General features: G+C 49.3%; 3 protein-coding genes across 7 annotated transcripts in view; 1 reads left to right on the top strand and 2 right to left on the bottom strand.

Moving 5' to 3' along the window:
- The window catches only part of ATG4D (autophagy related 4D cysteine peptidase), a 29,912-nt gene extending 10,203 nt beyond the window's left edge, over positions 1 to 19,709 (top strand). For 4 of the 5 annotated variants that reach the window (XM_077346139.1, XM_077346140.1, XM_077346138.1 and 1 more), the window contains 6 exons: positions 7,170 to 7,234; positions 7,346 to 7,494; positions 8,472 to 8,550; positions 11,790 to 11,866; positions 16,478 to 16,597; positions 18,424 to 19,709. In XM_077346139.1, the coding sequence (XP_077202254.1) occupies positions 7,170 to 7,234; positions 7,346 to 7,494; positions 8,472 to 8,550; positions 11,790 to 11,866; positions 16,478 to 16,597; positions 18,424 to 18,597 (664 nt within the window). In that variant the 3' untranslated portion in view covers positions 18,598 to 19,709. Of the gene's footprint in view, positions 1 to 7,169; positions 7,235 to 7,345; positions 7,495 to 8,471; positions 8,551 to 11,789; positions 11,867 to 16,477; positions 16,612 to 18,423 lie in introns of all 5 variants that reach the window. The other variant, XM_077346141.1, reaches the window with a different exon arrangement.
- A 5,270-nt stretch (positions 19,710 to 24,979) lies between these two features.
- On the bottom strand, positions 24,980 to 31,107 carry LOC143841611 (galactosylceramide sulfotransferase-like). The gene is made up of 2 exons (XM_077346136.1): positions 30,563 to 31,107; positions 24,980 to 28,083 (listed from the first exon to the last, which is right to left on the bottom strand). Exons 1-2 carry the CDS (start codon positions 30,664 to 30,666, stop codon positions 26,928 to 26,930), a joined length of 1,260 nt encoding a protein of 419 aa, XP_077202251.1. The 5' UTR covers positions 30,667 to 31,107; the 3' UTR covers positions 24,980 to 26,927.
- A 410-nt stretch (positions 31,108 to 31,517) lies between these two features.
- On the bottom strand, positions 31,518 to 63,726 carry KRI1 (KRI1 homolog). The gene is made up of 19 exons (XM_077346135.1): positions 63,594 to 63,726; positions 63,375 to 63,454; positions 63,203 to 63,281; positions 62,766 to 62,868; positions 60,391 to 60,439; positions 60,208 to 60,242; positions 57,673 to 57,772; positions 57,087 to 57,164; positions 56,107 to 56,219; positions 46,254 to 46,362; positions 45,966 to 46,061; positions 45,658 to 45,828; positions 44,792 to 44,867; positions 43,416 to 43,516; positions 42,679 to 42,820; positions 40,873 to 41,003; positions 40,683 to 40,747; positions 38,944 to 39,039; positions 31,518 to 32,876 (listed from the first exon to the last, which is right to left on the bottom strand). The coding sequence occupies exons 1-19, from the start codon at positions 63,676 to 63,678 to the stop codon at positions 32,483 to 32,485; spliced, it is 2,103 nt and encodes a 700-aa protein (XP_077202250.1). The 5' UTR covers positions 63,679 to 63,726; the 3' UTR covers positions 31,518 to 32,482.
- Between the last annotated feature and the right edge of the window lie 6,146 nt (positions 63,727 to 69,872).

The following is a 69,872-nucleotide window of genomic DNA, read 5'->3' as shown; positions in this document are numbered from 1 at the left end:
TTTGAACTGAGGATGCTGGGATTGAATCTGGGACCTTCACCGCTCGCCACCTCCACTGCTTTCTGCCTGCCAGCAGAAGAGCCAGCTTTCTCTGCTGACCCACTTTTGACATGTTAGCTGAGCAGAGAGTGGGATGGCTTGGAGGGAGGCAAAGGCTCAGATTACAGGCCAGCCCCAGGTTGATGAGTGCAGCCTCTATGCCTGCCCGCCCAATATCCTGGGGGTGGAGGCAGGAGGCCCGAGAAAGGCAAGCAAAAGGCCTTCGGGGCTGGGGCAGCCTTCAGAAGCCTCTCCATGGCCTTCTTGAGTCAGTGGGGTCACAGAAGTTCCAGGAAAGGACACTCACCAGCCCTAAGAAGGACACAGTGCTGGCATGCATCCTAGTGCCCATTGCATTCCTGGATGAAACAGGCTTTGCCTCTAGTTGCTGAATAATCTTAAATACAGAGATAGAGTCCATGAAATGGAAAATAAACAGACCCATAGGATATTATTTTATTTGTTTCATCAATTTACTAAGGGGTAAGGTGTGAGAAATTTCAATTTCTAAATAAGCAACCTCATAGAATGAAAGTTTCTTTATTTAAGAAGCATGAAAACATCTACATTGAAGGCATAGTCAGGACTGAAGATTGAAGGCATAGTCAGCACTATATTGCCTGGGTTAAGTCAGGACTTAACCCAGGCAATATAGAGGTTCACTCCCCCCCTTCCCTGGGAATTCAAACCAAGCACAGTTCAAAGGAGATAACCATTTGGCGATCTGAACAACAGGTCTGGGAACTAGGGGGTACTAACAAAAGGGAAGGGGAGGAATGTGGAGGATAGTCATAAAACATTGTAGCAGGAATTACCTTAAGTGTCAAACAAAAACATCTGTGTTACATCAGGGAACACTTTAGAAAGCAATAGAATAAAATTATGGAAACAGAATAAAATCATAGCAGAAAACCTGGGGATTCTGACACAAAGGCCACTTTAAAAGTAGGCTAAAAGCCGGCAGGGACCCCCCCCCTGCCAGTGGTCGTAGCAGAAACGAGCGGAGGGAGGCACAGAGAAGTTCGCCAGTAGTGACCCCACACAAACACATAGAATCATAGAATAATAGAGTTGAAAGGGACCTCATGGATCATCTAGTCCAACCCCCTGCACTATGCAGGACACTCAAATTCCAGTTGCTCATCTACTGTAACCTGCCACCCCTTTGCCTTCACAGAATCAGCCTCTTCGTCAGATGGTTATCTATCCTCTGTTTAAAAATTTCCAAAGTTGGAGAACCCACCACCTCCCGAGGAAGCCTGTTCCACTGAGAAACCTCTCTAATTGTCAGGAACTTCTTCCGGATGTTTAGATGGAATTTCTTTTGAATTAATTTCATCCCATTCGTTCTGGTCTGTCCCTCTGGGGCAAGAGAGAACAATTCTGCTCCATTCTCCATATGGCACCCTTTTAAATACTTGAAGATGGTTACCAGATCCCCTCTCAGTCGTCTCCTCTCCAGGCTAAACAGACGAAGCTCCCCCAGCCTTTCTTCCTATGTCTTGGTCTCCAAACCCCTCACCATCTTTGTTGTCCTCCTCTGGACACGTTCCAGTTTGTCAACATCCCTCTTCAATTCCTATTTGCCTTTTTATCCACTAAGTCACACTGCTGACTCATGTTCAATGTATGGTCTACTAAGACTCCTAGATCCTTTTCGCACATGCTACTGCCAAGACAAGTCTCCCCCATCTTATATTGGTGTATTTGGTTTTTCCGACCTAAATGCAGAACTTTACATTTATCCCTATTGAACTTCATTTTATTCAGTTTAGCCCACTTCTCGAGCCTATCAAGATCATCTTGTATTCTGTTGCTGTCTTCAGTTGTGTTTGCTACCCCTCCCCGTTTAGTATTATCTGCAAATTTAATAAGTATCCCCTTAGAGAGCCAGTTTGGTGTAGTGGTTAGGAGTGCGGACTTCTAATCTGGCATGCCAGGTTCAATTCTGCACTCCCCCACATGCAATCAGCTGAGTGACCTTGGGCTCGCCACAGCACTGATAAAATTGTTCTGACCAGGCAGTGATATCAGCGCTCTCTCAGCCTCACCCACCCCACAGGGTGTCTGTTGTGGGGAGGGAAATGGGAAGGCGTCTGTAAGCCGCTTTGAGCCTCCTTCGGGTAGGGAAAAGCGGCATATAAGAACCAACTCTTCTTCTAATCCCTCATCCGAATCATTTATAAATATGTTGAACAACACAGGCCCCAGGACAGATCCTTGGGGTACTCCACTTGTCACTCTTTTCCAAGAGGTTGCTGAACCATTAACAATTACCCTCTGGGTACGATTTGTCGACCAGTTATTGATCCACCTGACAGAATTAGGATCCATAATGCATTTTACCAACTTGTCAACAAGAATATCATGTGGAACCTTATCAAAAGCTTTACTAAAATCCAGATAAACTATGTCCATGGCATTCCCCTGATCCAGCAAGGTAGTCACTTTCTCGAAAAAAGAGATAAAGTTGGTCTGACATGACTTGTTCTTGCGAAACACATGCTGAGTCTTAGAAATGACAGCTCTCAGTTCCAGCTGCTCAAGGACTGTTTTATTATTTGTTCCAAAATTTTGCCAGCTACAGATGTCAAACTGTAGAAGGTAAAGGTATCCCCTGTGCAAGTACCGGGTCATGTCTGATCCTTGGGGTGATGCCCTCTAGCGTTTTCATGGCAGACTCAAAACAGGGTAGTTTGCCAGTGTCTTCCCCAGTCATTACCGTTTACCCCCCAGCAAGCTGGGTACTCATTTTACCGACCTCGGAAGGATGGAAGGCTGAGTCAACCTTGAGCCGGCTGCTGGGATTGAACTCCCAGCCTCATGGGCAGAGCTTTCAGACTGCATGTCTGCTGCCTTACCACTCTGCGCCACAAAAGGCTCATGTCAAACTGACGGGTCACTAATTACCAGGATCCTCCTTTTTCCCTTTCTTGAAGATGAGGACAACATTTGCCCACCTCCAATCATCTGACACCTCACCTGTTCTCCAAGAAGTGTCAAAAATAATGGACAGAGGTTCAGAGATGACATCTGCAAGTTCTTTTAGTACCCTTGGATGCAGTTCATCAGGCCCAAAAGACTTAGTTTCATTTAAAGAAACGAGGTGTTTGTCGACTGCTCCAACAGTGATCCTAGGCCACCATTCCCGTCCCCCATGTTGTGTTACATTTTTGCCACATTGATCACTATTTCCCTCACAAGAGAAGACTGAGGAGAAATAGGAGTTAAGCAGCACTCTCTTCAGCATGTTATAATTTCACTTTCTTGTCCTCGCAGTGGTCCTATGGTGTCCCTATTCTTTTTCTTGCTTGAAATATAACTAAAGAAGCCTTTTTTGTTATGTTTAGCATTTCTTGCTAGCCTAAGCTCATATTGAGATTTAGCTCTTCTAACACTCCCCCTACAATTATTGGTTATTTGTTTATACTCATCCTTGGTAATGAGGCCTTCCTTCCATTTCCTAAATGATTATTTTTTATTCCTCAAATCATTTGACAACTGCTTATGGAGCCAACTTGGCTTCCTTAGGCTCCTTCCATCTTTTCTTCTCAAGGGAATTGTTTGTGATTGAGCCTTCAGTATTTCACTTTTAAGAAACTCCCAGACCTCTTGGACTCCCAGCTCTTTAAGTCTTTCTGACCATGGGACTCTACGCAACATACCTTTAAGTCTGTGAAAATCAGCTTTCCTGAAGTCCAGTCTACACGTACAACTGCATAAATGTTTTCTCTTTCCCACAATTGAAAATTTCAAAATCACATAGTCACTGCTACCAAGTGTGCCCACTACTTCCACCTCATCTTACCAATTCTTCCCTATTGATGAGAATCAAGTCTAAAATAGCAGAGCCCCTGGTTTCCCTCTCTACTTTCTGGGAAATGAAGCTGTCAGCAAGACAAGTTAAGAATTTAACTTTGTATTTTTACAATTTAAGTTTGTATTTTTAGCAGAGTTGGTCCTCCAACATATATCTGGGTAATCGAAGTCACCCATGACCACTGTTTCCCCCCTTTTTGAAAATTGTGTCATTTGGTCTAGCAGTATCTCATTCAAGTCCTAGATAGGCTTGGTGGTCTATAGCAGACCCCCACAATAATACCACTCTCATTTCCTACTCCTTTTATATTTACCCAGATACGCTCAATTGAACTTTCATGCTCAGGTACCTGTATTTCTTCACAAGTATAAAGATTCCTAACATATATTGCTACACCTCCCCCCTTCTTTTCATGTCTGTCCATTCTGAATAGATTGTACCCCTCAATTTTAGTATTCCAATTGTGAGCATTATCCCACCAAGTTTCTGTGATTCCTATAAGGTCATAGCCCCCTTCCTCTATTACGACTACTAGTTCCTCCTGCTTGTTTCCCATACTCTGTGCATTGGTGTAGAGGCATCGTAGTCCATCCTTTGTGTGCCTCATAGTTTTGGTTTTTGAACTTCCTTGTAAGATAGTAGTTCCCTGTGTATGTAACATTCTCTGTAGATTTGAGATCTTCTCATGTTCAGATCTGTCTAGTTTAAAGCCCTCTTCACCAGGTATGCAAAGGTTCTTCGAAAAATACTTCTTCTTCTTGTGGTGCACCTCAGCCCTCACAGAGGATGGGAACAACCTCTGATTGGCCCCTGGTTGGGGACGACCCCCTTCTAGCAAGGGCCAGTCAGAGGCCCCACAGCAGTGACTGACAGTGTGCCTGCTTCTCTTCTCCATCTGATTGGTCCTTCAGGGCGAGTGATATCTCAGAGGTCTAAGGAGGAGGTGTAGGTGTCAGGGATGACACACAGCCTATGTGATTGGTCCTCCAGAGTATGTGATGCCCCTGAGGGCCAGTCAGGTAGGCTGTCAGTCATCTGGGCATAGTCCTTTTATGTCTTTACTGTTTTATGATTGTTTGTAGTATTTGTACTATAATTGTTCACTGCCCTGAAATTACTATTATATTTTAGACTATATTTTATATACTGTATTTTATATGAGAGCCAATTTGGTGTAGTGGTTAGGAGTGCTGACTTCTAATCTGACATGCTAGGTTCGATTCTGCGCTCCTCCACATGCAACCAGCTGGGTGACCGTGGGCTCACCATGGCACTGATAAAACTGTTCTGACCGAGCAGGAATATCAGGGCTCTCTCAGCCTCACCCACCTCACAGGGTGTCTGTTGTGGGGAGAGGAAAGGAAAGGCGACTGTAAGCTGCTTTGAGACTCCTTTGGGTAGAGAAAAGCGACATATAAGAACCAACTCTCTTCTTCTTCTTCTTCTTCTTCTTCTTCTTCTTCTTCTTCTTCTTCTTCTTCTTCTTCTTCTTCTTCTTCTTCTTCTTCTTCTTCTTCTTCTTCTTCTTCTTCTTCTTCTTCTTCTTCTTCTTCTTCTTCTTCTTCTTCTTCTTCTTCTTCTTCTTCTTCTTCTTCTTCTTCTTCTTCTTCTTCTTCTTCTTCTTCTTCTTCTTCTTCTTCTTCTTCTTCTTCTTCTTCTTCTTCTTCTTCTTCTTCTTCTTCTTCTTCTATTGTAGTTAATTGACGTTATTGCATCATAATGTACATACCCATAAGTTCTGTGTACATTGCCCTGAGCCGCATAGGAGGGCGGTATCTGTTCCTCTTAGATAAAACGCTAAGGCCATTGTAGGCTGTACTTGCCTGGAATTGGGGCCAACGCCGATTGGCCCCTCACCCAGACAGCCTTGCCAGCCAGCCACTCAGGTGACGGGCCAATCGGCAACCAGAAGGAGCTCCATCCCAGCGGGAGGCGCAAAGCGCCTCCCGGCCCACCCATCCCTCCTCACAAGCCCTGTGGTGCCTCCGCCCTGCTGCCGACAACATGCTTCCCCACGACCACTGCCGGCCAGGCTCCTCCAGCCCCCAGCGCCTGCCCGCCCGCTACCTCCACGAAGAACAAAAAGCCTGCCCTGACGACCAGTGCCTGGCCCCAAACAGAAGCCTGCCGTGGGGGATGCTGCACCCCCTCACTCCCCCCACACCCTCGCGGCCAGCCGCAGACTGCTTCCATCCCTGGGAGCTGCCACACCGCAGTGCCCCGCTGTTTTCGGAACCCAGGATGGGCACACGACAAGGGACGCCTGCATGGACCACCCCGCAGCCCCGCTCCCTTCACTGACAACGGATGCCAGCCACGGGCCTCCACAGAATGCCACGGGTTGACTCCGTGCGGGGGGGGGGACGCAACAGGCCACTCTGCCTGGCCCACACACAGCGTGCTCCAAGGGCCCTGTGCTGCTGCTACATTCTGCCGACCGAGGGGGGGGGGCAGAGAACACTTCCCGGGCCCCAGGGCCTCAGGAGTGCTGGCAATCACCGCGGAGAGGGCCGCGGGAGCCAGAGACCGCTTCCCACCACCACACAGCACAGACCTCCCAGGCACACACATTCCTGCTCCTTGGAGACAGCAGACCCAACGCGGAGGGGGCAGCCAAGGCGGTTCCCCGGCCTCTGCAAAGCCCGACAGCTGCATAGACCACCCCGAAGCCGCACCTGGACGCCAGCAACGGCCCCATGCCACGGATCGCTTCTCTCTTCCTGTTTCGCGCTGGTAGGGGCGAGCACCGCGGCTGCTCTTTCAGGGGGGGCTCTCTTTGCCGTCTCCTTTAATTCTGCTTGCCTGCTGCGCTCGCATGTCCACACGCCGCCCTTTGGGAGCCTGTGGGGGACGCCGCGTTCTCCCCGCTGCCCGGCCCCTGCCGCTCCTTGCCCTTTGCTTTTGCCGCTCCCTATCCCATTTATTTGCCTGCCACTTTTCTCCCCTCCTTTCTTTCTTTTCTTTTCCCCTTCCTGTGGTGCATCAGCACCCTTAGCCGGCGCACGGAGGGGGGAGCTGCCCCGGCGGCGTTTGGGGGAGGCCGCAAGAGCTGTGCGGGGGCCAGCCCCAGGACGCCCACTGCCAGCGCCCATTGTATTTCAATAATAAAATAAATTCTTGAAAGGGTACCTTTTCTGAGCATTGTAGCTGCCAAAATTGCAATCTTGCAGTTCTCACACCATGAAGCTGGCAACCAGCTTATTTCTTCCACATTGATTTGAGTTCATTGATTGGAGCAGGAGGGCTTGTCAGGGGGGCAGAGCAGGCTTGACTGTATCCACGTGATATCTGTCCTCTCTCAACTCTGCAGGAAAGCAGTTGATGGCTGTTCAGAAGCAGAAAGCGTGGTTGTGTACGTGTCTCAGGACTGCACAGGTAAAAGGGACCATTGGTTCAGGAATCACCTGGAGAGGTCATGTGGGTGGCGTTGAACTGGGCTCTCTGGGGCACCCAAACAGATTCTCTTTTCTGGTGCCCACCCTTCAGTGTACAAAGGGGACGTGGCAAAGCTGGCCAGGAGGAGTGAAGGAAGGCCTCCGTGGGATCCTGGCATGGAGTGGAAAGCGATCATCATCCTGGTGCCCATGCGGTTGGGTGGAGAGAGCCTCAACCCTGCCTATGTGGAATGTGTGAAGGTAACAAATTTCATGGGATGGGATTTCATGGCACATGTGGGAACCAAGATCAGCGCCTTATCTCATCCTTGTGGGAGGCCCGAATCAGGGCTCCCTGCTGTGGTGCTTGTGGGTGCTGCGGTGCCTGCCATGTGGCTTTAGAAAGCAGGAGGGGCCAGGAGGGCATTGGGCCACCAAGGCTTCTGATGGGCCATGCAGATTAAGAGACATCATTTTTAACTGGTCCTCTGCCCAAAGGATCAAATTTTACTATTAGATCTATGCATCATTTTGCTCCCTGACATTTTGTGGTCCTCCTATGGCAGCCATATTGCAATTGTGCCCACCACGCTGTACCAGAATTTCAAAGGTGCCTGTAGGGTCAGAGAGGTTGGGGGTCTCTGGTCCAGAGAAAAGGGGAGGGAGCAATGGTGCCTTGTTGCAGGGGTAGTCAACCTGTGGTCCTCCAGATGTCCAAATGCTGGCAGGGGCTCATGGGAATTGTAGTTCACAGGGCAGAAGATGGGGTGGAGAATCAGGCACATTCCCTGCATGGGAGAGAGTTTTTGGCAGCTCCCTTGGCTCAGTAATGAGCACCCAGTTCAAACACAGCAGGTTGAAACAGCTGTCAATGACGGGAGACTGGTCATTAGTTTTGCCTCCCCCCAGAGAACCCTCATGAGTGCTCAGAAGCTAAGCAGGTTCAGACCCGGTTTAGATAACAGACGACCCCCCCCCTCTCCCGGACGTCCAGGGCCACTAAACAGAGGCAGGCAGTGAAAGACCACCTCTGCATGTCGCTGTAATGTCTCTATGGCTGCGACTGGCCCATTCTTTCCACCAACAGCCACCACTGTTGTTCCCGTAACATGGCTCCATGTCTTGGGAGGCTGAGCACCCAGCACTGAATGTCATTGGGTGTCCAAGAAAAGCAGAAGGTAGTTGTAAAGTCTGTGATGAAATTCTGAAAGGCCCATCTGTATCTCCCTGCCACACAGGAGCTTCTGAAGCTGGATTTCTGCATCGGGATCATTGGTGGGAAACCAAGACATTCTCTCTATTTCATAGGATATCAAGGTACTAACCCCCAGGGCAACAGACCCCCCCCTCCATTCCTCCTAGTGTTGCCTCCTTCTCAAAAGGTGGGTGAATCTGAATCAGGCCAGGCACACAACTGATGTACCCCAAAAGTGCATGTAAAGTAATGCTGGTGTCAGTTGTGCAACGAAAATCATTTAATCTGCCATAAACGTGCCATACCCTGTGCCCTTATACTTTTGTGACCATATGTTCTATACAGGCATGTTATCACACGCTATTAAACAGGGCTTTGGTTAAGAGGGAGGGCCAGTGGCTCAGTGGGGTGCAAAAGGCATCTCCAGTTGAAAGACCCAGGCAGCGGGCGATATGAAGACCCTGGAGTGCTGCTGTTAATTGGGAGACCAGATGGACCTTGACCGACAGTAGGAGGCAGCGTTGCATGTCCAGACATTCCCTTCAGCAAGTACTCATAACGAGTGCATGCCCACAAAAGCTTATACCCCAAACTTAAACTTGTTGGTCTTTAAGGTGCCTCTGGACTCAAACTTAGAATCACAGAGTTGGGAGGGACCTCCAGGGTCATCTACTCCAACCCCAGGAACTCAAAACTTCCTGCCCACCCACAGTGACCCCAATTTCATGCCCAAGTGATCCCTCCACCAAAAATCTCCAGAATCCAGCCTGGCCTGGAGAACCTTGTTCCATAGTTTCAGACTAACACATTTGCCCACTTGAATCTGTTATAATCTCCTATAATTCTGAAACATAGCTTCCAGACCACCATAAAAATCCCACCTACAAAATACTGTACAATGAATGCTGAGTAGAGGGGGGTCAGGAAGTCAAGCACTTAGCCCAAACCATCTGTAATGGAGGGGCCGTGGCTCTGTGACAGATCCTCTGCAATGCATTCAGAAGGTCCTGGGTTCAGTCCCCAGCAGCATCCCCAGTTACAAATATCAGGCCATTGGTGATGTGAGACCCTGGAGAGCCACAGTACGTATCTGGATGGACTGATTGTCTTGAATCAGTAGGTGTTCATATGAAGTGTTGTCTGCAGCACATACTGTTTTCCATGTTGCTGCAACCAGCAAGGCCTCTGGATTTCCTTGCGGTTTATTGATATGGAACATCTACTGGCATGGCCCCCCAAATGGAAGTATACAGACATGGCATCCGTAGAGTCCTGCTCCCAGGGACCGCACCAGTGGATGGACAGCGGAAGACCAACAAGGCACGCTCAATGCTCTGGTGTCGTCGCCACCTCCAGTCTTCCGAGGCTGCTCTCACCCTCTGGAGGGTGGGGGCAGCCTTGGGAGACTAGCAGGGGTGGGGCCAGCACAGCCAGCAGGTAAGGGGGGGGGCAAGGAACAAGGATTCTCTCTTATCGTATGGATGTTCCACATAAGGGATGAGAATCTTTGTCAGTAGATTTATTTAGAATTTCTTTGAGGTTGCTGCAGAGGGTTGTTTAAGGGAGGTTCACAAAATTACAAACAGCATGATAAATTAATAAATAGAATAAAAGAACCAATAAACCAGAACATCTAACAGACTAATGGATGGGAGGTTAAGAAGCAGACCATAGAAACAAAAAGGTAGAATCCATGCAGTTATAAGCCTGGGTAAAAAGTCAAATTTTTGGCCTTTGTCCAGTGTAGAGTAAGGAATGTGCCAGGCAAGCCCCAAGGCAGAGGGCACACCAAGGCAAAGTACCACACCCTGAAAAAGCCCTCCAAAGGTGCTAGGCAGTGACCAGTGACATGCTTTTTCCGTGGTAGCACCTTGCCTTTGGAGGGCTTCGGAGGAGGAGGCAGTCCTAGGGCCCTGCTCTCAAGCCAGATAGGGCCTTCAGAATCTGGGCCTACCTTTGGAAACAGGTGGGAAAGCCCATGCAGATCTTTAAGCACAAGGACAATATGGCATTAGCATTTTGGACCAATGGGGAGTTTCCAAAGCAGCCCCACACAGTCATCAGACTTGGGTGTGCTGAGTGCATTGCTTTCCTTCCTGCCTTTGAGGAATGGCTGCGACCGGTGTAGAAGCCAAAAGTGATTAAAAGGGCTACGTGCCAGAGAAGAGACTTGGGCACCCTACCCTAGGGCAGGATCCAGCAGTACCCCTGAGCTTGCTTCAGGAAATAGACACCCCCCCCCCTCATGACATGCCAATTCCTCAGTATTCAGGCAGCTTTGGGCACTTTCACATGTGCTGAATAAGGCACAATCATCCACTTTCCGTGGATTTTGCAGTGGGATTTATTGTGTGAAACTGCAAAACCCACTTGCAAACAATCATTAAAGTGCATTGAATGTAGATGCGAAAAGGTGACCTTTGCCCCTGACATACCTGGACTGGGCTACAGGCTATTAGCCTTCCTTCATCCCACAACCTCCTCCATGCTACTTGTGCAAGGCTTCCAAAGAACCACCCAGCTCCCTTGCTGGGGGAAATATGGCTGGATGGTCTGCGTCTCAGTGACTCCTTAGTCCACATCTCTAGATGATTTCTCTTCTTGGTTTTTATGGAGATATTAAGAGGCTGGAGCAGGGGAGCAATATGGAATGCTGCAGGATTCTTGTAGCCCTTTTTTGCATGCCCAGGGAAATGCTGACCGCCACTTTGGGGTTAGGAGGCGAATTTCCTCCTGGCCAGACTGGCCAGGGATTGTGGTGGGTTTTGGGGGGTATCATCTGTTCATGGAATTCACAAGCAGGTAGTAGTGAATTTCCTGCATTCAGCAGTGGGTTGGACTAGATGACCCTGTAGGTGTAGGCATTGGCCCCTCAGCACTACCCTCTGGATTTGACCCGCCAAGTAAGGTCAGAATGGCCAAACAGCTGGGTCCTCCAGGCCCAGGGAGCCTCTGCAGAAGGGCTGCTGGTCTCAAGAGAAGTCCAGGAGAATCAACCAGGACACATTTCCTCCCATCGCTGTCTCAGCGAAGACTAACAGTCAGGGAAAACAAGGCTGCTTCTGTCCCAGACCTAGGACTTAATAATCTACCAATCTGGTCTCCATCTGCCTGAGCACCTTCCCTGAGACTAGATCATTGGTCACCTGGTAGTAGCTATTGCCTTCCTTGGTTTCCTGAAATCAGTTTTGATGTTATTCTGAAATTTGGAGCAAAAGGCTCCCCTGAATCAGAGGAATTGTTCTCCTCAAGGGGAAAACCCTGCTGGGGGCTGAGCTGGGTATGGCCTCATGCCTTCCAGACAGGCAGGCACCCAAAGGCCTAGCAGGGATCCTTTACTTTCTGCTGCCTTGTCTTCCAGATGACTTCCTCCTGTATCTCGACCCTCACTACTGCCAGCCCTTTGTGGACACCACCCGGGAGAACTTCCCCTTGGAGGTGATTCTCTCCAACATCTCTTTAAACTTTTGGTTGAGGCAACAGCTCTCTGTCTGTCGGCACCCGACCTGATCTGTGCAACAGCTACCTCCAAATTAGACTTTTGTGTCTCACTGTGCTGATCCTGAAGTTCCAGCTGGTCCCGAGTGCAGCAGCATGAGTCCTTTCCGGGCCTCCTTGGGCCTTGCATTGCACCAGGGCTTTCCCAGATTGAAGACTGACTCAAATGTAATGTTTTGATTTCAAAGGCCTAGCTGATCTGGAACCCCTGCATTCACTGGACCACCTCTCCCACTAAACATTAAGATCACATGATCAGTTCCTACTCAATAAAACTGGCTTGACCATAGCCCCCCAAAGGCCCCAGCTTGCTAGAGTTGAGGCCAGGAAATTAACATCCAGGAAACACTGGCCTCCCTGTCCGGGAATCCCATCTACTAAACAGCAACCTGCCCAATATAAATCAGCCCCCCCTCCCAGGAAAGGTTTTAAGAGGCAACTTTTAATAATATATTTTAATCTAAATTATAGTCATTGCTTTAATTATGTTATTGTTGTTACATGCGAAGTCATGTCCGACCCATCGCGACCCCATGGACAATGATCCTCCAGGCCTTCCTGTCCTCTACCATTCCCTGGAGTCCATTTAAGTTTGCACCTACTGCTTCAGTGACTCCATCCAGCCACCTAATTCTCTGTCGTCCCCTTCTTCTTTTGCCCTCAATCGCTGCCAGCATTAGGCTCTTCTCCAGGGACTCTTTCCAGCTCATAAGGTGGCCAAAGTATTTGAGTTTCATCCTCAGGATCTGACCTTCTAAGGAGCAGTCAGGGCTGATCTCCTGTAGGACTTACCAGTTTGTTCGCCTTGCAGTCCAAGGGACTCGCAAGAGTCTTCTCCAGCACCAGAGTTCAAAAGCCTCAATTCTTTGACGCTCAGCCTTCCTTATAGTCCAACTTTCACAGCCATACATTGCAACTGGGAAGACCATAGCCTTGACTAGACGTACTAGATGGGTATGATAAAGAACCGAAATGATAGGGACCTAACAGAAACAGAATAGTTTTTTAAAAGGTGGCAAAATTATACAGAAGAACTATACAAGAGCAAACTTAACATCCCTAATAACCACGATGGGGTAGTCACTGGCCTGGAGCCAGACATCCTAGAATGTGAAGGGGCCTTAAGAAGTCTTAGCAACCATAAAGCTGGTGGAGCATTCCAGTTGACCTATTCAAAATCTTAAAAGACGATGCAGTTAAAGTGCTACCCTCAATATGCCAGCAAATTTGGAAAACTCAACAATGGCCACAGGAGTGGGAAAGGTCAGTTTACATTCCAATCCCAAAGTAGGGCAATGCAAAGAATGTTCAAACTACTGCACCATTGTACTCATTTCTCATGCTAGCAAAGTTATGCTCAAAATCCTACAAGCTAGGCTCCAGCAATATGTGGACCGAGAACTTCCAGAAGTACAGGCAGGATTTCGAAGGGGCAGGGGAACTAGAGATCAAGCTGCCAACATACGCTGGATCATGGAAAAAGCTAGGGAGTTCCAGAAGAACATCTACTTCTGCTTCATTGACTATGCTAAAGCCTTTGTGTGGAACACAACAATTTGTGGCAAATTCTTAAAGAGATGGGAATACCAGAGCATCTTATCTGTCTTTTGAGAAACCTATATGCAGATCAAGAAGCAACAGTGAAAACCGGGCATAGAATTACTGATTGGTTCAAAATTGAGAAAGGAGTTCGGCATGGCTGTATACTGTCGCCTTGCCTATTTAGCTTGTATGCGGAGCACATCATGAGAAAAGCGGGGTTAGATGAGTCACAAATTGGGATCAAGATTGCAGGGAGAAATATCAACAACCTCAGATATGCAGATAGAATAATAGAGTTGGGACCTCATGGGTCATCTAGTCCAAATGGCAGAAAGTGAAGAGGAACTAAAGAGCCTGTTGATGCGGGTGAAGGAGGAGAGTGCAAAAGTTGGCTTGAAACTCAACATGAATTAAACGAAGATCATGGCATCCAGCCTTCTCAATTCTTGGCAAATAGATGGGGAAGAAATGGAGATAGTGACAGATTTTATTTTCCTGGGTTCCAAGATCACTGCAGATGGCGACTGCAGCAAAGAAATTAAAAGATGCTTGCTCCTGGGGAGGAAAGCTATGGCAAATCTAGACAGCATCCTAAAAAGCAGAGACATCACCCTGCCAACAAAAGTGCATCTAGTCAAGGCTATGGTCTTCCCAGTTGCAATGTATGCAGTTGGACCATAAGGAAGTTGGACTGTGAAAGTTGGACCATAAGGAAGGCTGAGCGTCAAAGAATTGAGGCTTTTGAACTCTGGTGCTGGAGAAGACTCTTGCGAGTCCCTTGGACTGCAAGGCGAACAAACTGGTAAGTCCTACAGGAGATCAGGTCGGACACGACTTCGCACATAACAACAACAGTTAATTAAACACTTAAAATTACTAATGCTATGTTAAAAATATTCAAAGGCCTGGGAGCTTCCGCCCTTCCTGAAGAGGGTGGGAAGGATAAGGTGCTATGCTGATGTTCCTTCTATATGCATATGTGTGCAGGGAGGCCCATTGCCTTCGTGTTCTGTGGGCCCAGCCATGCATCTGAGAGGACAACTCTGTCTTGCAGGCCCTGTGGAACTGCTTGAAGTCCCACAGGGCCCTGGTCTCCTTTGGAAGAATATCCACCAGGCTGGGGCCAGGGCAGAGAAAGCCTGGCACAGGTACGAAGGTCCCATACTGTTTAGGGCTTTAACGGTGAGCATCAGCACCTTGAACCTGATTCGCTCCTCAACCTGGAGCCAGTGCAGTTGGGAGACCACTGGCCAAATATGCTCCCTCCACCCAGTTCCAGCAAGGAGTTGGGCAGCTGTGTTTTGGGCCGTTTGAGCTTCCGGATCAGATTCAAGGACAGTCCCGTTTGCCAGGTTGGGGTTTGCCTGAAGGAGATGATCAAATGCCTGATGGGCAGTATTTGTGACCTGAGCCTCCACGGATAATGAGTCCAGTATCACACCCAGGCTCTTCACTGAGGTTATGATTTTTTATTATTATTAGTATTATCATCATCATCATCTGTGCTGCAGTTTTGTCTCTGCGAGATGGGCTGGGTGGGGCTGTCAGTTTAAATGGCCATTGTATTTTCCTCGAGACTTGTAATCTAAGCCAGTGGTCCCCAACCCCCGGTCTGAGGACTGGGACCGGTTCGTGGATCAGTCGGTACCGGTCCGCAGCTCCTCCTCGTCCTCCTCCCCAGCTGCTGCCTCGGGGGCTGCCCTGCCTCTCTGCTTCCGGCTCACCTTTGGTGTTCTTCAGCGGCCACCATGGCTGGGGCTCCCCCTCGACGTGGCACTGCACAGCTGCTGCTGGCAGCGGGAAGTCAGGGGCGCCGGCAGGAAAGCAACTGGAGCAGGGGCTCAGGTGGCAGCGGCGACATCCCTCGGCAAAAGACTACCCCCCTCCCTCCCCGGGCCTCAGTAAAATTGTCAAGCATTGACCGGTCCCCAGTGATAAAAAGGTTGGAGACCACTGATCTAAGCTGTTTGAGGACTTTGGTGCAAAGGGACTGACAAAGACTATAGAAAGCAATAGCCATTATTCTCTACTTTATTTTGCTTATATGTCTCATTGAACCCTGCCCCAGTGGGGCCCCAGAACAGCTTGCATGGTTCTTCATTTCCCCCTTTCACCAGCCCAGTGAGATGTGCCTGTCCCAAGATCAGCCAGCAGGCTTCTATGGCAGAGTGGGGATTTGAACCTGGGTCCAGCACTACACTGGCTGTCCAGTTTCTTGTGACTGGGGCAGCACAGGAGGCTGCTGGGATTTCTAATTCAGTGTTCTTTAGTGTGCTGTTGACCTCCCCTTGTCCTCAGAAGAGCATATAATCCAAATTGTCAGAGTTCAGATTGGGGGAGGGGGAGGGTTGAACAAACTTTGGTCTCTTATTGAAGTTTCTTCTAGGACAACGAGGGGCTATTAAAGAAAGAAAAATGAGAGTCCAGAGTTGCTCTTTGTGCTTCACCATAATTTCCCTGCAGTCCAAGAAGCCCTGCCTCCGGCATGTAATTTGTTGCTGGGTCCTTCATTTGGCTACTCAGAGGATCTGTCGCCTAGAGTTGTCTGCATTTTGCCCTCCCAGGTGTTAAGTAAGAGGGGCTATTGAAAGGGCCAGCAGGTGTTGTTGAGGTAGAGAACCTGGGCTGTGCACAACAGTTGGCTCAGTGGGTGGTAGTCTCAGGATGGACAAACGGCAATATCTACACAACAAGTGACTAAAAGGTAGATTGCACTGCCGGAGGATCCAGTGATAACCACGTGAACAGGCTGCTTTAAAAGGGACTAGACAGATCCATGGCGGAGAGGTCCAGCAGTGGCTACTAGCCATACAGTCTGAGGGAGCCTCCACATTCAGGGTCAGTGAACCAACCTCTCTGCCTTGGTGGACCCCCGGAGGAATTGGCCACTGGGTGAGGACTGGGCTAGATCGACCCTCCCTGGCCTGATCCATCAGGACTCTTCTGACGTTTTTCATCCTCTTCTCTCCTCCGGCCACTTTTGTGGCACCTTCACCCTTTCCTCTCCAGTCCTTCCACTGCAGCTTCCCTCGGAAAACCGCCTTCAGCAAGATGGATCCCAGCTGCACTATCGGCTTCTATGCCCGTAATAGTGAAGCGTTTGAGGACCTCTGCTTGCAGTTGACTCAGGTGAGGCATCCCAGGTGAGGCATGCAAGTAGGGCGGGCTGAAGCTGAGTGAATGAGTGGGCCGGACTCAGCTGCACACTTTGGGGGCTTAGATGAGGGTTTGTGTTGGCAGAACTACAGTTTTCATGTGGAACATTTGAGTCGAGGGCTGTGTAAAACCTTGTGGGCTTGCAGGGGCCTTTGGCATTCCGGCATAGTGTGATGGGCACGGCCACCCACCAGCAGCCTAAGTGCCCTGTCCCTCACACACTTGGGCTGTGGTAGCAGCTGCTGCTGAAGCAGTTAAGAAATCTGATCAGCCAATCAGAAGCCTTGCTGTCCAGATGCCCTAAAAACACTTTGCAGGACACCAAGGAAGGTGTTGGTGGTGCTGTGGTACCCATGGACACTCTGTCTGGGACACCTTGTGGAAACAATTCAGGAAAGTTTAAAAGTTGGTGATGAAGAAGAGTCGGTTCTTATATGCTACTTTTCTCTACCCAAAGGAGTCTCAAAGCAGCTTACATTTGCCTCCCTTTCCTCTCCCCACAACAGACACCCTGTGAGGGAGTGAGGCTAAGAGGGAGGTGAGGCTGATTGATATTCCTGCTCGATTACAATATCTCTATCAGTGCTGTGGCAAGCCCAAGGTCACCCAGCTTGCTGCATGGGGGGGAGGAGCGGGGAATCAAACACGGCTCGCCAGATTAGAAGTCAGAGCTCCTAACCACTATCTATTTATTTATTAGATTTTTATACTGCCCTTCTATATGGTTCAGAGCGGTTTTCATAGAACATCACAGGGGGATACATGGAACCACCTAACATATGACATAGTCAGTACGCCAACAATAATCTAACCGTGGTTCTGAATAACAGAATTTCCACCAAGCTTTCTCTGATGGTGACAGAAAAGAAAATTAGGGACAACTTAACATATACTGATAAACAATTGAGTTCCTTAAGAATCCTTGGGTGTATGTAGAAATGGAAAGGCCTGGGGGGTGGGGTGGGGGCAGGAACCCCTGGAAAAATGTTTAGGGGTTTTTTTTTGGGGGGGGGGGCTCATCTGAATTAATATTTTTTTAGTAAAGCATCTCATTTATTCTAATTATACATATGGGGAAAAGTCAGAGCATTTCCTTAATTTTAAACATCCATGATTTCCCCTCCTTTTGAAAAAAGTAAAGCAAAATGTATCTGAAGAAATATGTTATGCAAGATGATCTGCAGAATTTGATAAGAATAATTCTTACAAAACATTTTTCAAGATTTTTTGTTTAACTTAAATAATTTTGGTAGCAATTAATATGTTTAATAATAATCTTTCTTTTTTTCTCCCCTGAATTAATCTAATTTTGTGAGTTTCTTAAGTGCTGCTGTATTCCTTATTTTTGCATGCCACCTCTCTAAGGAGATCCCCATAGCATTCTTCTAGCATTGGCTAATAACCAGTCTAGCTGCAACTAAGATAATTAATCAGCATTCTTCGTTTGCATTGGGAATTTTCAATAATATATATGTTGAGCAGAGCCAATTCAGTGGTAGGTTTTATTTGTTCCTGGGTGGTTTTTATGATCTCTGTAAAAATTGATTTCTAAAATTTGCCTATAATTGGAAGCCACATATGCATAAATTCACTTGCCAACCATTTTTAATCTTTATTTTCATGATATGGGCTATCTTTACTGGATCTCTTTGAGAGATCTTTAATGTATGTTCTTGTAAACCTCTTGCAATTGATTTTAAAAGAAATCATTGAAACATTTGAAACCAGTCCTTGTTAGTATTCAGTTCTGTTTCCCCACTAAGTGTTGTACTAGTGATCCTTTTGTTTGCCCATTACAGGTCCTGAACTCTGCAGCTGTCAAAGAGAAGTATCCCATGTTCTCGGTGGTAGAGGGCTGTTCCCAGACATACGGCTTGGATGAACATTTCTCACAGCAGAGGTCACAAACTCAGCGATGTACCAAGCGGGAGAGAGCAAAAAAGCCCGCTGTGGAGGAATTTGTTGTCTTATGATTTTTGGCCAGGCACTCTCAACATTGTGAACTTATTTATTATTATTTATGGGGAGCATTTGGTCTGGCTCCCTCCCTTTGCAGCTGAGAGCGGTACTCCCAAGTCATCCCTGTTGGTGGCTCTGCTGCTTCAACGTCCTCACGCTGCAAACGAGTGTCTTGACCTAAGATGGGCCACTGCTGGGGGGAAATAGTCAATCACACTGGAATTGATAGTGCTGAAATTGACCGTGTGTGTCAAGAACATGGGCCCATTAGAACTGGAGAGCTCAACACTATTGCTGAGTGAAGTGGAGAAAAGATGGTTATGAGCTTTGGTTCATAGAAAAAAGAAGTTCATCAGCTTTGCTGACATTCTGGTCCTGAACCTGGGTTTTGCTACTGCTCTCTCCCAAGTTAAAAATTCTTTGCCATCCTTTCCATGTTGTCACTTCTCCCCATCAATATAGGATTTACCTTGCTGGACTCTCTCATGAGGGGAGAGGAACAGTTTGTTCCTGGGGGGAATCCGTAGTCACTCCACTAAGGGGAGAGGAGATTGCCATTGGTGGTGCTTTGGGTGACCTCCTTGGCATGAGGTCTTTCTCTCTTGCAATGCAATAGTCTCTATGCACAGACCCTCACAGGGTGGACTGAACATGCAGGGAGGAAGTGAATGCATGGGCTCACTGACTCTGCCCCATCTCCACCCGATTGCTGTGAACCCCACCCCCATCACCAGGCATGTTGGTTTCTCAATGCTGCTGCTGAGCATGAGGAGGAAGTGACTGTGAAGTCCCTTCCTCCATCTGGAAGTGCCAGATTCATAAGCTAGTGTTGGGGTGAGGTGGGGGCAGAGCCCATGGACTCAAACCCATGTGCTCTTTTGCACGCCCAACCAATGCATGGATTCATGTGCAGAGGGTCAGTGACATCCTGGGACTTGAGGAAGCAGACTTGCCGCTTGAGTGCTACCAAGGCATACTTCACATAGCACCTGTCCATTCTCTCACGGGCAGCCAGAATTGAGGTGTGGATTTACTCTGTTGATGACAATTTTAAAACCTCTCTCCTGCTTCCTTCAGAAGCAACACATCGTTCTGGATTCCGGCAATAAATGATCAGTTGAATGGATCCTTGTGCTGTTGTGTGTTTACCTGGATTGGCCATAGAGTTGTGGGTCCAAGAAGGATCTACATGTCATCTAATCCATCCCACACATGTGGCCACCTGCCAACTCAGGTCCTCAAGTAGATGTGAAAAATAAAGGAGATGTTTGTGAACCACAGTGAGAGAGGAGTATACAGAATTGTCCTTTTTATATTTATGCAAGCTCTTTGTGGCATTTCAGAATAAATAAAGCCTCACCCACATATCTACCACTCAAGGACTGAGGCAATATCAGGGGGAGGCCTTGTGCTCTGTCCCCTGTTGTCAGACCCTCAGAATTACTGGTTGGCCACTGCGTAACATGATACTGAACTGTATGGAACAATAGCCTAATCCAGCAAGGTTCTTCCGATGTTCATTTGACCACTTTCTTAACCACTGCTTTACACACAGAGTGATTAAATTGTGGAATTGGTTGCTAGAGGATGTAGTGATGGCCACAGAAATAAACAGCTCTAAAAGAAAAGATTCTTGGAGGATAAGGTCTGTCAGTGGCTCCTTGCCATGGTGACTGAGGGGAACTTACACATTCAGAGGCACTAAAAGCCAAGAGACAATATCTGGGGAAGGCCTCGGCCTCTCTGCCCTGTTGCTGGCCCTCCAGATGAATCGGCTGGCCGCTGTGTGAGACTAGGTGGACCACTGGGCTGATCCAGTGTGATGACTCTCGTAACTGGAACCTTCCTGGAATGGAAATTCCCCATCTAGGCATGTGTGCTAAGCAAAAAAACTGACCAATTTGGCTTTGGATGAAGCCACTTTCAGACTGCTTTGGCTTTGGCCAAAAGGGCTGCTGGAAACTTCAGCCATGACCCATTTTAGTTGGGTTATGCTGGGCCATGGTGTAGAGACAGCGCTAATTGCCTTGGGACAACCGCCATCAGCTGCGGGTCAGCACTGCTGGTACTATTAGACCTGTCAGGGTTTGACACAGTTGATCATGAGCTCCTAGCTCACTGCCTCGCCAATACCAGAATACGGGGGACAGCCCTCAAATGGCTACTCTCTTTCCTCTGGGGTCATGGGCAGAGGGTAGCAATAGGAGAGTATCTAATTGTCACCAAGTCCTCTTTCCTATCCTATTTAATATCTTCATGTGCCCTCTTGATCGGCTGATATGGAGGTTTGGGCTGGGTTGTCACCAATACGCAGATGACACCCAGCTCTTCCTCCTGATGGATGGCCGCCCTGACTCCCCTCCCCCCAGAAGTATTAGCCAGATTCCTGGAAGTGATGATGAGATGACTCAAGCAGAGTCGCCTGAAGCTCAATCCTTCAAAGACGGAGGTCCTGTGGTTGGGTAGGAAGGGATCATGGGAGGAAGTGTGTCTGCCCACCCTGGAAGGAATGCAGCTCATAACAGTTAACCTACCTTAATATAACATATAATATCACCAGTATTACAGGCACAGGATATAAAAAAAAAACAAACCACTGCCATTACCCTTTCCTGGACAATTGTGTCTATGTGTTGTCTCGATATTGTCCCTTTTATGGCAGTTCCCCTCCCCCTGAGTCATAAAAGCAGTGGTTGGTGGTCCTAGATGTTTATTTCTCTCAGGCGCTGTTTGCGTTGGTGAATCCTTGTTATGAGGGGCGTTAATAGCCATGTTGGAGTCATGGTTAGGCGCATCCATATTTGACGGAGTAGATAAGGAAGTTGTGCTGGCTGTGCTTTTCAGCAAGCTGGTTCTCAGGTACTCCAGCCTGTCTGCTTTTTAGGATGCTGTCTAGATTTGCCATAGCTTTCCTCCCCAGGAAAATAATATCTGTCACTATCTCCATTTCATGAGCCTCTTGTGGCGCAGAGTGGTAAGGCAGCCGTCTGACAGCTTTGCCCATAAGGCTGGGAGTTCAATCCCAGCAGCCGGCTCAAGGTTGACTCAGCCTTCCATCCTTCCGAGGTCGGTAAAATGAGTACCCAGTTTGCTGGGGGGGGGTAAACGGTTATGACTGGGGAAGGCACTGGCAAACCACCCCGTATTGAGTCTGCCATGAAAACGCTAGAGGGCGTCACCCCAAGGGTCAGACATGACTCGGTGCTTGCACAGGGGATACCTTTACCTTTTTATCTCCATTTCTTCCTGAGTTTCAAGCCAACTTTTATTTATTTATTTATTTATTTATTATATATACTGCCCTCCCTGGAGGCTCAGGGCGGTTTACATAAGAACATAAGAACAGTACATGAAATTTGAGTGTTTTGCGCTCTCCTCCTTCACCTGCATGAACAGGCTCTTTAGTTCCTCTTCACTTTCTGCCATTAGAGTGGTATCATCTGCATATCTGAGGTTATTGATATTTCTCCCTGCAATCTTGATCCCAATTTGTGACTCCTCTAATCCCGCCTTTCTCATGATGTGCTCCATATACAAGTTATATAGGCAAGGCGAGAGTATACAGTCTTGCCAAACTCCTTTCTCAATTTTGAACCAATCAGTGATTCCATGTTCAGTTCTCACTGTTGCTTCTTGACCTGCATATAAGTTTCTCAAGAGACAAATAAGATGCTTTGATATTCCCATCTCTTTAAGAACTTGCCACAATTTGTTGTGCTCCAGACAATCAAAGGCTTTAGCATAGTCAATGAAGCAGAAGTAAATGTTCTTCTGGAACTTCCTAGCTTTCTCCATGATCCAGCGTATGTTGGCAATTTGATCTCTAGTTCCTCTGCCTCTTTGAAATCCTGCCTGCACTTCTGGAAGTTCTCGGTCCACATATTGCTGGAGCCTAGCTTGTAGGATTTTGAGCATAACTTTGCTAGCATGAGAAATGAGTGCAATGGTGTTGTAGTTTGAACATTCTTTGGCATTGCCCTTTTTGGGACTGGGAGGTGGAAGACACCTCTGGGGAGGTGGGGGGTGGAAGACGGCTGGGGCTCGTTGGGTCGATCAGCGGAGGGGGAAAGCGCAGCAGCGACAATTGTGGGTGGGTGTGTGGGGAGAAGGGTGCATTGGGTGGGAGGCTTCATGGGTGGGTGGGTGGGTGGGGGGTTAGGGTGGCGGGAAGGAGTGGCAGAGTGGTATGTCGGTGGGGCAGAAGAGCATGGTGGGTGGGGGGCTTTGGGGGGGTCGTGGCGGGTGGGCGGTTACCTGGGGTGTTCCAGCGTGGAGTTCGGCTCGGGTAGGGCGTTAGGTGCCCCTCGCCGGGCAGTGGAGTCACCGGCTGCCACCTGCAGCAGACCCCTGGCAAGTTGGGCGCCATGGTGGTTGGCCGCTTTTTGACACGGCAACCATGCCTTTCCCCCCAGCAGAGCCTTTGAAGGAGCAGGAGCGCAGAGGGGAGGATGTGTGCCTCGCCGGCGATCAGATCCGAGGACGGACCAAGTAGCCAATGGGGAGCCGCACTTTGTGACACTCAGAGGGGCGAATCAGGAGCCGCTTTGCTCCGCCGGAGTGGTTACAGAGAAGTGCACTGCAGTTGAGAGATCATGAATCTTGTTCTCCCTCGGGATTTATGATCTCTAAGGTGATTGTGCTGCTCACATATTCCACCAACTCGGGGTGCTTTGAAGAGCATGTACAAAGTCTGCCAGCATATGGAATTTTGGTGTAGCGACCTTTAATCACTGCCAGTGGTAGGAGGTTGAGTCTCACAAGTTCCGTAGCGGTTCCCATTGCTCTAGTGAAATACTGCATTTCAAATGCAACATCCATTTCACCACACAGTTTTTCACTTGCTCCATCTCCATATCATACTTTAACAGCAGTTTATATATTTTGCCTTGTAAATTAAGTTTTGTTTGAAATATCTTTTCAAAATCAGTAAGAGCTACCACAGACTGAGTAGGGAACTTACATCTAACTGCAACTTGATGGCATTCCAAGTCCTGTCAATGCCTTCTTTATTAAAAGTATCACAACTTTTCTATTTCCCTGTAGTTGTTAAAGTATTTTTGTATTTAAAACAGTCCATTCTAATATTTTGTCCCTTATCAAAGGAAGAGACAAACACTGCTGATCCTGTAGTCCTGCAATGGTCATTGTTCATTGTGCTGACTCAATCAATGGACATTGGATGTGCCATGGGATGTGCTGACCATCGAGGTTAGCTTTTTAGTGGCGGTTACATCTGCCAGATGGGTTAGGAAGCTAGCAGCTGTGTGGGCAGACCCTCAATATTCAAAATTTTTCCCTGGGAGTGTTAAGAACAAGTTTGTCCATTGCACCTAAAATTTTGTCAAAGTTACAGAAGTCTCAGGAAATTATATTACCTGTGTTTTTTTCCTCTGGTCTCGTCTGAAGCTGAGAGATGTTTGTACCCTCTGAATGTGCTGAGAACACTTTTGTTTTATTTACAGAGGACAAAAGATTTTAGAATACAAAACTGTTTATTTGTATGTTTGGTGGGTCCTAATAAGCTTCTCTCCAGGTGGAGAGTTTCTACTCGGGGTGTACACTTTGGTCGCCGAACCAGCCAACGCTGCTGGGCAGGGGCGGCGACAGTGTCTGCACACAACCCGGCCGCCACACGCAGGCACAGAGCTCTGTGCCAACTGGTGCGCTGGCACCACCCCCACCCCCAAGGCCGCAGTTCTGGCCGCTTCGGGCTCCAAGGGCTGTTTCGGCGGCCAAAGCACACAACCCTTGTTTCTACCATATGGAACTGCTCCACTGAGGCTGCCACGGGCTGCCCGCTGCACATGAGGGGAGTGGCAGCGCCCATGGCCTTCCTGGATGGAGTTCCACTGTTGGAGATTTGTCGTGTAGCGATGTGGTCCTCAGCAGAGACCTCTGTTTGCCGTTACACACTGGATGTTCACTCTAGTGGGGAAAGCAGTGTTACATTCACTGTTTAAATAAAGGCATGTACCTACCCTCCTTATGTCAAGCGGGCTAATATCCTCATGTGGGAACTGCACAGAAGATAGACAATGAGCTATAACTGTTTTTCACTGAGTATCTCCTGTGCAGGAACACAGACCCTCCCTTTGCCCCCATTGCATTCCTTAGGTTTGATGGTGTCAGAAAGACTGAGGGGGAAGGTGCTGCAGTGTAGTAGGAGCAAATAAATGTAGGAGTAGCAAATAAATTAGTTGGCAAGCAGCACCATTAGAGACAACTTGAGAAAAACCTCTCCATAGCAGGCCTGTTCATCTGCAGGGCCCCATGTGTTCCTGCTCAGAAGATACTCAATGAACAACAGTTACAGATAGCAACTCTGTTTTACCCAAATGAGTGATCTCCTAATTAATTTGGGGGATTTAGTGTAAGGAGAAAAGTGAGGGGGAGAACTCAGGATCTTCACCAATTTTTATTGCGAACCCCTTAGAGAAACTCAAAACAACCTGTCATGTTAAATTGGAAAAGCGTTTTGGGGGGAGAATTTAAGAAGTACAGCAAACAAACACACAAAAGCTGACAAAGAAAATAAAGGATTTAAAGGGAGAATGTATTTTGACTTGAAGAGAGATCCTTAGATTTAGAAGCCGAATTATCATCATTTAATGGAAGAAATGCCTGCATACATATAGGGGTGCACGTATGGTGCCAAGAACACACACACAGCTATGGTGCAGCATGCTGAACAGAAATGTTTGGGGGTTCGTGAAACACAGTTTGTTTTTCCATTGAGCTTTGGAGAGAGGGGAAGAACAATGTCAATGACTTACCTCTCTTCAAATGCAAATTGGCCTAGCCAAGGAACAAAGGAGTTCTTCCAGCCTCTTCCCCCTCCTGGGGGCAGGTATTGGGGTGTCGGGGGAGGGGAGGAGAGAGCCTCTTTTCCAGTGTCCGGGAGTGGGTGGGACACAGAAAGTGATATTAACCCCTTGAACCAGGGGAAGGTCTCTTTCACCTGCTGACCATCAAAGAAGAAGGTTGCTCTGGCCTGAGAGGAGGTGGGCAGCCATTTTGGATCATGTGGCTGCCAGGTGAGCTGACAAATATATAACAGGAACTTGTAACCTCTTATGAAAAGGACCTATTCTATATTTAACTTCAGATAGGGTATGTTTTAGCAGAAGGACTGCATTTCACCCAATTTATTTAGGCTTTTTTGCTTATCTCTGTGCTGTGCTAAAGTGATGCTTATGAAACTTGTTTTTAATAAACCGTTTATAAATTTGAAGGTAGCAATGATTCTGACCTACATAGAGCTCTCTCATCTTGGAAACACTAGAATTGGATGGGGCAGCTGGGAGTCCTGTAAAATGATTAGGTGGTAGTGGTTATCCAGAAGACCCTTTTGCAGAGTTGGTGGGAGATGGCAACCTTCCTTCTCCCTCACACTTGTCTGCAGCTGTGATGGAACATACCTGCTTTGGCTTTGTCAGCCCTGTTCTGCCTGGTTGAGGACATTCTCATTTAAAGGTGGTGGTGGCGGCAGCAGCAGCAGCAGCATCCGAGGCAGGGGCCAGACACTGGCCGAAAAGCAGAGAAGCACCTTATGCCTTGGCAATTATTTACCCAAAGAACTCCACAGGGGTGCTGGCAGGCATCCCCCAGAAATCAGCCTGGTCAGATGGCCAAGAACCTTAAAGAAAGGCAGGAGGATATCAGCGGACTCCAGCTGTCAGCATCTCTGAGAACCACAGCCCTTGGGAGGAGCAGTTTGGTCTTCTAATGGAACATCCCCAGGATCTCAAACAAACTGGAACATCTCGGATTCCTTGACACATGTCTAAAAGCTCCAATTTTGTCACGTAGATGGCATTGGTGCTGCAGACCGGAGACGATGTCTGTCTGCTTTTTCCGTCTTTCAACCTGCCCTGCCCTACCGTGTGCGGGGACAAGCAGACACAACTTTCCAGCAGCCTCACTGCAGAGAGCCTTGTGTTGCAGTGGCAGGATAGGGATGCCAGCCTCCAGGGGGGCTCAGGGGATCCTCCCAGAATTACAGAGGGTCTCCAAACTGCAGAGATCAGTTCCCCTGGAGCAAAGGGAAGGCTTTGGAGGGCCATGACCACCTGGGGTCCCAGGCCCAATTCTCCAGGAATTTCCCAACCAGGATCTGGCAATCTGACCCCCCCTCCCGGCCCCCAGTTGAAAGTGGACAGAGGGGACCTGACATCCCCAGTGGCAGCTGCTGCCAAAGCAACGTTCTCAGGAAATGTTCTCACAGCCAATGGGACCTCCAGCCTCACTGGGCAGAAGCCCCACCTCTGTCACCTACTCAGCAGCCCTGGGACAGAAAACTGGGAAAGGACCTCAGGCCCCTCAAGCAGCCGTCTCTACTAATCTGTCATGGGGTGGGAAGGGGGCGCATGTCCCTTCTGTATTGCCTGTAGTAGAGGTACGCATGATACTGGAGCTCCGGTAAGACCATGCGGAAACAGCCTCTGTATTGGTCCGTGGTGAGGTTTGGCCTCAGCCTGTAGCCCAGAATGGTGACACTTCTTGGCTGCCAGGGCCGAAGCTCATCCGGCACGGTCTCTGGGCCAACAGGCTCCCCCACCAGACACCTCCCTGCAGTTTCCTGCAGCAGGGCCCGGAAGGTGACCAGCTCCTGCTTCATGCGTACATAGCCATAGCGCTCCACCTTGTGCCAGAATATGCTCTGGAAAAATCGATACAGCTGCACGTCAAGCCAGTTCCAGGCCTGGATCTTCTTTACCAGCTCCTTGGCCAACGGTTCTTCCTCCTTATGACGGATATTGAGCCGAACGTACACCAGCTCTTCCATGTCCAGCCCCAACAATTCCCGCACAAGAAGCAAAGACTCATCAAAATATTCGGCAATCATCACCAACTGAAAGGTCTGGTTGAGCGTTTCTAGCTCTCTTGCCCACTGGCCGCTCTGCGTGGCTTCCTGGGTCATGTTCAAGCCCAGGTCAAAAGTCATGGGGTTCCTGGCCAGCCCATTGCTGGCATCTTGAGCATTATAGTACCGGCCGGTGGCCTCGAGAAACGCAAGAAGTGGCCTGGAGTGGTTGGCCAGTGGCTGGAAGGCAGGCACAATGTTCTGGTAGTAGTGGAAGACAGACAGGAAAGTCTGCACTGGGTCGCGCAGGATAGTAAGGAAGACGGCTGGAGGGGGCAAGACAGCCCGCACTTCCCCCACGTCCAGTCTCATGTGGCTGCAAAGCAAGGTGAAATGGGCCGTGGGCCCTGGCAGGAGATCTTCCACAAAGTCCCTGGAGAAGCGTTCAGGATAAGCAAACTGATAGGAATAGCGGGGAAAGGCCACGGTCAGGTTGTGCCGCTCGGCAGCACGGAACAATATGTTCTGCACGGTGCTGCTCCCTGTCTTGTGGGTTTTCAGAAAGAGAATGTTGAAGGTCCACCCTTTCCCCACACTAGCTTGTCCTGACCTCCCCTGCTTCGCTATAGAGCGGGTCGGGGTGGTCTGCTGACGAAGGTGGAACGGCTTTGCCCTCGGGTTGATCGTCAGGCTTTCACTGTAAGAGAGGGCCACAGGAAGGTGGATCAACATGCGCAGCTTGGAACAAAGGTAATTCAGAGAAGTAGGTTAATGCCTGGAAAGGCTGCTTGCAGGAGCTCAAGGAAGCTGCAAAGTGGGACTACAGGCACCAACTGCTTGTGCAATCCTTGAATGGTGAAGCACCACATCCTACATGTTCATGACTACAAAAAGCTGGTCTTAGGCTGTGCGCATAGGGCAGCCGGGTTGGTCTGCAGTGAAAGAGCTCAATTCTAGCCCAACAAGACTTTTTGGGTTGTAAGCTTTTGGAAGCCAAACTTGGGGATATTCCCAAGCTCATTCACACGTTTAGAAGAATGGAACCCTCAACCCCCCCCCCGCCCCACCCAGCTGAATAGGGTCAAAGTATTCTTAGGGTGATTTTTTGCTCTTTGGCTTTTCCCCTCTGCCCTAACTAACCTTCTGCATTGTTCTTCTGCAACCTGACTCCTCTATCATCTTCTAGCTGGGATATAAGGACTCAGAAGCCTCCATTCTAGCTTTTGACAGGCCCCCAATCACTCCACTGGAGCTGTGAGGGTTGAGGACTGGGCATATGAAAGACTGCACATTGTGAAGAGGGGCCCATGCTGGAACTTATCATCCATTCATCATCCACGGTGAACCTTTTCCTGTGGGCAAGGCCTGTTTGGCATATGATGGATTTTAGGCCCATTCTGTATGGATGAGTTTTGTATATATCTTTTTTTTTATTGTACAGAGTGCTCAGTTTGAATTTTACCAGTGAGGAAGGCTTTTAGCCAAAATACCTTTTAACTTGTAGATGCATATTTGAACATCTGTCTCTATAACAGGCCTAGGCACTTACATGCAAAGCCCTAGGGATGTGATTTTTAAATGACATTTAAATACTTTAGAATCATAGTTGGAAAGGGCCATTCAGGCCATCTAGTCCAACCCCCTGCTCAACGCAGGATCAGCCCTAAGCACCCTAAAGCATCCAAGAAAAGTGTGTATCCAGCCTTTGCTTGAAGACTGCCAGTGTCCTAATTTCTGAAAATTATGATAGTCTTTTCATGAGCTTAGTGTGTTTTGACATAATTCTTATTTTTTGGTCTCAGCATGAAGGTTCCATTTCTTGTGCAGGGCTGCTTGCTTTCCCCCTTACTTTGGTGAAACAGGAATCCCACCCTTCACTTACTCATGAGCCAGCACATTCAGCTCACCTGTTCAGGCCATTCATATGGCAGAGACCAAACAAAAGCACTTGGTTTTCTGTTGAAACCCAGCATCATATTCGCTGTGTGAATGAGAAATCAAAGCCCATGCCCAGGAGGCCTGTGGCAAAGAGCACAGCACCACATGCCTCAGTCGGAAAAGGGCTGTCATTCTCCATGGAACAGCAGGAGCTGGCGGGTAGCAATCCAGAAATACAAACTCTGGAGGTCAGGAAATCCTGTTGAGGTATCCCAGGAGGAGCAAACTCCCAAGAACAGAGAAGCAAGGAAGTGACAATGCAGATATGCCGGAGCATAGCCAGTGAATGGCAGATACGCCTGCTCTGAGCCCCAAAGGGTCTCTTACAGCAGTGGTCCCCAACCTTTTTTGGGCCAGGGACCGGAAGGGGGGGGAGAGGGAGGCCCAGGGACCAGAGGGGGGGAGAGGAAGGCGTGCCAACAGCCACGCCTCCCCCCCCCCCCGCGGCCCAGTACCGGTCTGCTGCCCGGGGGTTGGCGAACACTATCTTACAGGCTCTTGTAGAGCCAGCTTGGGGTAGTGGTTAGGAACACCAACTTCTAAACCCCGCTCCTACCCCTCATGCAGCCAGCTGGGTGACCTTGGGCTCACCACAGCTGATAAAGCTGTTCTGACCAAGCAGTTCTGTCAGGGTGTCTGCTGTGGGGAGAGGGAAGCGGATGATAAGCTAATTTGAGAACCCTAACAGAGAAAAAGTGGCCTATAAGAACTGACTCTTCTTCTTCTTCTAATGGAGTCACACACCAGGACTCCTCAATTGCAAAAAGAGAATTTCTGAGCAAGCAATTTCTGGGGGTGATCTTTGCAGCCAGCCAGCTCACTTGAGAGGAGACAGATTCACCCCTACAGCGAACAGAGCCCACACCTGGATGGCCCAGCCTAGCCGGATGATGCCAGCTCAAAGAAGCCAAACTGGGCCAGCCTGGCTCAGGACCCAGAACCCCCAAGGTGCTCTGCTGACGGGCCAATGGCCAGCCTCTTGCCTTGAGAACCCCACCCTAAGTCAGCTGCCCTCTGATGGCCCTTTCTGCTTGGCGGGCTTAGACTGCGCGAGAACTCCCCGTCTAGAGCAGCCATAGTCCCCAGGAGACAGACCAGCAGCACTTCTGCTCCTTTGGGACCTGCCTGCAGACTGAGTCGGGGCCCTGGGAAGATGAGGCTGACCTTTCCAAGGCAGCCTCTGCTGACCCAACAAAAGCAGCAACAGCCCCTCCCCCAGGCTGGTCCAAAGTACTCACTGTCTGACCAGGGGCCTGAGGAGCAGCAGCAAGAGGAAGAAGAGGAAAGCCACCACCCAGGAGCGGCGCTTCCAGATGGCAAAGGACAGCCAAAAGCAACTCATGTCCCTGCAGTTGCCCAGAGCAGCGACCTCAACGGCTGGGACTGACGCTCCCAACACCAAACCTGCCCTCTGGCTTGTGCTTCTGTCCTTTAAGCCTCTCAGCCAGGAGACTGGCCTTATGTCACCTCTCTAAAGCTGCTCAGAACCTTGGCAGGCGGGCAAGGAGACAGAAGTAAGGGGGCAGATAGGGTCGGAGCGGCCACCTCATATCCTCAAGGATGCTGCTCCTAACCAGGGGGACCAAATTCAGATGGGGGTGGTGGGAGCACCAGTCTTTTCACTCCTATTCCACACAGGCAAGGGATGTCACTGCCTTTCCAGCAATGACCAAAAATATTACCAAAACCCAGCAGATTGTACAAGGGGGAGATCCACAAGGGCTCAGAGAGAGAGGAAGTTTCAGGCCTTCCCATTGGTCCCTTTCCCTTGCTGGCCCCTCAAAACTTTTGATCCCACCCCCAGCAGCTGCTTCCCACCTCCCCACCCCCCCAGCTTCTCTCTGCTCCCTTACCCACATGGCCAAGCAGATTGGGGGAAGAGCTTGGAGTGGAAAGGGCCTGGCCTGGGGGACTAAGAGCTACACCTCAGCTCCTGCTCTTGAGCAAAAGTGCCACCTTCCATCCAGCAAGGCTGCATGGGGACTGGGATGACCCCTACAACGCATCACGCAAGATGATGCTAGCAAGGCACTATTTGGGGCTGTAGTAACAACCCAAAATGCTGCTCTAATGTCTTGCAAGTGCAGGGATGGCTTTTTAGTTTTCACCTCCTTTTCAGGGTCCCTGCATTTGCAGAAATATTTACCCAAGTTTAAAAGTGGCCCCACTGTGCAGATTTTTTGAACTACATGCTAAAGCCAACTGGATAGAGTTTTATTGAGCAGAATTGGTACTTTGGGCAGTTTTAAAAATGTGTGGGCCAGCAATCCAGTGGAGGGTGTAAGAATGGGGCACAAACAATAAAATGGTAGGTGGTCAAGTTCAAGGAACACCATTCTGCAACAGCCACTCATCCATCGATAAGGACCCTAAACAGGCGGTCGGAGGATTTTCGTATGGATTACCTCTCTCAAAGCTGTTCTTGAGCCCTTGACTAGCTGCTCTGTCACCTCCGGGTCACAAAGTTGGAGGGGCTGCCTCGGTGCGGGGGGAAGGGGGAGGGAGCAGGCTACTTATGTCCACCAAGCAGGAAAAATGAAGATTCTGGTAAATCCCAGCCTTGAGTGCTTCTGAAGATCGGCAGAATACTCCTATTTCATCTAGGGGGCATTTCCTTCCACTTAAGGTAGATCAAGGTGGGTAGCTGTGTTTAGTCCGTCTACAGCAGCAGAAAAGGGCAGGACTCCGAGCTGAAAGATGGCAGGGCATGAACTTCTGACAGTCACAGCACTAAAGAAGTAACTGAAGAGGCAAGCACTGACTTCCTTGAAGAAATGTGGCCAAACGGTGGCTCTCCAGTTGTACATAGACTACAGTTCCCGCCCATGAACATCTGGAGCCATCCGTGCCATATATTCTCTCTTTAAAGCGCAGCTTTGCTGAATGGATTTGGTACCAATCACCAACGGGGCTGCTGATACTGCTTCCTGGACTATAGCAGCCACTCCCTTTCTCTTGAAAGCAGAAGCCAAAGCCAAATGCAGGCATGGTAGAAGACCCAAGGGATTTATCCAAGTAACAGGAACTTGGATCACAGAGCCTTCTTTTGCAGCACAGCAACCAGGATGGAGCACCCTTGGGTGAGCAATGGTTGCTTCCTTCGTGAGGTCCAACCAGCGCAGCTCGGCTCAAGGGCAGACAGAACAGTTCTCCCTGTGTCACTTGGCTCCACCTGTCTTGCTGGACTTCTTCTGCTGTTTCTTCTGTCTTTCCCGAAGCAGCTGGCGGTAGTGCAGGCGCTTGGGATTGAGGCCATAGGCCTGGAGCCGATAGCTGCTGAACTCTGAGCCCCCAACCCGCACCTTTGTGCCCAGCAGCAGCCCCTTTCTGCCTCTTCGCCGTCTTGGGCCAGATAGAGCAGGGGCAACCTTGCCCACAACCAGAGCCGGAGCCCTTCTAGGAGTTCCAGTGGGATGCCGGCTCTCCTCTTCCTTGCAAACGGGGCTGACGGGGGACGGCTCTTCAGAAGGCAGCTCCTGACATGAGGCATTTTCTTGGCTCTTCTTTCCTTTCTTGCCTGGGGGTGCTGTGAGACCCTCTGCTTGGCCCACCCTGCAAGAAGATGAAGCATAGGCATTTTTAAGAGTGCTACAAGGTGAAAGAAATGGTGAAAAGCAAGGGAAGGTGAGAGCCTTGTAGAATTATTCATTTATCAAATGGTAGATGAACCCACAAGAGGTTCAGCCATACTGGACCTGAACAACAGGCAAGAGTTGGTGGATGAGGTGAAGGAGGTGGGGACCCTAGGGGGAAGTGACCATGTCCTCATAGAATTCCTTTTGAGATGGGGAGCCAAGGAAGCTTGTAGCTAGACATGGATTTTCGTAGGGCAAACTTTAATAAACTCAGAGACATGATGAGTGTCATACCATGGACGAAAATGCTGGAAGGGAAGGGAGCATGTGGGCGCTACTCAAACAAGAGCTATTGCATGCTCAATCAATGACTATCCCAGAAAGAAGAAAACACTGCAAGAGCTCTAAGAAGCCTATTTGGATGAACAGAGAACTTCAAGAGGAACTAAGAAAGAAAAGGGTGATGTTCAGGAAATGGAGGGAAGGACAGGCTCTAAAGAAGAGTACCTACAGGTTACTAGGCACTGTAGATCATCAGAAAGGCCAAAGCTGAGAGTGAGCTAAGATTGGCCAGGGAAGCCCATTGTAACAAGAAAAGATTTTTCAGTTATGTGAGGAGCAAACGTAAAGTAAAGGAGGCAATAGGCCCACTGTTGGGTGCGGATGGACAAACTCTAACGAAAGATGCAGAGAAAGCAGAAAGGCTTAGTGTCTATTTTACATCTGTTTTTTCCCACAGGTCAAAGGGTTTAGGCACATTTAGAGATGGCAGTAGCCAAAGGATAGTGTCTGGGTGGCAGGTTAACATGGATAAAGAGGTTGTCGAGAGGCAATTAGCTGCACTGGATGAGTTTAAATCCCCTGGTCCGGATGAAATGCACCTGAGAGTGCTCAAAGAACTTTCCAGAGAACTTGCACAGCCCTTGTCCATCGTCTTCGGGACCTCTTTAAGGTGGAGGTGGAGATGTCCCAGAGGACTGGAAGAGAGCAAACATTATTCTGATCTTCAAAAAAGGAAGGAAGGATGACCTGGGAAACTACAGACTACAGACCCGGGAAACTACAAACTACAGAGTCTGACCTCTGTTGTGGGGAAGATAATGGAGCAGATATTAAAGGGAGCGATCTGCAAACATCTGGAGGACAATTTGGTGATCCAAGGAAGTCAGCAGGGATTTGTCTCCAACAGGTCCTGCCAGACCAACTTGGTTTCCTTTTTTGACCAAGTAACAGGTTTGCTGGATCGGGGAAATTCGGTTGATGTCATTTACTTGGATTTTAGTAAACCTTTTGACAAGGTTCCCCATGATGTTCTGATGGATAAGTTGAAGGACTGCAATCTGGATTTTCAAATAGTTAAGTGGATAGGGAATTGGTTAGAGAACCGCAATCAAAGAGTTGTTGTCAATGGTGTTTCATCAGACTGGAGAGAGGTGAGTAGGGGGGTACCCCAGGGCTCGGTGCTCGGCCTGGTACTTTTTAACATATTTATTAATGATCTGGATGAGGGGGTGGAGGGACTACTCATCAAGTTTGCAGATGACACCAAATTGGGAGGACTGGCAAATACTCCGGAAGATAGAGACAGAGTTCAACGAGATCTGAACACAATGGAAAAATGGGCAAATGGACAGAGGTTCAGAGATGACATCTGCAAGTTCTTTTAGTACCCTTGGATGCAGTTCATCAGGCCCAAAAGACTTCATTTCATTTAAAGAAACTAGGTGTTTGTCGACTGCTCCAACAGTGATCCTAGGCCACCATTCCCATCCCTCGTGTTGTGTTACGTTTTTGCCACACCGATCACTATTTCCCTCACAAGAGAAGACCGAGGAGAAATAGGAGTTAAGCAGTTCAGCCCTCTCTTCATCATCTGTTATAATTTCACTTTCTTGTCCTCGCAGTGGTCCTATGGTGTCCTTATTCTTTTACTTGCATGAAATATAACTAAAGAAGTCATTTTTGCTATGGTTAGCATTTCTTGCTTGCTTAAGCTCATATTGAGCTTTAGCTTTTCTAACACTCCCCTACAATTTTTGGTTATTAGTTTATACTCATCCTTGGTAATGAAGCCTTCCTTCCATTTCCTAAATGATTCTTTTTTATTCCTCAAATCATTTGACAACTGCTTATGGAGCCAGCTTGGCTTTCTTAGGCTCCTTCCATCTTTTCTTCTCAAGGAAATTGTTTGTGATTGAGCCTTCAGTATTTCACTTTTAAGAAACTCCCAGCCCTCTTGGATTCCCAGCTCTTTAAGTCTTTCTGACCACGGGACTCTACCCAACATGCCTTTAAGTCTTTTAAAATCTGCTTTCCTGAAGTCCTTGTGCACCAAGGATCTCCAGAACCCCGCCCCCACCCCCAGGCGCTGAAGTCCCAAAGGGATCAGTCTCTGCTGTGTTCACACAGCTTGTCGAGATCGTTGGCTTTGCCCAGCATGCCAGGGGGTAGATCCCTCATCAGAGGAGTTGACTCCCTCTTGGGTTAGCTCCCTGACACTAATATTTTAGCCTGTTTGTTAGGGTGAGACCTCTCCCAGAGAAGCTCCTTTGGAGGGATTAGGGAGGACCGAGACCTGGTGAGTTTGAATTTTAGTTAATAGGTTAGCTATAGTTAGGTGAGAGGGAGGAGGGGCTTGGGAAAGATGGGGTAATAGTTAGTTAGCTTGTTGTCTAGTTACGTGGTTGTTAGCTGCTAAGGTTGGAGTGCCAGGGTGCCTGGGTTCCGGAGGGGATGTAGGGAGGGGATTAGTGCGGGGTTGGAACTCCCAAACATTAATGGCCAGGGGAGATAACGCTGTGGGAGAAGATTTGACAATAGAAGGGCTGGGAGAAGGTATTGTCCCATCCCAAGATACAATGGGGAGGAGGCTAGGGTGGCAGCGACAACGATGCTGTGCAATGCCTGGTTGATTAACAAGACCGCAACTCTCTGTGAGTACCTCAACTCAACCCAGAGCATGGGGTTGACCTGGCATGCGTCACCGAGACCTGGGCAAGAGAAGGCGAAACAGTCGCCTTGAAAGAACTTGCTCCACCTGGATCCTAGGTCCTTCATCAGTCTCAGGCCTCAGGGGTGTGTGGCCTATAACGCTCTCCCTACACCATCGATCCTAGGGGTGGAGTGTATTGGTTCAGGGTCGGTTGAGAACTTGGCCACCTGGTTGGTGTACTATCCCCCTAACACACCGCCAGCTGCCCTGTTGTGGCTGCTTGAGGTGGAAGTTCCCCAAGCTCCTAATCTTGGTGGGTTTCAACATCCATGCAGAGTCATCATCTTCAGAACCTGGATCAGACATGGTCTTGACCATGGTGACACGTGGTTCCTGCAATTTCTTAACGGCCCCACTCATCAGGTTGGCCACATCTTGAATTTGATCTTTGGCATGGTGGTAGAGGTGGATCTACTAAAGCTGTCCCATGCCCTCCTGGGTCGCCTTGGGGGCATACGTTTGATGGCTTCAGTCCAAAGTGGACAGGTTGCTGGCCACCACTTGCTGCTTGAATTGGATCCCTGTCCCTCTTGGCTCTTCAAACGAGATCAGAGGACAGGAGGTCCCCTCTGGGAGATTATAAACTCCTCCCTCACATTGGGGGAGTTCCCAGAGGGATTAAGAGGGCAGCGGTGCACCTGTTGCTGAAAAAAAATATTGCTTGACCCCATGACCTGGCTAATTAGCACCCTGTCTTGCACCAAGCATTTCTGGAGAAAGTGACTGAAACTGTCATGGTGGATCAGCTCCTAGCATTCTTGGAGGAAACTTTGGCTCTTGATCCTTCCCAGGGTGGAGAGGGGTGGAGAGGTGGGCAGCATTTGACATGGCTGATGACAAGTTGGAAGCCTACCACCTTGCCAGCACTGGAATTTGTGAGACAGCACTTCAGTGCCTGGTCTCCTTTCTCCAGAACCAGACACAGAGAGGTGCTATGGGCGAACAGCAATTCCGCATGTACCATGTTCCTTGTGGGGTTTCACAGGGTGTGGTGCTCGCCCCTACGCTCTAACATCTTCATGGGCTCTCTGACCCAACTGGTACCGAGTTTCAAGTTGGGTTGTCACCAGTATGTGGATGACACCCAGCCCTATCTCTTGATGGACGGCCACTGGTCTCCCCCAGATCGATTTGCTGGATGTTTGGAAGTGGTGACGGTTTTGATCAGGCAAAGGTGGCTGAAACTCAGCCCCTTCAAGACAAAGGTCCTGTCGTCTGGGGTCCTGGGCCAGATTTGGAAGCCCTCCTTGGCTGGGGTGCAAGTTAAGATCTCACCCACGGCATGGAACTTGGGGGCAATCGTGGATGATGACCTATCGATGGATGCCCAGGTCACCAGACTAGCCCAACTTGCATTCTCCCACCTATACCAGGCCCAGCTACTAGCACCCTGTCTTGGGACCACCTAGCCACAATGAACCAAACAACATCTCCAGATTAGATTTCTGTAACTCAGTTTATGCGGGCCTTCCCTTATCCTTGACCCAGAAACATTAGCTGGTGCAGAATGCAACTGCTAGAGTTGTCTCTGGAACATCTTGGGAGAGCCCAAATTCAGCCAGTGCTGAGGCAGCTGCACTAGTTGCCCCAAATCAAGTTTAAAGTTCTGGTGTTGCCCTTTAAGGCCATTTGCAGCCTGGGCCCAATGTACTTGAGGGACCATCTTACTTCCTCTGCCCCCCCCACAGCGCTCTGTAAGGTATCATTGGTTGGAGGTCCCTGGCCAGTGTGCAGTTTGTCTGGCTTCAACCAGGGCCTTCTTGGCCTTGGCTCCTACCAGGAGAGCTGAGGGACTTGCAGGATCTGAATCAGTTCCACAGGGCCTGAAAGACAGGGAGGGGGCAAGAAGGGAGGGGGGGGCTGCCCTCTCCCTCATTCTTTCTTCCCCCCTCCCCGCTCTCATTGATGCATCATCAGGCGCCTGAAATTATTGTTGTTGCTGACGGCTTAGATGGCGTTGGGTAGCGGAGGGTGGGTGGGATGTTTTAATGTTGTTGCTCTCTTAACTGATGTAAGCTGCTGCGAACGGCAGTCTATAACAGTGGTCCCCCAACCTTTTTATCACCGGGGACCAGTCAATGCTTGACAATTTTACTGAGGCCCGAGGGGTGGGTAGTCTTTTGTCGAGGGACATCGCCACCGCCTGAGCCCCTGCTCCACTTGCTTTCGCACTGGTGCCCCTGACTTCCCGACACCCGCTGGGGGGTGCTGCCAGCAGCAGCTGCGCAGTACCACACCAAGGGGGAGCCCCAGCCATGGCAGCCACCAGAGAGCACCAAAGATGAGCCGGAGGCAGAGTGGCAGGGCAGCCCCCAAGGCAGCAGCTGCTGGGGAGGAGGACGAGGAGGAGCCGTGGCCCGGTACTGACTGATCCACGGACCGGTCCCGGTCCCCGGACCGGGGGTTGGAGACCACTGGTCTATAATACTAATTAATCAAGTAACAAGGAGCTAGCAACTGAAAGCAGAATGAACTGTACTGAACAGCTAATGGAGGAGATGGACCTCCCACTTCTCACACCAGCTTCCCTAAAACTGGTGCAAAGGAAGACTGCAGACACTTCTCTGGATGACCCATGTTGCCACCACCCCCATAACATGTGGCATGACTCACCCATTACGGACCACAGTAAGCAGCCACATTCTGCAATCTGTTTGGGATATGTTATGCTAATTGATCAGATTAATGGACTCAGCCAGAAGCTGGAGAACCAGATATTTCTGTTGCTCCCTGCCCCCTCCAAGTGTGAGTGAGTTCTCATAGTTTCTGTACCAGGGAGGAGGTGCAGCCTGCATGCCTACACCATCTTCAACTGCCTCCTTTCTCTCCCCCCTCAGTCCTCCTTGAGCCTGCCTGATAACGTGGGTGATGATGTCACTTCCACAAGGCCAGCTGACATCACTTCTGGGGTTCCTTGAAGCCTGAAAAATTGTTTCAGGGGCTTCTCTACAGTCAAAAGTTTGAAAAAGGCTGGGTTAATAACAAGATACTTTTGGTTCCCCGCTTCTCCATCCCTGAGAGCTCACATTGCCCAAGCCCCAAGCATACGTACTCTGCCCAAAGGGATTTCAGAATCTGTTGCTTCTTCCAGGTGTTTTGGCCTTTCCACTCATAGACCTGCTTGTCCTGCAGCTCTTCCTTCTCTGACCTGCAGGGAAACCAGATACCCTGGTCAAAAACTCCTACGCATAACTGAAGACCCAAGACAGGTACACCCACAGATTTTGGGTTAGGAGAGGGAGAGCAAAGAGGTCCCCCCAAAACCAAGCTCAGAGACCAGTTCCATAATTTATTCCTTCCCCAATATTCTCTACTTCATTACCCCCCAGTTGAGTAACTTTTTCATTATGATAGATTCAAATACACTGAAACAAGGTTTGCTCATGCAGTTCCCTGCCCATGCAGACACACCCCACCTCCTATGCTTTCCCTTCATAACCCACTCATGGGCACTGCTTCTAGCCTAAGAAATCTTGAGCTCTTTGGAAAACTTCAGGGGTGAGCTCTGATTCCGGAAGTGTCCTAGAGGCCTTCCCCTCCCACCAAGCCCAGCAAAGTCCCCAGTTCCATGAGGAGATTCAGCTGTCATCAGCCTTCACTGCCAGCTGCACCTGCATTGGCTCCAGATTGGAGACAAGTTCAAAGTGCTTTTTAAGCCCTAAACGGTCTAGGATCAGCCTACCTGTAAGACCCTCCTTTTCCTCATATCCCCTTTCCAAAGAGCACTGAGAACTTCAGAGCAACAGCTGCTCAGGGTCTCTGGCCCAAAAGAGGTCTGGCCCTGGGAAGGCCAGTAGAGGCCTTGTCAGGCATTTTGGGGATGGCAGGGAGGAAGCGCTTTGTAGCAGTGGTAGAAGTGCTGGCAAGGACTCCGCCCCTCCCTCCCATGTCCTGAAAAGGACCCCGCTCCTCCCTTCGCAGCCCCAAAAGGCGTGCCAAAGCTTCTGCAGACGTTTTCGGGGGGGGGGGGCATGAAGCACTCAGTGAGGGTTTTCAGGCAGTGGCTGACCCTGGCTGACCCGTGGAGCCCCGCCTCAGCCTGGCAAGGTCGCGGCAAGAGCCATGTGGAGCGGCAGGAGTGCGGGGACGTGCATGCCTTCTCCCTCCTCCTCAGCACCACTGAGGCCTAGCAAGGTGACAGCCGGGGCTACTCCAGGCGGGGGTGAATCATAGAATAACAGAGTTGGAAAGGACCTCATGGGACATCTATTCCAACCCCTTGCACTATGCAGGACACTTACATCACAATCATCTACTGTAACCTGCCACCCCTTGAACCTTCACAGAATCAGCCTCTCCATCAGATGGCTATCCAGCCTCTGTTTAAAAATTTCCACAGATGGAGAACCCACCACCTCCCGAGGAAGCCTGTTCCACTGAGAAACCACTCTGTCAGGGGTGAGCACTGGTGGGGGGCTCCCTTCCTCCTTCCCCACCCCCACAGGCCTTGCAGACCCAGGCCCCGGACCCTCCCTTACAGCTCCCACTCACCACCTCGCACTTCTTCCAAATAGAAGCCAGAGGGGGAGGCATGCATGGGCTGGACATCATTCCTGATAGGCCATTCGTTGGATGGCCGGCCAATCAGGGATGGGAGAGCTGGGACAGCATACCTGACTGGTCGGCTATGAGTGCAAACTCCTCCCAGCACCCTCTTACCTTTTATTTATATGTACTGATACTGATGTACCGACTGATGATGTTTCATTGTGCCCTGAACAATATGTGAGGGTGGGCTAGAAATAAATTTTATTTTTATTCCTCTTCTCCCTCTGCCCCTGGTGCACAAACCTGTACATGCAGGCCTTCCGCAGAGAACACCAGCGGTTCAGCTCCTTGTCATCAGCAGCCAAGATCTTTGGATGGGTGGAGGGAGAGAGAGTGGTGTGAGGCCTGGTGCTTCAGTCACTGCCCACCAAGGGAGGGCATTGGGGGCTCAGAGCTCTCTTCTCCTTCCCCCACCCACCATGGGAACTGTTACCTCCTCTGTGGAGAGACCATAGCTGCAGGGAACCACATTGCGATACTTGAAGCGACACGGCAGATCTCCAATCAGATCCTCATAGTCAAGGCGGTAGAACTCATCCAGGTACTTCTCAAATGTCTCTGTTGCTGCCAGAACAAAACCAAAAACCCCAAGAGGGTTTTCATCAGAGCATAGAGGCTTGATGATCCAGCCCAGCCCACCAACCCAAATGCTGATGCTCCTGCTGCACTAGCCGCCCTGCTGTGTTCCGTTAGCTGCGTCCCTCTGAGCTGAGATGACCATCTACGCCCTGGGTGGGCAGCAGCATACGTGAACCATTATTCCAGCCCTGGAAACCCCTTGGAAGAAGATTTTGCTTAGCTGTAACTATCGAAAAGCAAGAGCCTCTTGTGGCGCAGAGTGGTAAGGCAGCAGACATGCAGTCTGAAAGCTCTGCCCATGAGGCTGGGAGTTCAATCCCAGCAGCCGGCTCAAGGTTGACTCAGCCTTCCATCCTTCCGAGGTCGGTAAAATGAGTACCAAGCTTGCTGGGGGGGTAAACGGTAATGACTGGGGAAGGCACTGGCAAACCACCCCGTATTGAGTCTGCCATGAAAACGCTAGAGGGCGTCACCCCAAGGGCCCGACGTGACTCGGTGCTTGCACAGGTGCTTTACCTTTTAACTATTGGAAATAAGCCTCAAACCTGTGGCTATTCACTGATTCATAGAGCAGCCAACTGGCTGGCTTCCTGGATAGAGACTCCAAGGGAATGGAAAACGTTTAGCAAGACCATCTAAGGGAGGCAGAATCATATCTTTGCAGCTTTACTTTGAATTTCTTGCTCAGCCCATTGCAGTGCAATGGGAGTCCATCCCATTGGATAGAATGAAGCAGATGGAGGCACTCTCTTTCGGAGCCCCTGGACATGGACTCCGTGGTCCAATCGTTCTGAAATTCAGAGGAGGGTTAGCTACCCTGAAAGTTTGGAGACTGTAACTGGAATCCCCTCCGGCCCCAGGAAAGATGAGAACACTGGAATTCCCATTAAGGTCAATGGTGCCATTGACTTTAATGGGTGCCGAAGCCGAATCAGGCCCCTGGTGCAAAAGCCTAGTTTTGGTTTGGACCTTCAAGGGCCTTCGTGGTCAGGGACCCACATATCTGAGGGACCGCCTATTTCTCTATGCCCCCTGTAAGGTTTTATGCTCTGCAAAAGGCGATTCCTGGCCCCCAGGAAGTTCGCCTGGCCACGACCAGGATCAGGGCCTTTTCGGTCCTGGCCCCAACCTGGTGGAACGAGCTCCTGGAAGAGCTGAGGGCCCTGTGGGAGGAGCTTTCAGCATTCCGCAGGGCTTGCAAGACAGAGCTCTTCTGCCAGATCTATGGTTGAGGCCAGGGCATGGAAGATAGCCCCCCCTAGAAGAGAGCACCACCAGGCCAGACTATCGCCACCAGTGGACCACCTCATTGTTCCCCCTAAGGCAGGGGTAGTCAACTTGTGGTCCTCCAGATGTTCATGGACTACAATTTCCACGAGCCCCTGCCAGCATTTGGAGGACCACAGGTTGACTACCCTTGCCCTAAGGCACACCCTATAGTGGCGGGGGGGGGGGAGATTTTTCTGCTGGGATATAGTTTTAATGGGGATACTATAGTTTTTGTGGGGCTTTATTGTGTAACTTGCCGTGAGTCGGCTTGCTGGGAAACAAACTGAATAATACACCCCAGTGCCCCATTTGCCTTTTCTACTGCCGTTTGCCATCACTCAGCCGCTAAAACGTTCCCCAAGTATGATGCCAGTCCAAGAAACAGTCTTACCCGGGTCAAAGGGCTTTCTCTCTTTCTGGAGGGCTTTTGCAAACAGCGACTGGCGCCTCTTTTTGCCTAGCAGGGGGATCGCCTTCTTCCGTTTCTTTTTTGAAGACACCGGCTGCTGGGTGGGATCATAATCAGCATCCATCTGGGGGAGGGAACAGACAAACAGCAGAGGCAGTTGAGAGGCACCCCTGGTTAATCACTTCTGGCCCTCCAGGCAAGCGAGAGAGATGGAAGAAAGACCATAGGGTCCTGGGTCTACACCCAGAAGCCAGCAACCCAGTTCTCTGAAGCTCCACAGTCAACCTCCTGAGTCTTGTACATGTGCAGCCACTGAGAATGGGATAAACTCTGCTAACAGATCACAGCAAGACCCACTCAGGAAGGACTCCTGAGAAATGCAGCTCTCATTTATCTTCAGAACACTGAGCAGCTGTTAAAGCAGAAAGGGGCTTGGAGTTTGCGAGGAGTGGAGAAGAGGGGGCCACCACTTCAGCAATTTCCATGGCCAATTCTGCTTGCTGTCAGATGCTGAAACTGGGCCCTGATCACAAACTGCAGATAACCCAAGGCACCTCATTCTTTGCCTGAGCATTTGCATGCTGCTTCTCATGCCTCATCTCATCTTCCACCAGCCTCTGCAACACTGGAGTGGCAGGATCAAGGAACAGCACCTCCCACTGGTTTCTCCCCCACCCTGGTAACCAGGGATGAGACCCCCAATAAGAATGCAGACGTACCACAAAGTCAGGATCCTCGCAGTGCGGCTGGAATTCCTCCGTTTGCTGCAGGGAAGCCTCAGGGTCCTCCTTTCCTGTCCACTTATCCCAATTCCACTCATCTCGATTGGGAGAAATTAAAAGATTTTACTTGTTTTCAAAGCAGTGACTCCAGATTCTGCTACTCACTGAAACCCACCTGGTCATTAGGTGCTGTGTCTGCACTGCAGAACAGATTGCAGGATCTCATTCTGTTAGCAAACAGAATTCTCCAATCTACAACAATCCCTTATACGACAAGGACCAAGGGAAAAGAAAAGGGGACCGCAGGCCTCTATAGCAGGCGTCCCCAACCTTTTTGAGCCTCTGGGTTCCTGACACAGCTCAGCAGACACAGCCACAAAATGGCAGCCATCAGAGACAGAGCCAGTCACAAAACAGCATTTTTTAAATCTGCATGGCTAATCAGTTCTCCAACAGCCAAAGGTAAGTCTGCTGGGCTAAAGTGCCACTTGGCCCCAACCACTTCCTAAAAATTCCACAGGCACCCATGTTTGGGGACCCTTGCTCTGGAGGAACTAGGTGACCAAGATTCTCATTTATTTATTTTTTTTTGCCACTGCCACACAAGGGGGATCTCTGAAGCTCAACTTTCACTGGAACAATCCTGCCAGCCTCTGGGGCCAAAAGTACAGTTCTAACTGTGTAGACAGATTCTCCAAGAGGCTTTCAGCTGAATTGGGGCAACACATTGCCAGCATTCTGCCCTGGCCCCTCGTTGCATTCCCTCTCTTGAACAGACACACCCTGTGGTGGGTGCAGAACAGCCCCAACCCCACCCCACAAGCTGCTAAGAGTAAATTAAAAATTCTATGAGCAGATAAAAATGGCCATGTGCAGCCTGGAATCTTCCCAGTGGCCTTCAGGAGCCACGGCTGTTTGGTTTCTTCCCATTTCCCCATCCTAGGGTTCCTTCAGAGCCTCTTGTGGCACAGGGTGGTAAGGCAGCCAACATGCTGTCTGAAGCTCTGACCATGAAGCTGGGAGTTCAATCCCAGCAGCTGGCTCAAGGTCGACTCAGCCTTCCATCCTTCCGAGGTCGGTAAAATGAGTACCCAGCTTGCTGGGGGGTAAACGGTCATGACTGGGGAAGGCACTGGCAAACCACCCCGTATTGAGTCTGCCATGAAAACGCTAGAGGGCGTCACCCCAAGGGTCAGACATGACTCAGTGTTTGCACAGGGGGTACCTTTACCTTTAGGGCTCCTTTATGAAGTCATCTAATCCCCCCCTTAAAAGACAGTGGCTCCAACATGAGGACTCTAAGGCTACTGCCAAAGCTTTCTGCAGCCATAACCTTGCCCACCAAGCCCCTTGCCCCAAGACTTCCAGCGCACCATCGCTTCCATCCTCTGCTTCAAACTGGGGCTTCACTTCCTCATTGATGTCATAATATTCATCTCCAAAGAGTTCCTAAAGAATAAGAACATCAGCATTCAAGAACTGTCTCTCCTCCAGGGGTGCTTGGGTCCTGATTCATGTCCCCTCCCCAATGCCTCCCCCCCCCCCAGCGCTGCTTGCATTCAATCGTGGCTTCCATTTCAACTTTCTAACTTCCCAGCACTGATCTCTGCTTCTGGTATCCTGGAAAGCACCAGAGAATCCTTCTAGGCAGTGGAACTTCCTCCCTGGACAGGCCTGAGACAGATGGCCACATCTGGAATCACTATGGACCAGATGAGCCATGAGGCTTGCAGCTTGCCCATTCCCCCTGGGGGCAATGGCCTTGGCTTGGCTTCCTGAAACACAGGGCAGAGGCCACACTGGGGAACTGCACTCAGGGAAGCTACACATGGCTCAGCAAAGGGCTCTTGAGACACTAACTTAGGACTTTGCTTATGTGGAGGAGGAGGAGGAGGAGGAGGGGGGGAAGGGAGTGAAAGATGACGTCCTAGAACAGACAGACTAACCAGTTGGCAACTAGTCAAGAGAGGTTACATACGGAAACATGGCTAGAACTGCCATTAGTATTTGCACGAAAGCAGCAGGTGACCTGGGAAATGCGTCAGCAAATCCCATTAATTTTTGATCTCCATGAGCCAAATAAACTGGACTTGTCTAAGGAACTGCCTTTGTCCATTTTACATTGTGGGGTAATGACAGTACCTCACCTCCAATGTAGAGACCATGCTGCCCTACATTTGTGAGGCACAGTGTGAACGTACCATGGTTCCACCTCAAGCAATAGGGAATGCTGCCTCACCTCCATGAGCTGGTCGTGCTGGGCAGGGTCAAAGTCCGTTTCCAGGTGCTCCTCATGGAAGGGGTTGGTTTCACTGCCTGTGATCTCACACAGCCTCGCCAGTTTCTGCAGGATCTCCTGTCGCTTCAGGTTTTTCAGCTGCTTCAGTTCCTCCTGCTTGTGTTCTCTGGCCTTCAAGGGACAATGCACAGCATGTGGACAGGTCACACATTGGGGCATCCTTGTACCCACCTCTGCCCCAGGCCAAAAGGAACCCATTGGGCCAGATCCCCCTCCCCCTTATGAGAACCCCCAGAGACGGTACTCACTTTCCTCTTGCGCACATGGATCTCCAAGCGCTTCTCCTTCCGGCGTTCATCTTTTTTTCGCACTGAAGTTGAGATGACGCGGGGATGCGAATGAATCTGGCCAGGGTGGGGGAGGCAGAGAAAGTGGGAAAAGATTTCCTGCACAGGAGGCCAGAGACATCAGCCTGCGGGCCCCATCCGGACTTTGCTTTTCCCTGCAATCATGCCGGCAAGGCCTCAGAGGGACCGACCCCAACATCCCAGCCCCACAGAGAGGCCCATCAAAGCAGAGGGTGCTGCTGTTCTCACCAGCTGGGCCTGAGGTTCCTCAAAGCGGAAGTTGTACTTGCGCTCAAAGTCATCTTGCTTCTGGAGAAAGAGTTCACCCTCATCGGAGGAGTCTGACCCTGCTGGCTCCCTGTTGCAGGAGAAGAACAAAGGACCAACTTCCCATCATCACCAACCCCTTTTGTAAATCAAAGGCTGAGCTCACTGGCGTCTCAAGGACAATTTTTTATTCTGGGTACTAATATCAAAGCCTACTTTAAAAACAGGCTATGAATGGGTGATGTAGTGACAATGAGATTATAACCTTCTTACTGACGGATCACCTATTGGAAGTGTCAGGGAGATTCCATGTTCAATCCAGAGGGAGGGCCAGCCCCTGTGTGCTACTCCTCGAAATTACTCAGAGGGTTTACAGATAATGAAGAAAGACTAGCATCAAAGCCTGTTCCTAAGAACGGGCCTTGAAAGGGCCCCCTCCCCTGGCCCTTGGCCAGGCAGCTTAAGGTGGCTTTAGGCCGCTCGAACTCCAGAGCAGCTCGCAGCCAGATCAAGTGGGGTGGGCGGGGGCTGGCCAGCTCATTAGCAGGCCCAGGACAGAGCTCCTTAGCAGGCAGCAGGCTGGGAGGCCCTCGTTAACAGGCCCTCCACCCTTTGCCCAGGGCCCTCTCCCTTACCTGCTGCTGACTCCAGGCACTGAGGCAAAGAGGCTAGAGTCCAGGGATAAAGGGCAGGAGCTGCAGGGGCAGGGCCCTATTCCAACCAGGACACCCAGGACACGTTCCACCCCCTAGGCTGTTTCACAAATATTAAGAGGAACAATAGATAAGGATTGGGTCAGTCAACCTCTGCATCTAGGTCAAAGAGGAAGGGTTGTACTTTCCATTATGTAAACCAGGGGTAGTCAAACTGTGGTCCTCCAGATGTCCATGGACTACAATTCCCATGAGCTCATGGGAATTGTAGTTCATGAACATCTGGAGGACCAAAGGTTGACTACCCCTGCTGTAAACAATGTATCAGTAGCTATTGGGGAGGCCTGTGGGAGGAAATGAGTCTCATAAAGTGGCAATACAGAACTGGTCTAGGCCCTTGACCTATAAGATAGGCATGATGTGATTGTATAAAATTCTGCGTAACACTGTATGGTACACAAAGATTTGGGTCTACCCCTGTGTCTATTTTTTGCTGCAGTAGAAAAATAAAACTTAAAAAAAAGGTTCTCCTGTTCATTGTGTTAATTGGGAGGGTTGCACTAGGCAAAAAGGACCCTGATCAGGCCCGAGGGCCATCATAGGGCAGAAGGGCTCCTGCAGAGTGCTGTAGCCCAGCAATGGAGGCTGGGCCTCATAGGCCACCAAGAAGCTTAGCCATTCAGCCTCCCACACTCTCCAGTGAGCTAGAGGCCTGCAACTTACCTTTCTGCTGCCTTTCCTCCTCCCAAGGAAGTGGCACGAAAATCAGCAATTGATGCTTAGTTGGGAAGTGCCCACTTGCTACTGGAGGCATATCACCCACTGTGGGCCAATGCAATAGATGATACATTATCCAGACACAAACTCAGCATTATCTTGGCTAAAGGTCAGCTTTTGTGCACAAGCAGTACTTCACTGACACAGATTTCCTCAAGACTTACATGCATGGGGGGGGACAGTTGCCAGGAAGAGACAGAGTCAAGATGCCTGACTAGCCCTTCATAACCACAAACTCTCCCTGCCATGTAAGGCTTGAGGAAGTCTGTTTCAATGTATCTGAAGCATTGTGCATGCACAAGAAAGCTTCTACCCAGAATTGAACTTTATTGGTCTTCAAGATGCCCCTGGACTTAAACTTTGTTCTACTGTCAAACCAACACAGCTATCCACCTAAATCTTGGGGAGCTCCTGCACCCTACTGCATTAGGACTTATATTTGGGGTGCAGGAGCTCCCCAAAGAGATCGAGGCCCTACCAGAACTCAAACAGTTCCACAGGGCCTGCAAAACAGAGCTCTTCCTCCAGGCTTTTGGATCCTACCTGGCCCCAGAACACATAAGCACAATGATTCACAGGACAGTCACTAGATTTCTGCAACTTGCTCTATGTTTGCCTACCTTTATCCCTGATCAGGAAGCTACAACTGGTGCAAAACGCAGCAGCCAGGGTTCTCGTGGGAACACCTTGGAGGGCCTACGTCTCCAACAGCTGCACTGGTTACCAGTTGAACATTGGAACAGACTTAAGGTATCGCCTGTGCATGCACCAAGTCATGTCTGACCCTTGGGGTGACGCCCTCTAGCGTTTTCATGGCAGACTCAATACGGGGTGGTTTGCCAGTGCCTTCCCCAGTCATTACCGTTTACCCCCCAACAAGCTGGGTACTCATTTTACCAACCTCGGAAGGATGGAAGGCTGAGTCAACCTTGAGCCGGCTGCTGGGATTGAACTCCCAGCCTCATGGGCAAAGCTTTCAGATGGCTGCCTTACCACTCTGCGCCACAAGAGGCTCTTTGGAACAGACTTAAGGTTCTGGTAATTACCATCAAGGCTATATGGGGCCTGGGCCCTGAGTGCCTGCCTCGCTGCCTCTACAAGTTCCAAGAAGCTGGTGATCCCTGGCACCAGGAATGCTCATCTAGCCTCGACCAGAACCAGGTCCTTTTCTGTCCTGCCCCCCACCCCCATGGTGGAACGAGCTCCCAGAAGAGATCAGGGCCCTGCCAGAGCTAAAACAGTTCCACAGGGCATGCAAAAGGGAGCTCTTCCACCCAGCTTTCAGTCAAAGGCCAATTAAACAATGCCACCAACCAGATCCCAAAAGCCCCTCCCACCATCAACTGCACCCAGCAGAGATGCAGGGAAACTGCAGATCCATCAATGCTTCCAGATTGAGTTAAATTGCAGTTGTGCTGTTATCAGTTACACAGTTAGGAATTACAAATTATTAATGTTAGGAATGTCACTAGTTCCTGTTAGAAATGCTATGAGTTCAAATCATGATGTTCCTCTGTACTGTTATTATGAATGTTCATTGTAAACCACCATGAGCTGTAAGGGAGAGCGGTATATAAGAGATAGCCATCTGACAGTAATGCTGATTCTGTGAATTTAGGCAGATTGTACGTGGGTGGGCAGAAGGGATTGTGTCTGAGCTTGGCTCTTGTGTTATGTGGGCTGTCACCCCTCCATCAAAGGCTGGCACACCCGTGTCAACCCTTCCTGACACTCCTGAGCAGACCCTGGCACCAGAGAGAGAAAAGCCAGGTCAAGCCTTGCAAAGCATAATGGGAGAGCAACTAAACCCCACTTCTGGCTCTGAAGCAGGACTTGGACTTAGGCTTCCCCCAACCTACTTGCTTGCAAACAAAAGAGGAGTTTGTCAGCACACCTGGCAAGTACAGAGAGACAAAGGCACCCCACCAAAGACTCCCCTCCAGCCAGCCAAGCACATTGTCTTGTAAGGGGAACTGGCCACTCTCTTTCAACACCAAATCTAATCCAAGATTTGGTCTTTGTCTTTTCCCTTACCACTATCCCCAGGCACAAGCAATCATCCAGGATTTGCCAGAAATGGGCCATCAGCCCTTCTAGACAAGAAATATTTCTTCATATTCCCAGCAGCTAGTTTCTTTGTCTCAACAACCCATTTCTTTGTTGGGACCTGGCTACAGTCGTTTGTTGTTGTTGTTGTTAGGTGCGAAGTCGTGTCCGACCCATTGCGACCCCATGGACAATGATCCTCCAGGCCTTCCTGTCCTCTACCATTCCCCGGAGTCCATTTAAGTTTGCACCTACTGCTTCAGTGACTCCATCCATCCACCTCATTCTCTGTCGTCCCCTTCTTCTTTTGCCCTCGATCTCTCCCAGCATTAAGCTCTTCTCCAGGGAGTCCTTCCTTCTCATGAGGTGGCCAAAATATTTGAGTTTCATCTTCAGGATCTGGCCTTCTAAAGAGCAGTCAGGGCTGATCTCCTCGAGGACTGACCGGTTTGTTCGCCTTGCAGTCCAAGGGGCTCGCAAGAGTCTTCTCCAGCACCAGAGTTCAAAAGCCTCAATTCTTTGACGCTCGGCCTTCCTTATGGTCCAACTTTCTCAGCCATACATTGCAACTGGGAAGACCATAGCCTTGACTAAATGCACTTTTGTTGGCAGGGTGATATCTCTGCTTTTTAGGATGCTGTCTAGATTTGCCATAGCTTTCCTCCCCAGGAGCAAGCGTCTTTTAATTTCTTTGCTGCAGTCCCCATCTGCAGTGATCTTGGAGCCCAGGAAAATAAAATCTGTCACTATCTCCATTTCTTCCCCTTCTATTTGCCAGGAATTGAGAGGGCCGGATGCCATGATCTTTGTTTTCTTGATGTTGAGTTTCAAGCCAACTTTTGCACTCTCCTCCTTCACCCGCATCAACAGGCTCTTTAGTTCCTCTTCACTTTCTGCCATTAGAGTGGTATCATCTGCATATCTGAGGTTGTTGATATTTCTCCCTGCAATCTTGATCCCAATTTGTGACTCCTCTAATCCCGCATTTCTCATGATGTGCTCTGCATACAAGTTAAATAGGCAAGGCGACAGTATACAGCCTTGCCGAACTCCTTTCTCAATTTTGAACCAGTCAGTGATTCCATGTTCAGTTCTCACTGTTGCTTCTTGACCTGCATATAAATTTCTCAAGAGACAAATAAGATGCTCTAGTATTCCCATCTCTTTAAGAACTTGCCACAATTTGTTGTGCTCCACACAATCAAAGGCTTTAGCATAGTCAATGAAGCAGAAGTAGACGTTCTTCTGGTACTCCCTAGCTTTCTCCATGATCCAGCGTATGTTGGCAATTTGATCTCTAGTTCCTCTGCCTCTTTGAAATCCTGCCTGTACTTCTGGAAGTTCTCGGTCCACATATTGCTGGAGCCTAGCTTGTAGGATTTTGAGCATAACTTTGCTAGCATGAGAAATTAGTGCAATGGTGCGGTAGTTTGAACATTCTTTGGCATTGCCCTTCTTTGGGATTGGAATGTAAACTGACCTTTTCTAATCCTGTGGCCATTGTTGAGTTTTCCAAATTTGCTGGCATATTGAGTGTAGCACTTTTACTGCATCGTCCTTTAAGATTTTGAATAGTTCAACTGGAATGCTGTCACTACCACTAGCTTTATTGTTGCTCAGACTTCCTAAGGCCCATTTGACTTCACATTCCAGGATGTCTGGCTCCAGGTCAGTAACTACCCCATTGTGGTCATCAGGGATGTTAAGCTCGCTCTTGTATAGTTCTTCTGTATAATTTTGCCACCTTTGTTTGATCTCTTCTGCTTCTGTGAGGTCCCTACCATTTTGGTCCCTTATCATACCCATCTTTGCATGAAACGTTCTCTTCATATCTCCAATTTTCTTGAAAAGATCTCTGGTCCTCCCCATTCTATTGTTTTCTTCTATTTGCTTGCACTGTTCATTTAAGAAGGCATTCTTATCTCTTCTAGCTTTTCTCTGGAATTCTGCATTCAATTGGGTGTATCTTTCTCTTTCTCCCTTGCCTTTCACTTCCCTTCTCTCCTTAGCTATTTGTAAAGCTTTCTCAGACAGCCATTTTGATTTCTTGCATTTCTTTTTCTTTGGGATGGTTTTAGTTGCTACCTCTTGTACAATGTTACGAACCTCCGTCCATAGTTCTTCAGGCACTCTGTCTATCAGATCCAATTCCTTAAATCTATTTGTCACCTCCACTGTGTATTCGTCGGGGATATGATTTAGTTCATACCTGAGTGGCCTAGTGCTTTGCCCTACTTTCTTCAATTTAAGCTTAAATTTTGCAACAAGAAGCTCATGATCTGAACCACAATCAGCTCCTGGTCTTGTTTTTATTGACTGGATAGAACTTTTCCATCTTTGGCTGCAGAGCACATAGTCAATCTGATTTCTGTGTTGACCGTCTGGTGATGTCCATGTGTAGAGTCGTCTCTTGGGTTGCTGGAAAAGAGTGTTTGCTATGACCATTGTATTCTCTAGACAAAATTCTACCAGCCTGTGCCCTGCTTCATTTTGTACTCCAAGGCCAAACTTGCCTGTTATCCCGGTTATCTTTTGGCTTCCTACTTTAGCATTCCAATCCCCCATGATGATAAGCACATCATTTTTGGGCGTTGCTTCTAGAAGGTGTTGTAGGGCTTCATAGAACTGATCAACTTCATCCTCTTCAGCAGCAGTGGTTGGGGCGTAGACCTGGATTACTGTGATGTTGAATGGTTTGCCTTGGATTCGAACTGAGATCATTCTGTCATTTTGGGGATTGTATCCCAAGACTGCTTTTCCTACTCTCTTATTGATTATGAAGGCTACTCCATTTCTTCTGCGAGATTCTTGTCCACAGTAGTATACCTGATGGTCATCTGAATTAAATTCACCCATTCCTGTCCATTTTAGTTCACTGATTCCTAAAATGTCGATGTTCAGTCTTCTCATTTCTTGTTTAACCACGTCCAGCTTGCCTTGATTCATGGATCTGACGTTCCAGGTTCCTATGGAATAAAAATCTTTACAGCATCGGACTGTCTTTTCGCCACCAGTTACTTCCACAACTGAGCGTCCTTTCGGCTTTGGCCCAGCCGCTTCATTCATTCTGGCGCTACTCGTACTAGCCGTCTGCTCATCCCCAGTAGCATATTGGACACCTTCCGACCTGAGGGGCTCATCTTCCAGCGTCATATCGTTATGCCTATTGGAACTGTCCATAGAGTTTTCATGGCAAAGATACTGGAGTGGTTTGCCATTTCCTTCTCCAGTGGATCACCTTTTGTCAGAGCTCTCAGCTATGACCTGTCCGTCTTGGGTGGCCCTGCACGGCATAGCTCATAGCTTCACTGAACTACGCAAGCCCCCTTGCCACAACAAGGCAGCGATCCTTGAAGGGGGGGCTACAGTCGTTACTGGCCATCAAACTCTTTGTCCAAGCCCTGGACAAGGTAAGATAACCCCCCTGTAACCTCAGGCCAGTTTCCTTTAAATATTGGGCCCCCACAGCCACAGTCAGTTTCCAGGCTACAGAAACTCTATCCGACGCTCCTCTTGGTCCCTCATCCGTCACCCCAAATTGCTTCCCTGGACCTCCGGAACTCTGCTTCACCCAGAAGACAGGTAGATATCACTTGCAATCAACCCTTAGTATAGGTTCCTCCCCTATAAGTCTTTTCCTTGTGTGCTAGTGGCTAGGAATGTACATTTCTATGCTAGAGTGTGCATGTGTTGTCTTTTGTCTAATTAGTGTATGTTAATAAAGTCCTTCCATGTTTAGATCATTGTCTGCCTTGGTTCTATCTCAGTGACATAATTACCCAGTAAACTGTGCAATACAAGGTCCCACGTTACGCCACGCTGCCTCTTGCTGGCTCTACTAGCTGATTACCCACAACTAAATTTAGACACGTGTCCTTACAGACACGTATTTGGCGTAACACTTGTGCCCCTATCTTGCATCCCCAGGGACTTTGGAGTCAGAAGGCAAATTTCCTCCAGACCAGACTGGCCAGGAATTCTGTTTTTGTTTTTATTGTGGGGCATCGTCTGGACATGGAATTGGGATCACTGTGAGTGGGCAAGTAGTTGTGAATTTCCTGCACTGTGAAGGGGGGCGGGGGTTAGATGACTCTGGAGGTCCCTTTGAACTCTGTTTCAATAATTCTGTGATTAATTCATTCTCACCCATTGGGGAAACCCTTCCAGGGTCATCAAGAAACCCCAGGGTTCAAACGGCTTCCCTGGCCTGGTTCATGGCTGATCAGCAGCTGGCCGTGGGAGGTGTCGTTTCACCCCTAGCTTAATTCAACAGAGGCTCAAAGCCAGACAGAATATCTGGAGATCTTGAGGATTCTACCTGTCTCTGCCCTCCTCTGTGTCTCCTGAGGATAACCCAGGTCATTCCTCAAGGCTGCTGCTATGATTGGCTGTCACAACAAAGCCTCCTTGGAGCAGCCAATGGGGTCAAGAGGCAGATCTCCGGGAGGCCTGCTCATTGATACAAAGTGATGGGACTTGTTACTATGTTGTCAAGTCTAGTTGTTGGGTCGAAGAATGGGGTGGAGGAGGCAGCGACCAAGAAAGGGAGAAGACCTTACATTCAGTCTCTTTCCAGATGGGCAAAGACATGGATTTGCTTGAGAACCAGGAGCCGATGCCAGTTAGTGCAGGGAAATCCCAGCACCCAACCACCCAATCTTTCTTTCGTCGCCTTCCACCTTTTATATTTATTTCACAGCACATACTCTACCTCTTCACTGGAAACAGAAGTGGCGTACAGCGCTCTCCCATCGCCTCTGTTTGGCCACCCCTGCCCTACTCCGACACTCTAGTTGCTAAACCACACTGCATCCTTTCTGGACCTTTCTCCTGGTTATTCTTGTGGCATTTGCCATATCTAATGTGATTCTGTTTGAATCTACGATGAATATCGAGTTGCAATGTTTGCTGTAGCCATTCAGTACTGGGATTTCAACACGTAGCTCACATCTCAATGCAAACTAATTTTAAAAAATCTAATTTTACAATCACAAGTCTTATTGGTGTCTATGGGGGGTAAGCCTCACACTGCTTGCATGGAGCAGTTTCCCTTGTGGTTTCAGTCATAGAATCATACTACTGGAAAGGACATCCAAAGTCATCTAGTCCAACCTCCTGCACAATGCAGTAACTCAAAACTACCTGCCCACCCACAGGGGCCCCAATTTCATCCCCAAGTGACCCCCCCCCCCACACACACACACACCAAGAATCTCCAGAATTCAGCCTGGCCTGGAGAAAATTCACCTACCATCCCACAGTGGCGATCAGCAATTCCCCGGGCATGCAAGGAAGGGCCACAAGAGACAAACACTGGCACTTCTCTTCCTGCCCACCCACTCACCGCCTAAGTTCATAAAATCAGCATTGCTGTCAGATGGCTATCCAGCCTCTGCTTAAAAGAAGGAGAACCCACCACTTCCTGAGGAAGCCTGTTCTACTGAGGAACCACTCTGTCAGGAACAACTTCTGGATGTTTAGCTGAAAATTCTTTTGAATTTAAACCTCTTACAACTGCCCCCCAGAAAGGGCTCATGAGGGCTAAGAACTCTTCATCCTACTTTTTAGAATAAAGTGTGGACAGATGTTCTTCTATCTTCTATAACTTCTCCTCCAGGAGCTTGGTGTATTTAAAGTTACCTTGAGGTGACACTGTCCCAGCTTCAGGTCCATCGCCAGCTAAGCCACTTTGATCCATTGCAGGAAGCTGACCCTTCTGCAAGCTCTGGATCACTTACAGAGCCTTCTGGCTTGATCCACAAGCCAGGATTCTTTTAGATTTTGTATTTTGCTTCTGGCAAGGAAGAGTCTTTCATAGCACAAAGGCCCATCCCAGCAGAGAGGGATGGGCCTTTGTGCATTTTGCCCTTAGCAAAAATGCAATTAGCTGCAATCCTCTACCACCCAGGCAAGGAACAAATCAACAACACTGAAACAGCCCCCACTCTCCGGCAACCTATATACTCTCATACACTGCCCTCACAGTGTAAGAAAGAAAGCAGCACTCACCAGTAGCTCCTGTGCCTTCACTTTCTCCTTCTCCCTGACCGGCTGCTTGTTGTTATACAACTCACCCCCCCCCCCGACTCTTGCATGCAAGAAGTAGCAGCACCATGCAATCGAAACCATTAAAGAGAACTGTCCCATGAACCACCAAACTGCCACCCCATCAAACATGGCAAGATTGTTAAAACCTTGCTTGTAGACACAAAAAGTGTAAAGGTATGTTCAGAGGTTATTAAATGCCATTATTTGATCTTGAGTACGTACACTTGAGAGAGACCCATGCCAGCAGCCTGTTTACTTTAGATGTTTTTTTTGTCTCCCAGTTTCTAAGAGACAGAGACATACCCCCTCACCTTTCCTCCTCTCCTTCTTCTGCTTCCTTGTAGCCTTCATTCAGAATGTAATCTCGCAAGAAGCGCTCCTTTTCATCCAGTTTGGGGTCATTCCAGTATTCTCTAAGTGGCACCTGGAAGAAGACAGATGCAGACTTAAGCCTGAAGGTCACTCAACCAAAGCCCCCCAACCACTGTGAGGCCATGAGCCACAATCTCCCATTAAACAACCAAACAGACTCCACAGACCAGTGACACTTTTATCCCAAATAAGCAATAGACATTTTTGTGGGGAACAAGGCTTGTGAACTCAACGGTCTCCCCCTCCACCCCCATGGATCCAGCAGTTCAGGAAGGTCAATGGTACCCTACTTCAATAGCCATATTTCCATTCCCTTCCATGGTGGAGGCAGAGATCAGAATAGCCAGATGGATAACAGCAGGGATGAAGTCGGTCAGTCAACTTCCTTTGAGCCTCCAGATCCAATTCAAAGTGTTGGTCTAGGACCCTCATATGCAGAGGACCACCCCTCCTGTTTCAACCCTCTGTATCCCTGCACTTTTTCAGGGGCCTGGCCCCAGAACAGCTGAGGGGGAAGGACCTTCTCAGCTGCAGCCCATGCCCTGTAGAAGGCACTCTCAGATGACGCAGGGCTCTGCTGGACTTGTTCTGTTTCTGCAGGGCAGAATTTAGGTTAGCCTTCATAGGGTAATTACACATTTGGGGTATTTCAGTAGTGGTATGGGGTTTTTATGCTGTTATTAGTTTTAATATTGTAAGTCACCATCAGATCTTTTGGGTGAGTGGCAACTCAAAAGAATCTAATAAAATAAATAAAAAATCCCAATCCCTGGCTGCCCTGGATAAGATGCAGACACAGGCTTCCCACCATCCAGAAACCAGAATGGCTCCATGGCTAGAACGTGCCCTGCAGTCAGCAGCAATTGGCCAGAACCGGATTGCAGGATACCGCTGGCCACCCCTCTGGCTCCTCACTCACCAGATCCTGAAGGGCCTCCTCTGCTTGTGATTCCCCTTGACCTTTCAGCCAGCTGATATAATCTGCCTTTTCATGCTCCTGAAGTGGAAGAGGAATCAGATTATGCCGACATCTCTCACCCTCACCCCAACACAACTGACCATGGTTACTTTCATTTAAATTAGGAACAACCCCCCCCCCCCCAGTAATTTTAGCCACGGCATCTGACACAGAATGGGTACTTAGAGTTGCTGGGAGAAGGAGGAAGTGTTATCTCAGGAGGTGATTGCTAGCTCCACCCTCTGCTAAGTAGGCCTTTGTGCTATAAAAGGCTCTTGCTTGCCAGAGGCGCACGCCAAAGGAAGTGTCCAGACATCGCTTCCAGCTTCACGGGCCAATCCGGCCATGCCCAGCAAAGCTGGGTGCACCCAGATAGGGTAAGCCCCTGGAGCACTTGCCCCCAGAAGCCAGGCGCAAGATCGCGCAGCAGGCCAGCCGGCTGTGGGGTGTTGCCCAAGCTGCCAAATAGGCTCCATAAATTTCACCCTCTGTTGGATAGGGAAGAGGCCAAAAAGGCAGGCACCATTCCAAAAGCTTCCTCACCCACCTTCTCCTCCTTGCTCTTGGCACGTCTGCGCAGCAGGTCTGGGGAGCTGCCTACTTTGCCTTGTTCTTCTTCATCACTATCAGCCAGAAACTTCTGGAAGCTGGAGGGTTGAGTTAGAACAAATCATTGGTTTTACCATCAAAGTTTCTTCTCATCAAGGGATGTTACAGTATCCTTATTATGGGTTACAACCCCACTTGCTCTGCAGGCAGAACGTACACAAAGTGATTGCATAAAGCTTACATGTCTGGCTGTAGGCAGAACCCTAGACTTACAGATTCCAAGCTCTTTAACAGGGAAATTGGTTTCAGGAAGCAAGAGAGTAAGAACAGAGGAACTGAGAAAGCAGCCCAGAGAGGAATGCTGACTAGAGTGGACTATAGGAACTCCATTACTTCAGTCTTGTTCCCCATGCCCTGCCTCCCTATTTGTTTATGGAACCTATTCAGGGCATTGGTGACTTTTACACCAGGGTTGTACACTTCGGCGGCAGCTTTGGCCACTGAAGCGCACAACCCTACTTCACAGCTTGGGGCCAAGAACCTTTAAGGCCTGCCTGCTCACTCATCAACCTACCGAATCAAGCCAGCCATAATTTAGAGGCCCTGCTTCAGGCACCTCTACAATCTGTGGCTGGACAGGTGAGCATCCAAGACAGGGTCTCCTCACTGATGACACAAAAAAAATGGAAATCCCTCCCCAGGTGATTCTTCAGACCCACTCTATCACATCCACAGGTGAAGACTTTGTTGTTTTGTTAAACTCCTTTACTAACTTTCAGTGGCCATCCTACTTGTTCATGTCCATGTTTTATTAATCATTCAAGATACTCTATATATTCATTTAAATTTTAAAACATGTAGTGATGGTTAAAGGACCCAAGTTGGGTGGAAAGGCAACATTCAAATATTTTGAAATCACTAGAGAGGTGAGGAGGTGCCTGCCAGGCCAGCTATGCTCCAGGAAGCAAAGGTTGTTCTCTTTAGCATTCCTTCCTTCTTTCATTTTTGTCGTTCTTTCTGTGTTTTAACTGTTTCCAATGTAGTTTAATGATGCATGTTTGTGGGGGGGGGCAACTTTAATGGTTTTCAAAGGTGGTTTTATGTGTACTTTAAATTGTTAGCTGCCTTGGTGAGTCTAATGAAGGCAGAATGATAGGGCAGAGAAACAGGAAGAGGCATGAGATACTAAATAGGCTTGAACCCTGGGCCTTTATTTTTAGAAGTTAACAGTGGAAGAAAATATACAGCCAAGGATATGGAGGTGACTGTCTCCCATTTATCTCTGGGAAGGGGCTGTGGCCCATTGGAAGAGCATCTGCTTGGCATGCAGAAGAGAAAACGTTTTTTGTACCCCACTTTTCGCTACCTGAAGGAGTCTCAAAAGCAGCTTATAAAAAAGTGGCATATAAACACCAACTCTTCTTCTTCCCACTCATCAAAATAGAAACCCTGTGAGTGAGGTGGGGCCTAGAGAGTTCTGCAAGAACTGTGACTGGCCTAAAGTCACCCAGCAGGGTGCATGTGAAGGAGGAGTGGGGAATCAAGCCCGGTTTGTCAGATTAGAGGCTACTGCTCTTAACCACTGCACCAAATTGGTCCCAGAAGGTCTCAGGTTCAATCCCCGGCATCTCCAGTTAAAAGGATGAAGTAGGAGGTGATTTCAAAGACCTCAGCCTGAGATCCTGGAGAGCCATTGCTGACTGGTATATTTACTGAAAAATACTGACTGGTATATTTACTGAAAATACTGAATGTATTATAAGGCAGCTTCATGAGTGTTCTATGTGTGTCCTCTTCTAGCATAGTGCAGGAGATTGGACTAGATGACCCGTGAGGTCCCTGAAGCTCAATCCTTCAAAGACGGAGGTCCTGTGGCTGGGTAGGAAGGGCCGATGTGAGGAAGCGTGCCTGCCTGCCCTGGATGGTGTACAGCTCTCTACGGCTGTCTCTGCCAGGAACCTAGGCGTGATTCTGGACGCTTCCCCTACAATGGAAGCCCAGATCACAACGGTAGCGAGGCTGGCATTTTACCATCTCCGCCAAGCCAAAGGTCGTGGCCTTCAGGAGCCACGGCTGTTTGGTTTCTTCCCATTTCCCCATCCTAGGGTTCCTTTACAGCCTCTTGTGGCACAGGGTGGTAAGGCAGACAACATGCTGTCTGAAGCTCTGACCATGAGGCTGGGAGTTCAATCCCAGCAGCCGGCTCAAGGTTGACTCAGCCTTCCATCCTTCCGAGGTCGGTAAAATGAGTACTCAGCTTGCTGGGGGGTAAACGGTAATGACTGGGGAAGGCACTGGCAAACCACCCCGTATTGAGTCTGCCATGAAAACGCTAGAGGGCGTCACCCCAAGGGTCAGACATGACCCGGTGCTTGCACAGGGGATGCCTTTACCTTTACGTTTGAACCGCCCTGAGCCTCCGGGGAGGGCGGTATATAAATATAATAAATAAATAAATAAAATTATTCTATGATTCTAGAGGAAGCACATGTACAGGCCCAAATCCCAAGGCATCTCCCTCCCTGAAGCTTACCTCTGCTTTAGCTGTTTCTGTTCTTCAATGTAGCTCTGAGAAATGGGAGGGGAAGGAAAAAGATGAACAGCGCATACTACCAAAAGCCGTTGATTTCTCTTCTACAGTTCAATCTCTGTTCAATGCAAGTAGAGCCTCTTCACACCATGAAAGCCCCTTGCCCTAAATCCCCCTCTGTCTCACCAACTGATGCTTGACTGCTACTTCATCTTCGTCTTCATCCACATATTTGCTGCAAAGAGACATAGATGATTACGGTGTTAGTTGATCCCCTCAGAGAGGCACATGAGACTTCAGCATTTTATTCCAGTGAAGCCAGAGGTAGGCCACAGAAGCTGATGATGCAATATTTTAGTCTGTAAGGTGCCACAAGATTTATTAATTTATATTAAAATGTTTAGGCCACTACTCCCAGACTCAACCGGTTCATGGCAGTTTACATAAAATCTAAAAACCCTGATAAAACAATACCCATACAAAACCAAGATGGTGGTAAAATAACAACTACAAGATAGCCCACTACGCCCCACCCCCACCTGCCAACAATCCATTCCCAGCTTCTACTGAGACAAAATTTAAATCTGCATTGTTGTTGTTAGGTGCGAAGTTGTGTCCAACCCATCGCGACCCCATGGACAATGATCCTCCAGGCCTTCCTATCCTCTACCATTCCCTGAAGTCCATTTCAGTTTGCACCAACTGCTTGAGTGACTCCATCTAGCCACCTCGTTCTGTTGTCCCCTTCTTCTTTTGCCCTCAATCGCTCCCAGCATTAGGCTCTTCTCCAGGGAGTCCTTCCTTCTCATGAGGTGGCCAAAATATTTGTGTTTCATCTTCAGAAATCTGCATATAAGCTCCCATTTTAGCAACTCTAAGTTACAGTTGCCCTTTAACACCACCCCAAGATGTCATTGTGAGGAGCAGTATTATAAATTACATGAATGAATGAATGAATGCGAGGGGTGGTTTGTTATGATTTATGCCAACTCTGTGAATATTTGAAGAGGCTGTAATATACAGATAGATTCCTATTGTTTTTCCATTTACAATGTATCATTTTCTCCTCACATTTAAGAAAAATATCGTTTTCCCCTGTAAGAGTAAGTTCCTGTGCTACCCTGTTAATCATACAAAATCCAATGAATTGTAAGGCTCTGAACCCCAACAGTCCTCTACAGATGTATTTGTAAATCTGAACTAAATGGTGCTTGCTTGCCCTGTTCCTTTTCTCATGATACTGAATATTTTCCCCATTCAAGAGAATTCCAAATACTGCACAAAAAGCCCTGGTGACAAAATACAGTGTACACATTAAGTTTAAGCATACAAACAACAGAAACCATATTATCAGCATTCCCACATGGTTTGTAATGGACTGGGGTGAATCTCGGTGAATCTCATCTCCTTGGCATGCAGAAGATCCCTGGTTCAACTCCTGGCACCTCCAGTTAAAGACCCTGCAGAGCTACTGCTAGTCTAAGCAGACAATGCTGTTTGATGGACAATCAGTATAAAGCACCATTTGTGTATGCCTCATACCACTTAAATCACCACCATCATTGCTCTCTTATAAGACATGAAAATGATGTTTCCTCCTCCTGCAGGTGCATTTGAGACTGAAATTGCCCCCAGCGGTACACAATCTGATGCAAAGAATATAGCTTCCCTCCCATTATACGGCTCCTTTATTTGTCTACTACTATGTACAAACAATAAACAGACAGTATGTATCTGAATCACAGGCAAATCACTACCTTAACTCTTGTTGGTATTCATGGATGGAGAACATCAGCCAGGAATGTGAGGGAGACCATTACAGAAAGCTTATTTAGCAAATTTTGAGGTACTTAGTCACCAGAGGGGTTTACTTTAGCTCGCTGCATTGCCCTTGCCTCAGCTGTACTTGAAGGGAGATACAAGAAAATTCCTTATGGTGAAAGGAAGTGCCCCTGTGGCTCTGGTCAAATAGAAACAACTGAACATATACGTTCCATTTTTATTACACCATGGTTTCATGGAGTCCCAGGGCGTTCAGCACAATTTTATACCTCCTTGCTCCTCACAGATACAAATTGTTCTATCACCTATAGCATTGCTATAGCTATGAAAATTCAGCGGAAGTTGACTAAAACTTAACTGATTAGAACAATTTCCTGTATTATCAACCAGTTTTAATTTATATTTTAGCAGATCTATGGTCTAAGCTGTTTTATATATTGTTATTTTATGAGTAAATCCATGTTGTTGGCTATTTTAATTTTTGTAACTGCGAAATTGCCAATTTTGACTTTGCTGGTCTATGGCCGTAATAAAGATATGTACATATGTACAGAAAGCTGGGGAGAGAAAAAGCATGGTAATGGAGAGGACAACCTTCACACATCCACTCAAATCAATTGTTAGCTGCAAAGACGGAACAATTTCAGGCTACACCTTCACATGTTGAAAGGAACAATTACCAAAAGCTAAGACACCCAACATTTCGAAGTTCAAAAAAACCAGTAAAGGAGAGAGCACTGGACTCCAAGGGGCAGCCAACCAGACAGGTCATGTCTTACCCTTCCTTCTCCAAGATGACCTTCCTCTCATAGTCCTTCAGGTACATGGGCTTCTCTTTCTTCTTTGAGCGTGGTTTCTCATCCTCACTTCCTGATGAGGGCCCTGAGGACAAAGCCAGACATGGGGGACCCAACAGCAACACCCCAAAGAGCAGGGCCCGTAAGAAGAATGAGGTGGGAACAACGTGGAAGCCATTATTGATTCTGAGAGACCCTGATGCAGCATAATGAGCATCGAGGAGGAAGGCGACAGGAGCAACTTCAAGGCTAACCTCCTTGGGGAGGGGGCAAAAGGGCACCCCCGTGGGTCGCTGTTCGCTTCCCCTAATCCAAAGCCATGAAGGTGCTCCTGGCGCCTTTCTCTCTGCTCTGGTGGACCCAACTGACGGGAGAAGCGCGGCCACACAGGGGACCCCCACCCCACCCCGGCCGAGTACCTTCTGGGGGCCCGCCCTCATGCCGGCGGGGCTTGCTCTTCAGCCAGGACAGCGTGCGGTAGAAGGCGCCGTCGGAGGCCTGCAAGGAAGCGGAGAGACGAGAGCGACGGAGATACTTCAGCAGATACCTCGCGGTGTCTACTGGGTGTCCAGTGACCCCGCCTAGACTCACCCTGCTCGCCGCTCCCGCTTCGACGTCCGACTCCGAGCTTGACTCCGCGCCGTCGGCCGCGTCCCCGTAGCGGTCCTGCACTGCGGACGGGAAAAGGCGGCAGTCAGTCAGGCAGGCAGGCAGGCAGGCAGGCAGGCAGGCGGGCGGGCGAGACCCCGCCTCCACTCACGGCGCCCCACTCCCACTCCCACTCCCACTCCCACTCCCACTCCCACTCACGGCGCTGCAGCTCCTCCCGCCGCCGGTACCGGCCGTAGCGCTCCGCAAAGGCCGCGTTGACCCGCAGCTCCGCCGGCGCAGCCATATCCGCCCGACCCCACCGTCGCCTTCCGGCTCAACCGGAGGGGGAAACCGACGGCGGCCGCACTTCCGCCCCACGAGCCAATCACGAGGCCCAGGGAGGCACGGGCGCCGCCAATCAACGGCCCGGACTTCCGGAGGAGGGCCCCGAAAAGGCGACGCCTGCCTGGCTGCCTGGCTGGCTGCCCTGGGCGCAGGAGGGGCGCCTTTTGGGGTCCCTGCCGGGCTGCGAAGCCCCTTCTCCGGGAGGACGCGGCCCCTCCCCTCCCCTCCCTAAGGGCTCCCGACCTGGGGATGGCACCCCGCCTCCCTGTTTCTCCCTGCGACTCGCGGGCAGGAGGAAAGGCCCCCGGCCGCTTGTCTCCGCGGGAGGAAGTGCAAAGCGGCCCCCGGTTAGGGCTGGGCTGGGCTGGGCCATCAGGGCCGGTTTAGCGTCCTGGGACGGGCCGCGTGGCAGGCGGAGCGTGTCTTTCGCAGCTCCCTTCAGCTGGAGCCGCCGCGGCCTCCGTGGGGCACCTTCCGCGCGCCCGGGGGGGGGGGGGGCTCGGCCACGGCCCTCGCTGAGTCGCAAGGCGGCCTGGCCTGAGGCGAAAGAGCACAAACAGCCGTCCAAGCAACAATGCAGTGAGCCTGGGTCACAAAGCCAGAAATAATGCCAACAATGTATCAGGCAGGCTCTGACCGCAAGCCAACATGGCAAGGTAGTCTCATATATAATTTACTGAATGCCCTGCATGGATTGGTGACAGGGGACCCGAAGGACAGTCATCTCCTGCAAATTCCTGAGGTTACAGGGAGATGTCCTTTGTGGGTTCATGAGAGGGCCTTTTCAGTGGGAGTCCCACCAATATGGAGCAATCTCCCCAGGGTGCTGCACCTGGCCTACTTTCTTTTGATTTTTCAGAAGCAACTGTATGCTTCAGATGGCTGTATTTGGCTAAGATCACTAGTAATCCTGAGTTTTAATTTGGTTTTTATGTTTTAATGCTTTTTTATGTATTGTAAGCTGCCTTGTACTTTATCAGGAAAAAAAATAGCTAATAAATATTAAAATAAATATTTTTTTGCCTAATAATTGTTGCCTATTCCTGATCATGACTCAGTGTGGGGCAAACACTACCATACAGGATATGGGGTGGGTTCCCCTCCCCCAGGGCCTTCAGGTTTGGCATTGTGCCACCTGCCGCTGTCCTGTGTGTTCAGCAGTTGGTTCAGCAGTTTCCCAGCCGATGCCGAAGGAGCCAAACGAGGAGCTGCTCTCCTGTTTAAAGGTCTGGCTATCTCTCTCTGGCCTGCATCTGCAGCCAGAAGGTGACATAATAGGCTGTGCAACATGACTGTCTGCTTTCTTTGCCTGTGTCAGTGGGTGCCACGCCTGGCTGCTGGTTCAACATTCCAGGAGATAAGTGCTAAGTTAGTGATTAGAAGCCAGTGTGTGTTGCCCTGTGTTTCTCCCTCTTCCTTCTTCACAGCCACTCTATTCTGGAGAAACCGCTACGTTCCCGGGGGTGTTGTTTGTGCTTCACCAGTATGGGCCTACGGGTTGGTGAGGGGGGGAGGGTTGTGATACTGGTATGGGAGGCTTCCTTCTGCAGAGCACTCCCAGGAATTGTGTGTGTCAGCCTGGGGTGGAGCTCAGTTGAGAACATGGTTATCTGGCTGGTGCATCGTCCACCGAATGCACTGGCAGATGCCTTGTGTCTACTGGAGGCAGTGGCCTGGGTGTTCAGTGACCATGCAGACAAACCTGCCTCCAGTCAGAACCCTGACCTTGTGTCGTCCATGAAAACACTAAGATTTGGGCAATTTGTTTCTGGCCATGCCCATCAAGCAGGCCACACCCTGGATTTGATCTTTGGTGCAGGGCTAGATGTTGATCTGATAGTGAATCCTGTTCCATAGTCAGATCACTTTGCTCTGAAGGCTCAGCTCTGTATTCCACCCCTCCCTGTATAGGCAAAGGGCACATTTATGCCCACTGTGGATCCTGTTGGATTCCTGACTGCTTTGCGGGACCCAATGCCCTTCAGTGATTTGCTAGATGACCTAGTCGATGACTGGCAAACCTGGCCGTCTGCCGTCAACGAGATCGTGTCCCAACACTCTTTCTGCCCATGTCTGATCAGGCCCTTGGTACAGGGCGAGCTGAGAGGGAAGAAATGGGAGCTGAGACACAGGAAAACTGGTGACAAAGCAGCAAGCCTCCTGTGGGATACTTAGGGAGCTAATGAGGTTGTGATGAAAACTCTGAAGAGGGATCTCTTTCCATCGCATCCGCAAGCTCATGCGCAGCTCAACTGTTTAGAGTGAACTAAACCTGGAGGATGAGCATTAAAATAATAGACAATTGGCCATAAACCGCGAGGCTTTTGCGCTATGTCTCTCCACTGCGACCTTCCCCCAACTATTAATACAGTCCCAGAACTGGAGACACCCTGGCCGTCTCCATGGGAAGTTTCTGAGAGCTTCAGAGAGCTTTCACAAACTGAGGTGCATAAGTTGCTAGGTTCCATGAGGCCAACTACTTAGCCCCTAGACCCCTGCTCCTCATGGCTCTTAAAAACTGACAATGAGAGGAGGCCCTTCTGGGAAATTGTAAATCTTTCCCGGGGAGGTTAAAGGAGGCGGTGATTGGACCTCTGTTGAAGAAGCCATCACTGGATCTGCAGGACTGTGCCAGTCTAGTGTTTCTGGGGAAGATGGCTGAGCAGGTGGCTTTGGATCAATTAACATATCTAGATTAAGCTTTGGTTTTGGACCCATTCCAGGCCAGCTGGTCATCGGGTGGTGATAGCACTGGTCGCTCTGACATTCTCCAAAGGCAGCTAGATTGAGGCAGGTCAGTGCTGCTTGTGCTATTCGATCTCATGGCAGTGTTCGTATATCCCCTGGAATGTACTGCGCTCTGCAAATGCCAACCTGCTGTTTGTCCCTGGCCCCAGGGAGGTGTGTGGCCTCGACCAAAGCCAGGGCTTTTTCTGCCCCGATTCTAGCCTGGTGGAAGGAGTTGCTGGCCAGGATGCGGGCCAAGTCAGAGCTGTCCAAATAGCACTTTTTCCCCAGGCATATGGTTGAGGCCAATACAAACCCAGATCAACACCAAAAAGGGCCCCCTCCCTTTCCACCTCCCCCCCCCCTCCAAATCTGAAGCTGGATATAAAATCTAATCCAGACTTTTCTGGCCCAATAAATTGAAATGGCAACAGCAAGTAACATGGCTGGAAAGGTTTGCTCAATTGATCAAAAGCAAAGTAGTGCCTGGTTTTCTCATGGTTCTGCTCTGCGCCTAAAGGGGCTTCCTGTAACCTTGTCCTGCCGGGGGTAAGTGGGGGTGGCACAATCACCAAACTCTTTCTGACAAGGAAGAAGCAGGATCATAGAACTTAGGTCGTAGAAGAAATGTATGTACAGACGAAAACATTAAACTTTGTTGCTCATAATGGTGCCATTGGATTTCGCCTTTTCCTGTATGCACAGGAAAACGTCTACCCAGAATTAAAATTTGCTGGTCTTCAAGGTCTCAAAACTTTGTTCTGCTGCCTCCGACCAACTTGGCTGAAGCCCTCCTTCTGGGACTCAGTCAGAAGTCAGTCCTGGAGAAAGCAACATCCTGAAGCAGGAGGGGACAGAGAGCTTCTGAAGAGGTGACCTGTGTTGCACCAGATGTTGTGCTGCACCAGCAGGGCTGCCATCCTCCAGGTAGGGCCTGGAGATTTCTTTATATTACCATGGCTCTCTAGGCAGTTCATGGTGTTATACCCTGGTAGGATCCTTTTCCTCCCCCAAGTATCCAGGAATTGCTCAGCCCAGAGCTGTTAGGCCTAGGAAGGAGATAGTGAAACACATCAGTAGGTATAGATGGAAGAACTGGCTGCAATAGTAGACTCATAACTTATGAAGCAGGACAGAATCTTGGTGTGGCTTCATTTCAGTGTATACCCCCTCAGTGCACTGAATATGTTAAACCTAGTTCACAGTTGAATGTGTCAAACCCCCCTCCCCAATTTGTTCCCTTTAAGAGTATTAGCGAAGCCATGTTGGATCAGGCTAATGGCCCATCCAGTCCAACCTTTGTCACACAGTGGCCAAGAAACCCAGGAGCCATCAGGAGGTCCACCAGCAGGGCCGGAACTCCAGAAGCTCTCCCACTCTTGCCCCTGAGCTCCAACACAGAGCACCCCTACCCTAGTGTCCCATCTTGTGGCCAAGAGCTACTGGTGGGCCTCTGCTCTATTTTTATTAAGTCCCTTCTTGAATATTTCTGTGCTGATAACAGCCCCCACTTGCTGCAAGGAATTCCACATGTTCATGACTCTTGGAGAGAAGCACTTGTTGAAATCTCTTCTAAGCCTACTGCTCATTAATTTCATGGAGAAAAAAATTTTTTTTCCAACCTTCCCTATCCCAAGCATAATTTTGTAAACCTCTATCATGTCGCACAACAAAATCTGAGTCCAAAGGATGGTCTTAAAGGTGCCATTGGACTGATTTTGTTGCTCTTTCGTGTCAGTCCTCAATCATCATTTCTTCAGGCTAAACTTTTCTTCACAGAGAAGGTGTTACTTCTCCTTTATCATGTTTGTCCTTTTCCATCTGTAACCGCTCAGCGGGAGCGGTATAAATAAAAGAGTAAGGGCCTTCGAGGAGAGCCCTTTCCGGGATGGGGAAGGGTGCCCATTGGCCCCTTCCCCCTGGAGTGACAAGCAGGGTGCCCAATCGGCAGGGCCCTCCACGTGTCAGTCTGGGAGGAAGAGGCCAATCGCCAGCTCCTTCTAGCATGGCTGCCGATTGGCCACTGGGCCCAGACGAGTCGGGAGGAGTAAAGCGGTTCCCAACCCGGCGATTGGCCACTGGGCCCAGACGAGTCGGGAGGAGTAAAGCGCTTCCCAACTCGCCCACTCCCCACTGTGCACCTCCTTCGCCCCACTGCCGCCATTGGCTGCTGGCCCGTCGACAAGCTAGGTCGGCGGTGGCCCTCAGCCAGGAGAAAGAACAGGGCCACCGCATCAAAGATGTGCCTGCTTCTTTCCTGCCCCCAAGCCCCAGACTCGTGGGGGAACGCCCTTCCCCACCGCCCGGCCATTGTAGATGCTGGCTCAAAGAGCTGGTGGGGAAACCGCTGGGGCTGTGGGAACAGCCGGAGCCAGGGGGGAAGCTCTCTCAGCTCCCCACACCCGCAACAGGGACCCTTCCCCCCCTGCCCCATCCCCTTTCATGGCACCCACCTTCCTTCCCACTCCACTTCCAATCTCCTACCTCCTTTCCTTCATTACTCTCTCTCCTTTCTGCCTTTCTCTCTGCCTCTTGCTCTCCCACTCACTTGCTCTCTTTCTGCCTTTCTTTCTAACTTCCTTCCTTCCTTCTATCCAACCACCCACCCCTTAATCTCCTTTCTCCCATCCATTTCTCTTCTGCCTGTCTTTCTTCCATTCTTTCTCCCATCGCTTACTCTCCTTTCTCCCCTTCTCTTTCACTTTCTGTCCCTCTCTCCCCCTTTCTCTACGCCTGCCTGCCTGCCTTCCCTCCCACCCTCCCTCCCTCCCAGGGGGGCCCTCCCGCACCCACCCACTGCCCGCTAGCACCCGCTGTATTTTTTTACAGCGGGCTTAATTTCTAGTTTCTAGACAATCGTCTTGAGTATTTCTATTGAAAACAAAAACCACTTTCTCCCTGCCTAATAACAGCATAAGAATGTGTTGGGGGCAACTAAGATAATTCATGCCACAGCATTTTCCACTACTATGTATGGTTATGAAAGCTAGACAATGAAGAAATGTGAACCTGGAAGAGAGCTTTTCAGATACCATGGACTGCCAAAAAAGTGGGTTCTAAATCAAATCAAGCCTGAATTTAAAAATCTAAAATGACTAAACTGAGGCTATTGTACTTGAAAGACATGAGAAGACAAGAGTGACTGGGAAAGATGTTATGAAAAATTGAATAGAAGCCCTCAGTTTTCAAGCAAGGCTGTTAATTAAACCATGTTCGGAAGGTCATTAGTTCATAGTCTGTATAAGATGGAAACAACTTGATGGCACTTAACCTGCTCTGTGTGTTATGGAGCACAATTCCTCTGAATCCCAGAGTCAACATCAGGGGAAGACTTCATTTCTATGATTGTCCAGAATTGGCTGCCTACTATGTGAGAAAGGATGCTGAAATGGCCACTGGTCTGATATTCTTATCAGTTTGTGCTTC

This window comes from Paroedura picta, chromosome 7, assembly GCF_049243985.1.
Source record: "Paroedura picta isolate Pp20150507F chromosome 7, Ppicta_v3.0, whole genome shotgun sequence".
NCBI lineage: Eukaryota > Metazoa > Chordata > Lepidosauria > Squamata > Gekkonidae > Paroedura > Paroedura picta.
This window is presented reverse-complemented; position numbering and strand designations above follow the sequence as displayed.

What these genes read in the sequence shown, in the direction of transcription:
- LOC143841611 (XM_077346136.1), bottom strand. Translation starts at nt 30,666, where the DNA reads ATGAGTTGCTTTTGGCTGTCCTTTGCCATCTGGAAGCGCCGCTCCTGG. An exon ending in CTCAGGCCCCTGGTCAGACA is followed by an intron (nt 28,084 to 30,562) that starts GTGAGTACTTTG and finishes CCTCTCTTACAG; the next exon opens with TGAAAGCCTGACGATCAACC.
- KRI1 (XM_077346135.1), bottom strand. Translation starts at nt 63,678, where the DNA reads ATGGCTGCGCCGGCGGAGCTGCGGGTCAACGCGGCCTTTGCGGAGCGC. An exon ending in GAAGAAGGAGAGGAGGAAAG is followed by an intron (nt 46,363 to 56,106) that starts GTGAGGGGGTAT and finishes CTCCTGCAACAG; the next exon opens with GGAGCCAGCAGGGTCAGACT. An exon ending in CGGAAGGCCTGCATGTACAG is followed by an intron (nt 39,040 to 40,682) that starts GTTTGTGCACCA and finishes GTTTCCCTGCAG; the next exon opens with GTCAGAGAAGGAAGAGCTGC.